Genomic DNA, 72,089 nt, shown 5'->3' with positions numbered 1-72,089 from the left:
TTTTCCCTAATCTATTCTATCAGTTACATCCTCAAAAAATTCCAGTAGATTAGTCAAGCATGATTTACCTTTTGTAAATCTATGTTGACTTTGTCCGATCCTGTCACTGTTTTCCAAGTGCTCTGCTATTGCATCTTTTATAATGGACTCTAGCATTTTCCCCACTATCGATGTCAGGCTTACCGGTCTGTAATTCCCCGTTTTCTCTCTACCACCTTTTTTAAATAGGAGGGTTACATTAGCTACCCTCCAATCCATGGGAACTATTCCAGTGTCTATGGAATTTTGGAAGATGACCAGCAATGCATCTACTATTTGTAGGGCCACATCCTTAAGTACCCTAGGATGTAGATTATCAGGCCCTGGGGATTTATCGGCCTTCAATCCCATCAATTTCCTTAACACCATTTCCCTACAAATACTGATTTCATTCAGTTCCTCCCTCTCAATAGACCCTATGTTCCCCGACATCTCTGGGAGGTTATTTGTGTCCTCCTTTGTGAAGACAGAACCAAAGTATGTATTTAATTGGTCTGCCATTTCTTTGTTCCCCATTATAAATTCCCCTGATTCTGACTGCAAGGGACCTACGCTTGACTTCACCAATCTTTTTCTCTTCACATATCTATAGAGAATATAACACCTTGTTCCAGACCTGGCACTGTACAGCGTAACACCTTGTTCTAGAGCTGGTACTGTACAGTGTAACACCTTGTTCTAGAGCTGACACTGTACAGCGTAACACCTTGTTCTAGATCTGGCACTATACAGCATAACACATTATTCTAGAGCTGACACTGTGCATCATAACACCTTGATCTAGAGCTGACACTGTACAGTATAACACCTTGTTCTGGAGCTGGTACTGTACAGAGTAACAACTTGTTCTAGAGCTGGTACTGTACAGCATAACACCTTGCTCTGAAGCTGGTACTGTACAGTGTAATACCTTGTTCTAGAGCTGACACTGTACAGTGTAACACCATGTTCTAGAGCTGGTACTGTACAGCGTAACACCTTGCTCTGAAGCTGGTACACTACAGTGTAAAACTATGTTCTAGAGCTGAGAGCTGGCACTGTACAGCATAACACTATGTTCTAGAGCTGGTAGTGTACAGTGTAATACCTTGTTCTAGAGCTGACACTGTACAGTGTAACACCTTGTTCTAGAGCTTGTACTGTACAATGTAATACCTTGTTCTAGAGCTGACACTGTACAGTGTAACACTGTTCTAGAGCTGGTAGTGTACAGTGTAACACCTTGTTCTAGAGCTGGTACTGTACAGCGTAACACATTTTTCTAGAGCTGGGACTGTACAGTGTAACACTGTGCTCTAGAGCTGGAACTGTACAGTGTAACACTGTTCTAGAGCTGGTACTGTACAGTATAACACCTTGTTCTAGAGTTGGTACTGTACAATGTAATACTGTGATCTAGTGCTGGTACTGTACAGCATAACACCTTGCTCTAGAGTTGGTACTGTACACTAACACATTGTTCTAGAGCTGGGACTGTACAGTGTAACTCCTTGTTCCAGAGCTGGTACTCTACAGTGTAACACTGTGCTCTAGAGCTGGTACTGTACAGTCTAACACTGTTCTAGAGCTGGTACTGTACAGTGTAACACCTTGTTGTAGAGCTGGTACAGAACAGTGTAACACTGTGTTCTAGAGCTGGTACTGTACAGCGTAACACCTTGTTCTAGAGCAGGTACTGTAGAATGTAACACATTGTTCTAGAGCTGGTACTGTACTGTGTGACACCTTGTTCTAGAGCTGGTACTGTACAATGTAACACCTTGTTCTAGAGCTCATACTGTACAGTGTAACACCTTGTTCTAGAGCTGGTACTATACAGTGTAACACCTTGTTCTAGAGCTGGTACTGTACAGTGTAACACTGTGTTCTAGAGCTGGTACTGTACAGTGTAACACCTTGTTCTGGAACTGTACAATGTAACACCTTGTTCTATAGCTGGTACTGTACAGTGTAACACCTTATTATAGAGCTGGCACCATACAGTGTAACACTATGTTCTAGAGCTGGCACTGTACAGTGTAACACATTGTTCTAGAGCTGGTACTGTACAGTGTAACACTATGTTTTGGAGCTGGCACTGTACAGCATAACACTATGTTCTAGAGCTGGTACTGTACAGTGTAACACCTTGCTCTACAGCTAGTTCTGTACAGTGTAACACAGTTTTCTAGAGCTGGTACTGTACAGTGTAACACTATGTTCTAGAGCTGGTACTGTACAGTGTAACACCTTGTTCTAGAGCTTGTACCGTACAGTGGAACACTATGTTCTAGAGCTGGAACTGTGCAGCATAACACTATGTTCTGGAGCTGGTTCTGTACTGTGTAACACCTTGTTCTAGAGCTGGTGCTGCACAGTGTAATGCAGTGTTATAGAGCTGGCACTGTACAATGTAACACTGTGTTCTAGAGGTGGTACTGTACAGTGTAACACCTTGTTCTAGAACTGGGACTGTACAGTGTAACACCTTGTTCTAGACCTGCTACTGTACAGTGTAACACCTTGTTGTAGAACTGGTACAGTACAGTGTAACACTGTGCTCTAGATCTAGTACTGTACAGTGTAACACCTTGTTCTGGAGCTGATACTGTGCAATGTAACACCTTGTTCTAGAGAGGTACTGTACAATGTAACAACTTGTTCTAGAGCTGGTACTGTACAATGAAACACTTTGTTCTAGCGCTCTTACTGTACAGCGTAACACCTTGTTCTAGAGCTGGTACTGTACAGTGTAACACCTTGTTCTAGAGCTGGTACTCTACAATGTAACACCTTGTTCTAGAGCTGGTACTGCACAGTGTAACAGCTTGTTCTAGAACTGGTACTGTACAGTGTAACACCTTGTTCTAGAGCTCATACTGTACAGTGTAACACCTTGTTCTAGTACTGATACTGTGCAGTGTAGCACCTTGTTCTAGAGCTGGTACTGTACAATGTAACACATTGTTCTAGAGCTGGTACTGCACAGTGTAACACCCTGTTCTAGAACTGGTACTGTACAGTGTCACACCATGTTCTAGAACAGGTACGGTACAATGTAACACCTTGTTCTGAAGCTGGTACTGTACAGTGTAACACCTTGTTCTAGAGCATGTACTCTACAGTGTAACACTGTGTTCTAGAGCTGGTACTAAAGAATGTAACACCTTGTTCTAGAGCTGGTATTGTACAATGTAATGACTTGTTCTAGAGCTGATACTGTACAGTGTAACACCTTGTTCTAGAACAGGTACTGAACAGTGTAACACTGTGTTCTAGAGCTGGTACTCTCCAGTGTAACGCTGTGTTCTAGAACTGGTACTGTACAGTGCAACTCCTTGTTCTAGAGCTGGTACTCTATAGTGTAACACCTTGTTCTAGAGCTGGTACTGTACAGTGTAACACATTGTTCTAGAGCTGGTACCCTACAGTGTAACACCTTGTTCTAAAGCTGGTACTGTACAGTGTAACACCTTGTTCTAGAGCTGGTACTCTGCAGTGTAACACCTTGTTCTAGAGCTGAGACTGTACAGTGTAACACCTTGTTCTAGAGCTGATACTGTACAGTGTAACACCTTGTTCTAGAGCTGGTACTGTACAGTGTATCTTCTTGTTCTAGAGCCGGTGCTGTACAGTGTACCATCTTCTTCTAGAACTGGTACTGTACAGTGTGACACCTTGTTCTAGAGCTGATACTGTACAGTGTAACACCTTGTTCTAGAGCTGGTACTGTACAGTGTAACACTGTGTTCTAGAGCTGGTACTCTACAGTGTAACACTGTGTTCTAGAACTGGTACTCTACTGTGTAACATCTTGTTCTAGAACTGGTACTGTACATTGTAACACCTTGTTCTAGAGCTGATACTGTACAGTGTAACACCTTCTAGAGCTGAAACTGTACAGTGTAACACCTTGTTTTAGAACTGGTACTGTACAGTGTAACACCCTGTTCTAGAGCTGATACTGTACAGTGTAACACCTTCTAGAGCTGATACTGTACATTTTAACACTGTGTTGTACAACTGGTACGGTACAGTGTAACATTGTGTTCTAGAACTGGTACTGTGCAGTGTAGCACCTTGTTCTAGAGCTAATACTGTACAATGTAACACCTTGTTCTAGAGCTGGTACTGTACAGTGTAACACTGCATTCTAGAGCTGGTACTCTACAGTGTAACACTGTGTTCTAGAGCTGGTATTGCACAGCATAACAATATGTTCTAGTGGTACTGTTCAGCATTAAGACACAGTCGTACTTTGCAGTATGGGACCAGCATTTTAGATTACCCTGTGCAAAGTAATGGATGAATGCGACATTCTCAACTGCAATGCTTTATTCTGGATCAACGAGATAATGTGTGGTTTGTGACCCAGTTCTAGATCGGTGCAGCACTGCAGAGTATGAGATGCTATTTGAGGTCAATTTGATACCGTTTGCAATGTACACAATCTGCGAGACCAATGTAATTCTGGCATATTTAATAAAGAATCCATCTTTGCGATTGCATTTGACTTGTGATCGAGAGCAAAGTATGTTGGCTGCACAGTGGGGATCTCGAACTCAGTCAAAGCAGCATCTTATCAATTATAAGTGACATAGGTTCCCTCCTGGAGTTTAGAAGATTAAGGGTGATCTAATCGGGGTGCTGAAGATGATTGAAGGATTCGATGGGGTCGAGAGAGAGAAACTATTTCCTCTGGTGGGGGGAGTCCAGAACAAGGGGGCAGAACCTTAAAATTAGAGCCAGGCCGTTCAGGGGTGATGTCAGGAAGCACTTCTTCACACAAAGGCTAGTGGAAATCTGGAACTCTCTCCCCCAAAAAGCTGTTGAGGCTGGGGGTCAATTGGAAATTTCAAGACTGAGATTGATAGATTGTTGTTGGGTGAGGGTATTAAGGGTTACGGAACCAAGGTGGGTAGATGGAGTTAAGATACAGATCAGTCGCGATCTGATTGAATGGCGGAACAGGCTCGAGGGGCTGAATGGGCCTCCTCCTGTTCCTGTGTAACAGGCTCGAGGGGCTGAATGGGCCTCCTCCTGTTCCTGTGTAACAGGCTTGAGGGGGCTGAATGGGCCTCCTCCTGTTCCTGTGTAACAGGCTAGAGGGGCTGAACGGGCCTCCTCCTGTTCCTGTGTAACTGGCTTGAGGGGCTGAATGGGCCTCCTCCTGCTCCTGTGTAACAGGCTCGAGGGGCTGAATGGGCCTGCTCCTATTCCTGTGTAACAGGCTCGAGGGGGACTGAATGGGCCTCCTCCTGTTCCTGTGTAACAGGCTCGAGGGGCTGAATGGGCCTCCTCCTGTTCCCTTGTAACAGGCTCGAGGGACTAAATGGGCCTCCTCCTGCTCCTGTGTAACACGCTCGAGGGGCTGAATGGGCCTCCTCCTGTTCCTGTGTAACAGGCTCGAGGGGGACTGAATGGGCCTCCTCCTGTTCCTGTGTAACAGGCTCGAGGGGCTGAATGGGCCTCCTCCTGTTCCTGTGTAACAGGCTCGAGGGGCTGAATGGGCCTCCTCCTGTTCCTGTGTAACAGGCTCGAGGGACTGAATGGGCCTCCTCCTGTTCCTGTGTAACAGGCTCGAGGGGGCTGAATGGGCCACCTCCTTGTAATGATCAGTAACATGTCATTCTAGAATGGTACACTAGGTGGAGCTGTATATATATATAAGAGTGGGCTACCCACGAGGCACTAGGCTACCCACAAGGCAGTAGTCAAGATGGATGCCTGTACACTAGTCCACATGGCTGAATAAAGTGACCAGCTCAAGCTAGCTGTTCATAATAAGACTTTCTATTTATTTATGAACATAACATGGTACCAGGATTGGTAAAATCTGCTGAATATTGTGAAATGCGACATAATGACTTTGAAGCCACCGGAGGGTTTGAAACTCACAGGGAATGCCAACTGCAATTGGCGGACATTCAAACAACAATTCGAACTCTACATTGCTGCCATCGGGCTCGGTACGAAGCCAGACACAAGGAAAATATCGTTGCTGCTCATGGTTGCAGGCCCGCAGGCAATAGAGGTATTTAATACATTTGTATTTGATCAAGAGGAGGACAGAGAAAAAATGGACGATGTGCTAAAGAAGTTTGATACACATTGTTCTCCCAAAAAGAACGAGACCTATTAGAGGGACGTGTTCCATTCACGGACACAGCAGCAAAATGAGACTTTTGATAGCTTTGTAACCGATCTGAAACTGAAAGCACAGACATGTAATTTCTCTGAACTGAAATCATTCATGATTCGTGACCAGATTGTGTTTGGGATTCATGATAAAAAGGTCAGGGAACGTTTGTTGCGAGAAACCAAACTAACATTGGAGAATGCTGTGAAAATATGCCATGCCAGTGAGCTAGCTCAAAAGCACGCGAAGACTTTCAGTGAAATTAATAATAATGCGATTGTAGTAAGTGATAGTGCTGCTGTCGGTGCTGTGTCCTACAAGGGGAAGAAACGTGGGCAGGACAGAAATGAAAAGCAATCAGAGGAAGGAATTTTTAATTGTAAACGCTGTGGTTATAAACACCAGTCAAGACAATGCCCAGCGTTTGGAAAAATGTGCACAAAATGTAATGGAAAGAATCACTTTGCCAAACAATGCTTTTCAAAAGTAAAAACAAAGAAAGGGCAACAAGTCAATCTGATTGAGGACACTGATTTAAGTGAGACATTTTTTGTATGAATGGTGTCGTGACAATATCAAAAAGGATACAGAAAATGTGCAGCACTCAGGAATGGACAATGTTGAACATAAAGTTAATGCAGTAAAAGAGGACAAATGGATGATGCCACTGCAGGTAAATGGAGCATTAGTCACATTGAAACTAGACACTGGGGCAAAAGCAAACTTAATCAGTATGAGTGACATTAAAAATATGAAAGAAAAGCCCAAAATACAGAAAAAGTCAGTACTAATGAAGAACTATAATGGGCAGAAAATAGATAGCTTAGGTGTATGCAGACTTAAAGTGACAGTCAAAGACAAAGTGCATCATCTCATGTTTTCTGTTGTGGCTGAAGGACTTGATTCACTACTAGGTGACAAAGCTTGTGAGGACTTAGAACTGGTCAAGAGAGTCTACCGTATAAATTGTGCCATAAGCAGACCAGATGACTCAGTGGATTCTGTAGTGAGTAATTTCCAGGATGTGTTCAAAGGATTTGGAGTTCTACCATTCACTTACAAGATCCAGTTAAAGGAGGATGCTCAGCCAGGGGTACATGCTCCACGGAGAGTTCCAGCACCCCTGCGTGACCGGCTCAAGAAAGAACTGGACAGAATGACCACACTAGGAGTCATCAGGAAAGTCAAAGAGCCAACAGACTGGGTTAACTCCATGGTATGTGTAAAGAAAAAGAACAATGACCTAAGAGTATGCATTGATCCAAAGGACTTAAATGCAAACATAAAACGTGAACACTACCAGATTCCCAATCGAGAAGAAGTCACCAGTGAAATGTCAGGTGCCAGATACTTCACAAAGCTCGATGCCTCACAAGGATTTTGGCAACTAAAACTGGATGAGGAGAGCACCAAATACTGTACCTTCAACACACCATTTGGCAGGTATTGTTTCCTCAGAATGCCTTTCGGGATAATATCTGCATCTGAAATCTTTCATAGAGCGATGGAACACATAATTGAAGGTCTGGAAGGAGTTCGGGTCTATGTTGATGACATCATCATCTGGGGCTCCACACTGAAAGAACACAATGAGAGACTGACTAAAGTGCTACAGAGCATACGCCGGAATGGACTGAAGCTCAACAAAGCCAAGTGTCAGTTTGGCGTCCAGGAAGTCACTTTCCTAGGAGATAATCTATCTGGTAAAGGAATAGAGCCAGATATGGAAAAAGTAAACGCCATACTTAACATGCCCCGACCCACTGACAAAAAAGGAGTGCTATGCATCATGGGGATGATAAACTTCATTGGAAAGTTCATTCCTAACTTGTCAGCCAAGACAGCCTGTCTGCGAGACCTGCTACATAAAACAAATGAGTTTGCATGGACAGAAAGACATGAACAAGAGCGGATGAACCTCAAAACAGTGCTGACAACCACACCTGTACTCACCTTCTTTGACCCAACAAAGAGAATCAAAGTGTCAATGGATGCATCAAAAGATGGCCTAGGCGCGGTCTTGCTACAAGCAGAGGGTGAAGACTGGAAGCCTGTTGCCTATGCCTCCAGGTCTATGACTGATTCTGAGTGTCAATATGCCCAGATTGAAAAGGAATGTCGAGGCTTGGTAGTTGGACTAGAAAAATTCCATGGCTACATATATGGACTTCCCACCTTCACAGTTGAGACAGATCACTGCCCACTGGTTGCCATCATAAAAAAAACCTGAATGAGATGTCTCCAAGGATTCAACGACTCATGATGAAGCTGCAAAGATATGACTTTGAACTGATCTACACACCAGGCAAATACATAGTGTTAGCAGATGCACTATCCCGAGCACCAACAATGAGTCATGTGAGCTCTACTGAGGAAGACGTGGATGTTCATGTGAGTATGGTCACTGCTGCACTGCCCGTGTCAGACACAAAATCAAAGCAAATAGCAGAAGAAACAGTAAAAGATACAGTGTTACAAACAGTAATAGAGAACATTCATCGTGGTTGGCCAAAAGGTTCCTGTCCAAAGTACTATCACATTAGGTCAAAGTTGAGTGTCGCAAGTGGACTATTACTAAAACAGAACAGAATAGTCATTCCACAGGCTCTACGTCAAGACATGCTCAAAAGGATTCATGAGGGACTCCTCGGAATTGAAAAATGCAAAAGGAGAGCAAGAGACACTGTTTATTGGCCTGGCATAAATAAGGACATTGAGAACATGATAGGCAAATGTGAGACATGTCAGAAACATCAAAACAAACAAGCAAAGGAACCAATGATAGTAGCTGACTTACCAACAGCACCATGGCAAAAGGTTGGTATGGACCTCTTTCATTTGAATGGTAAAGACTATCTAATAGTGATTGACTACTATTCTAACTATCCTGAGATGGCGCTGCTCTCAAGCACATCAGCAAGCAGTGTCATAATACATGTTAAATCCATCTTCGCCAGACATGGAATTCCCAGGATTGCCGTTAGCGACAATGGTCCGTGCTTCAACTGTAAGGAGTGGCAACAGTTTGCAGCACATTATAACTTTCAACACATCACATCCAGTCCTCTGTATGCTCAGTCGAATGGTAAGGCAGAGAAAGGTGTTCAAGTTCTCAAACAGCTACTGAAGAAAGCAACAGAAAGCAAGCCTGATCCTTATCTCGCCCTGCTGAGCTACCGAGCCTCACCTTTAGACTCTGGTTCTTCACCTGCTGAACTCCTAATGGGTCGCAAGTTGCGCACTACGCTACCCTGCTGTGCAAAAGAAAAGCAGAGTAAGGAATTGAGACAGAGACTTCAACTGTTAAAGCTGAAACAGAAATCACACTATGACAAGTCATCCAAAACTCTGAAACCATTGACAAGGGATGATGTTGTCAGGATTGAGGATCCAGATGCATGGAACAGGAAAGCTACAGTTCTTGAGGAAGTAGGACCAAGGTCATACACTGTTAGAACTGAGGAAGGACAGATTCTCAGGAGGAACCGCCATTCTCTCCTGAAAACACAAGAAACTATCCAAGAGCAAATCGATGACAATGCCGCAACTAAATCTTGTCACTCACCACCAGAACAATCTGACACAAACACACACACAGGCTCTCATGAAAACACATCAGACTTACCTGTGCTGAGAAGATCCACACGTGAAGTAAAAAAGCCTGATAGACTTCATCTTTGAGTACAAAGAAAACTATATTGAAAATGTATTGACTGTTGTGAAGGTGTTTATGTCGTTATGATTGATTGATATTGATTTTGTTTAACCTCTAAGGAAGGGGGATGTAATGATCAGTAACATGTCATTCTAGAATGGTACACTAGGTGGAGCTGTATGTATATAAGAGTGGGCTACCCACGAGGCAGTAGGCTACCCACAAGGCAGTAGTCAAGATGGATGCCTGTACACTAGTCCACATGGCTGAATAAAGTGACTCGCTCAAGCTAGCTGTTCATAATAAGAATGTCTATTTATTTATGAACATAACACTCCTGTTCCTGTATAATAGGCTCAAGGGTCTGATATACCTATCAATTCATTCCATGAAAAGCGACGAGTTAAGATAGTAACTATAGGTTTTTATTGGCTAAATAACAGAGCCCACCCTCGTGGGTGATCGGTTCCAACAAGGAAGAATACTAGCCAATCAATCACCTTTATACCTGGGCAAGCAGGCGGAGCCATGGGCGGAGTCAGCTGAGGTATGCCTAGGTATAACAGCGTGCGTGGCAAGAGGTAACCTTGTGTAGTGATAACAACAGTGTAAACAGTGATAACAACAGTGTAACAATAGTGAACGGTTGTGAACAATAACAGTGGTTTACCACAGGGTCTGACTGGGCCTCCTCCTGTTCCTGTGTAACAGGCTCAAGGGGCTGAATGGCCGCCTCCTGTTCCTGTGTAACAGGCTCGAGGGACTGAATGGGCCTCCTCCTGTTCATAGAAACATAGAAACATAGATGTTAGGAGCAGGAGTAAGCCATTCGGCCCTTCGAGCCTGCTCCGCCATTCAATGCGATCATGGCTGATCATCCAAATTCAGTATCCTGTCCCTGCCTTCTCCCCATATCCCTTGATCCCTTTAGCCTTAAGAAATATATCCAACTCTTTCTTGAATATATTTAATGAACTGGCCTCCACCGCCCTCTGTGGCAGAGAATTCCACAGGTTCACCACTCTCTTGCTGAAGAAATTCCTCCTCATTTCTGTCCTAAATGGCCTACCCCTTATCCTTAGACTATGACCCCTGGTTCTGGACTCCCCAACCATCGGGAACATCCTTCCAGCATCTAGTCTGTCCAGGCCTGACAGAATTTGATAGGTTTCGATGAGATCCCCTCTCAATCTTCTAAACTCCAGTGAGTATAAGCCCAATCGACACAATCTCTCCTCATACGTCATTCCTGCCATCCCAGCTATCAGCCTGGTGAATCTTCGCTGCACTCCTTCCATGGCAAGAACGTCCTTCCTCAGATAAGGCGACCCAAACTGCACACAATACTCAAGGTGCAGTCTCACCAAGGCCCTGTACAATTGTAGCAAGACATCCTTGTTCCTGTGCTCGAACCCTCTTGCTACGAAGGCCAACATACCATTTGCCTTCTTAACCACCTGCTGCACCTGCATGCTTACCTTCAGCGACTGGTGCACAAGAACACCCAGGTCTCGTTGCACTTCCCCTTCTCCCAATCTATTGCCATTCAAATAATAATCTGCCTTCCTGTTTTTGCCACCAAAGTGGATAACCTCACATTTATCCACATTATAGTGCATTTGCCATGTTTCTGCCCAATCACCCAACCTGTCCAAATCGTATTGGAGTTTCATGACCTCCTCCTCACAGCATACCCTCCCACCCAGCTTTGTGTCGTCTGCAAATTTGGAGATATTATATCCAATTCCCTCGTCCAGATCATTAATATATATTGTGAACAGCTGGGGTCCTAGGACCGATCCATGCGGTACCCCACTAGTCACTGCCTGCCACTGGGAAAACGACCCGTTTATTCCAACTCTTTGCTTTCTGTCCGCCAACCAGTTCTCTATCCAAGTCAATACCTTGCCCCCAATCCCATGTGCCTTAATTTGCACGCTAATCTCTTATGCGGGACCTTATCGAAAGCCTTCTGAAAGTCCAAATACACCACATCCACTGGTTCTCCCTTATCTATTTTACCAGTTACATCCTCAAAAAATTCCAGTAGATTAGTCAAGCATGATTTACCTTTTGTAAATCCATGTTGACTTTGTCTGATCCTGTCACTGCTTTCCAAGTGCTCTGCTATTACATCTTTTTTAATGGACTCTAGCATTTTCCCCACTACCGATGTCAGGCTTACCGGTCTATAATTCCCTGCTTTTTCTCTGCCACCTTTTTTGAATAGACTGTTCCAGAGTCTATCGAGTTCTGGAAGATGACCAGCAATGCATCTACTATTTCTAGGGCCACTTCCTTAAGTACCCTGGGATGTAGATTATCAGGCCCTGGGGATTTATCGGCCTTCAGTCCCATCAATTTTCCTAACACCATTTCCCTACAAATACTGATTTCTTTCAGTCCCACCCTTTCATCAGACCCTATGTTCCCCGACATCTCTGGGAGGTTATTTGTGTCCTCCTTTGTGAAGACAGAACCAAAATATGTATTTAGTTGGTCTGCCATTTCTTTGTTCCCCATTATAAATTCCCCCGCTTCTGACTGCAAGGGACCTACACTTGACTTCACCAATCTTTTTCTCTTCACATATCTATAAAAGCTTTTACAGTCAGTTTTTATGTTCCCTGAAAGCTTACTCTCATATTCTATTTTCCCTTTCTTAATTAATCCCTTTGTCCTCCTTTGTTGAATCCTAAACTGCTCCCAATCCTCAGGATTATTGCTTTTTCTGGCCAATTTGTATGTCCTCTCCTTGGATCTTATGCTATCCCTAATTTCCCTTGTTAGCCACGGTTGAGTCACCTTTTTTGTTTTATTTTTATGCCAAACTGGGATGAACAAATTCTGTAGCTCATCCATTCGGTCTTTGAATGTTTGCCATTGCCTATCCACCATCAACGCTTTGAATGCCATTCCCCAATCAATCCTATCCAACTCGCTCCTCAGACCATCGTAGTTTCCTTTATTTAAATTGAGGACCCTAGTTTCTGAGTCAACTACTTCATTCTCCATCTTAATGAAGAATTCGATCATATTATGATCGCTCCGACCCAAGGGGCCTCATACAACAAGATTGCTAATTAATCCTTTCTCGTTACATAATACCCAGTCTAAGATGGCCTGATCTCCAGTTGGTTCCTTGACATATTGGTCCAGGAAACCATCCCGTAAACACTCCAGGAATTCCTCCTCCACAGTATTGTTACTAATTTGGTTAGCCCAATCTATATGTAGATTAAAGTCACCCATGATGGCTGCTGTGCCCTTATTGCACGCTTCTTTAATTTCCTTTTTAATGCCATCCCCAACCTCCGCCTTACTGTTTGGAGGTCTATATACCACTCCCACTAATGTTTTTTCCCCTTAGTATTTCTCAATTCTACCCATACAGATTCCACATCATCAGAACTAATATCCTACTGCTCCAGAGTCCATCGAGTTCTGGATGATGACCAGCAATGCATGTACTATGAACAGGGCCACTTCCTTAAGTACCCTAGGATGTAGATTATCAGGCCCTGGGGATTTATCGGCCTTCAATCCAGTCAACTTCCCCAACACCATTTCCTTACAAATACTGATTTCTTTCAGTTCCTCCCTCTCATTAGTCCCTATGTTCCCCGACATTTCTGGGAGGTTATTTGTGTCCTCCCCCTAGGACATCGGTCCCGGTCCCGCCCAGGTGCAGACCGTCCCGTTTGTACTGGTCCCACCTCCCCCAGAACCGGCTCCAATGTCCCAGGAATTTGAATCCCTCTCCCTTGCACCATTCCTCTAGCCATGTATTCATATGAAATATCCTTCTATTTCTACTCTGACTAGCACGTGGCACTGGTAGCAATCCTGAGATTACTACGTTTGAGGTCCTATTTTTTAATTTACCTCCTAACTCCCTATATTCAGCTTTTAGGACCTCATCCCATTTTTTACCTATATCGTTGGTACCTATATGCACCACGACAACTGGCTGTTCACCCTCCACTTCCAAAATGCTCTGCAGCCGCTCTGAGACATCCTTGACCCTTGCACCAGGGAGGCAACACACTATCCTGGAGTCTCGTTTGCGGCCGCAGAAACACCTATCTGTTCCCCTTACAATAGAATCCCCTATTACTATAGCTCTTCCCCTCTTTTTCCTCCCATCCTGTGCAGCAGAACCACCCCTGGTGCCAGGAAGTTGGCTGCTGCTGCCTTCCCCTGGTAAGCCATCCCCCCCATCAGTATCCAAAGTGGTATATCTGTTTGAGAGTGGGATGGCCACAGGGGACTCCTGCACTACCTGCCTGCGCCTACTACTCTGCCTGTTGGTCACCCATTCCCTTTCTGCCTGTGCAACCTTTACCTGCGGTGTGACCAACTGGTTAAACGTGATATCCACGACGTCCTCAGCCTCGCGAATGCTCCAGTGTGCATCCATCCGCAGCTCCAGCGCCGCAATGCGGTCTGCCCAGTAGCTGCAGCTGGATACACTTCCTGCACACATGGTCACCAGGGACACAGGAAGTGTCCCTGATTTCCCACATAGCACAGGAGGAGCATGTGTAACAGGCTCGAGGGGGGCTGAATGGGCCTCCTCCTGTTCCTGTGTGAGGTTAAAACCTGGATCTGGGTTTCCTCTGTAGATGCTCCATGTTTAATGCAGTATCCTGACCTGCCCTCAGGTGCAAGATCCCAACCCACTTACACGTGTTACCCGGCATTGTGCTTTCAGTTGATATCAGGACAGGGCTAAGTGTTTTTTACCTGCTTTGCAATTTAAATATATTTGCAAAGTAATAGTTGCTTTGAAGTGACATTTCACACACAGGACGGTAATGTCTAACCTTTCCAGCCCAGGGGAAACTAAGCCAGCAGTTCCTCCTAGATACAAAGAATATATCTCAGCTTCCTTGTTATTTGAATGGTGACGAATTCTGTTGGTCGCAATCATGGCTTTTCGCTTGAAGACTTTAATCAGCTTCTCACTGAAAAAGTTTGAAAATATTTACAACAACTCCCATTTATCCAGCGCCTTTAACGTAGTAAAACGTCCCGGGGCCCTTCACAGGAGCGGAAATCAGACAAAATCTGACCCCGAGCCACATCAGGAGATATTAGGACAGGCGACCAAAAGCTTGGTCAAAGAGGTCGGTTTTAAGGAGCGTCTTAAAGGAGGAGAGAGAGAGGCGGAGAGGTTTAGGGAGGGAATTCCAGAGCTCGGGGCCCAGGCGGCTGAAGGCACGGCCGCCAATGGTGGAGCGATGGAAATCGGGGGATGCTCGAGAGGCCGGAATTGGAGGAGCGCAGAGATCTGGGAGGGTTGTAGGGCTGGAGGAGGTTACAGAGATAGGGAGGGTTGTAGGGGGCTGGAGGAGGTTACAGAGATAGGGAGGGTTGTAGGGCTGGAGGAGGTTACAGAGATAGGGAGGGTTGTAGGGGCTGGAGGAGGTTACAGAGATAGGGAGGGTTGTAGGGGCTGGAGGAGGTCACTGAGATAGGGAGGGTTGTAGGGGCTGGAGGAGGTTACAGAGATAGGGAGGGTTGTAGGGGCTGGAGGAGGTTACAGAGATAGGGAGGGTTGTAGGGGCTGGAGGAGGTTACAGAGATAGGGAGGGTTGTAGGGGCTGGAGAAGGTTACAGAGATAGGGAGGGTTGTAGGGGCTGGAGGCGGTTACAGAGATAGGGGAGGGTTGTAGGGGGCTAGAGGAGGTTACAGAGATAGGGAGGGTTGTAGGGTCTGGAGGAGGTTACAGAGATAGGGAGTGTTGTAGGGGCTGGAGGAGGTTACAGAGATGGGGAGGGTTGTAGGGTGCTGGAGGAGGTTACAAAGATATGGAGGGTTGTAGGGGCTGGAGGAGGTTACAAAGATAGGGAGGGTTGTAGGGGCTGGAGGAGGTTACAGAGATAGGGAGGGTTGTAGGGGGCTGGAGGAGGTTACAGAGATATGGAGGTTGTAGGGGGCTGGAGGAGGTTACAGAGATAGGGAGGGTTGTAGGGGCTGGAGGAGGTTACAGAGATAGGGAGGGTTGTAGGGGCTGGAGGAGCTTACAGAGATAGGGAGGGTTGTAGGGGCTGGAGCAGGTTACAGAGATACGGAGGGCTGTAGGGGCTGGAGCAGGTTACAGAGATAGGGAGGGTTGTAGGGGTTGGAGGAGGTTACAGAGATATGGAGGGTTGTAGGGGGCTGGAGGAGGTTACAGAGATAGGGAGGGTTGTAGGGGCTGGAGGAGGTTACAGAGATAGGGAGGGTTGTAGGGGCTGGAGGAGGTTACAGAGATAGGGAGGGTTGTAGGGGCTGGAGGAGGTTACAGAGATAGGGAGGGTTGTAGGGGGCTGGAGCAGGTTACAGAGATACGGAGGGCTGTAGGGGATGTAACAGGTTACAGAGATAGGGAGGGGGCGAAGAGGCCATGGAGGGATTTGAACACAAAGGATGGGAATTTTAAAAATGGAGGCGTTGATGGACCAGGATCGAATGTATGTCAGTGAGCAACAGGGGTGATGAGTTTGGGAGGGGCTGAAGTTTACTTCGCAGAACCCGGTGAAACCGTTTCACACCCGGGACGGGCACGTGAAGCCTCCGACCCAAAGGTACGTCGCTGAGTAGAACCGTAGCCACCCCGAGAAATCATTTAATGTTCATGGACCCGCCACTGAGAAACCGCTCCCTCCTGTCTCAGAGATTTACAGTACCGGGGCTGCCCCACGTGCTTGAATAGCCCACTTATTTGGGGTGCAGTTCATAATCGTATCTTGTATGAGGCGCTGTATGGGGAGGGTGCATTTCTTCCTCCTGTCCTGGCGGGGGGCGGTGTGTGTGGAGAGGGTGCAGTTCCACCTCCTGTTCTGGGGAGGCGGTGTGCGTTGAGAGGGTGCAGTTCCTCCTCCTGTCCTGAGGGGGCAGTGTGTGTGGGGAGGGTGCAGTTCCTCCTCCTGTCCAGGGGGGCGGTGTGTGTGTGGGGAGGGTGCAGTTCCTCCTCCTGTCCTGGGGCGGCGGTGTGTGTTGAGAGGGTGCAGTTCCTCCTCCTGTCCTGGGGGAGCAGGGTGTGTGTGGGGAGGGTGCAGTTCCTCCTCCTCTCCTGGGGTAGCGGTGTATAATATATATATAAACAAGGCGAAAATATATTTATAAACTCAGGGATATACCTGTTTATACACTGTATGAATGGAACCGCGTTTATGTGTTCAACCATAAATGTATTTTGATGCTTTGGCAACATAAGATGTACCTTATCATGCCAATAAAGCGATTTGTATTGTATTGTATTGTATTGTATTGTCTGTGTGGAGGGTGCAGTTCCACCTCCTGAACTGGGGGCAGTGTGTGTGAATGAACTGAAAGAGAAAGCAAGAAGGGCTTTCTATGCCATCAAAAAATCAATCCAAATAGAAATCCCAATTAGCATTTGGCTCAAAATTTTCAAATCAGTAATTGAACCAATTGCACTCTATGGCAGTGAGGTATGGGGACCGCTAACTCAACAAGAATTTGCAAAATGGGACAAACACCCAATTGAGATCCTACATGCAGAATTCTGTAAAAGTATCCTCCGGACTCAAAGGAAAACAGTAAACAATGCATGCAGGGCGGAACTAGGCCAATATCCATTAATAATCACTATCCAAAAAAGAGCCACCAAATTTTGGAATCACCTACAAATGAGCAATCCCCAATGCTATCACTACGACGCCCTGAAATGCCAAGAGCTGACCATAAAGAAGAATACCCTCAGTCAACTAGTCCTGGGACTCAGTGAAGTAACTACTAACAATACTAACAATAACCAGCCCCAGGACAGTGACAGGGTAACACAAAGAATTCGACCCAACACAATCGTCGCTAAGCAAAAGGAAAAATATCTGACATATTGGGCAGAAACAACAAAAACCCAAAGCAAACTCAATTGCTACTTGGCCCTAAACAGACAATACAACATAGCTGATTACCTGACCATGGTAAAGGATAACAAACTGAGAAGAACCTTGACAAGGTACAGACTTAGCGAACATAGCCTAGCGATCGAAAAAGGCAGACACAGGCAGACCAGGCTGCCAAGAGAAGACAGGATATGCTCTCACTGCAGTCAGGGAGTAGTTGAGACAGAGATGCACTTCCTCACAGCCTGTGGAAAATATCAGGGCATCAGAGAGAATTTCTATCAAAAATTCTCACAAATATGCCCTGAATTCAGAAATCTGACTGACAACCAAAAACTTCCATTCCTACTGGGGGAGGAGAGAAGCTGTGTAACACTGGCGGCACACTATGTTACAACTTGCCATGAACAGAGGGACAACCAGTAAACTAAGACAAGAGTATATATAAACAAGGCGAAAATATATTTATAAACTCAGGGATATACCTGTTTATACACTGTATGAATGGAACCGCGTTTATGTGTTCAACCACAAATGTATTTTGATGCTTTGGCAACATAAGATGTACCTTATCATGCCAATAAAGCGATTTGTATTGTATTGTATTATTGTGTGTGGGGAGGGTGCAGTTCCTCCTCCTGTACTGGGGGGGCAGTGTGTGTGGAGAGGTTGCAGTTCATCCTCCAGTCCTGATGGGGCGGTATGTGTGGGGAGGGTGCAGTTCCTCCTCCTGTCCTGGGGCGGCGGTGCAGACGGAGTGAATACACATGCTGAAGATGGGCTGCTGCGATTTTAGTGTTTTTAGTGTCTAAAGTGGGGGAAAAAAAAGTTTCATTTCATTTCAATTTTTAAAAAGGTTTTAAAATTAAATTTAGTTCTAGTTAAGTTAGTTTAGTTTAGGTTAGTTTAAGTTTAGATTAGTCTAGACAAAGTAGAGAAGGAAAAGACCGCCAGAAAGACTACCAAAGAAAAAAAAAACCCAGAGGAAAATAGAGGAAAAAAAAAAGCCAAAGCAAAAAAAAAAAGAAACAAGAGAAGAACTACACAAACCAGTGAACGGCAGCCACACGGGGCTTCAGCAGCGGTGGTTGAGTCGGCGGCATCGGGACCGAGTTCGAGGAGGCGAGGTGACTCGGGCCGCAGCCCAGCGGTCCAGCAACCGGCACAGCCGAGGGGACTCGGGCCGCATCCCAGAAATCGGAACGCAGCCCGGCAAAGGGCACAGCGGAGAGGACTCGGGCCGCATCCCAGAAATCGGCACAGCCGAGGAGATCCGGAACGCAGCCCGGCAATCGGCACAGCGGAGAGGACTCGGGCCGCATCGCAGAAATCGGCACAGCCGAGGAGATTCGGAACGCAGCCCGGAAATCCAGCAATCGGCACAGCCGAGGGGACTCGGGCCACAGCCCAACAATCCAGCACGGGAAAGGCCCGAGGAGCCAGGCCAGCAGGCACAGAGACCTCTGAGGAGAAGGAGAGCAACCAGAAGGCTCGCAACCAAGACCGTGAGTACAGGGCCCAGGGAGGGAGGCCCAGGGAAAGGCCCGAGGAGCCAGGCCGAAACAGAGGCCCAGAGACCTCTGAGGGGGAGGGGAACAGCCCGAAGGCACCGGGAAACAGTGGCTCACAGACTCAGACCTGAGAAGGGTGAACCCAGGAGCCGAGGCCCAGGGACCACGGGGTCGGAGAGGGGGACCGGGAAAGTTCGCGAACAGGGACAGGGTAACACCAAACCCGGGGCCCCAGAAAAGCTTATTCTAAGATCAACAATACTTTACCAAAAATGAGCGAATCAGAAGATCCACAACAGCCCCGCTTCCAGATTCCCCCCAACACCACAAAAAAAGCTATAAAAACGATCAAGCATGCTCAGATGAGAGAAAAACCAGAAACTCTCTTTACTGACTGTTACAACAATGGGACAAAAAGTAACCTCATATTCTACTCAGATCAGCCAGCGGCTTGGATCAGAGCAATAAAATCACACTATACCAGTGTTAAGCTAAAAAATACCGCAAATGGGTCCATAATGAAAATTAACACACCAGGAGACAGTTCAATCACGACTGTCAACGCGTACAATACCGGAACAATATTAGTGCAAGGCAACCTCGACAAATTTGCAACGGCCTTCAGGACACTGAAAAGATCAACTACGAGGGGAATGAACAGCCCCAGAGTGGCCCGCACTCCCCCCAACATTGACAACTTACCAGGAGAAAATCTGCATGGTCAAGGGATGAACGAGCCACACAGTTCAAACCAGACACTAACCCCGGGGAACCACAGCCACACGATACAACTGACAAACCCCAGCATAACTACCACGGAGGAAGCCACACATAGTTCCCCTACCATTCCCAGCCCACCAAGAGAAGAGCAGCATAGCCAGGAAGTGAGTGAGCCTTCCAGGGCCGACCAGCCTAGCCAGGAAGTGAGTGAGCCTTCCAGGGCCGACCAGACACATACCCCGGGATCACACAGCCAGATACAACCAAAAGATAAATTTAATCAATTAGAGATAGAGATGGTTAAACTTAGAGAGGAGGTCCTCAAATTGAATGACAAACAAAAGCAGGAGAGGGAGAGACACAAGAGAGAGCTGAATAGACTTGATAACCAGGTGAATCTACTTAAGAATCAGGTGAAAGAGCTGCAGGAAAAAGAAGAGAGCCATAGAGGAGAGAAAACACCATTAGACCAGCAACCAGAGACTAGAGATAAGACAAGACAGAGCCGGATGGAACGGCTGCACTCCCACACGGAACAAAAGCAACAGACACACAATACAAGGGGTGCCACACAGACCGACCAGCATGCTGACTCGCAATCTTCCCCCACCACCATGGAACCACAAGCGAGCCGCTCACAAGAGGTACGCATACACCAGACACCCCAGCCCAGCACACACACTATGAGTCCAGGCGAAAGCCACCAGACAGTAAACACAAACAAGGCTGACGTCGTAATACTCATAGACTCAAATGGGAAATTTCTATGGGAGAAAAAGCTCTTCCCTAGAAGTAAAGTAGAAAAGATTTGGTGCCCAACAACAGACAGAGCCATGGGATGGCTGACCAAAGCCAGATTAGGCTCCCCCCAACACATAATAATACACACGGGCACAAATGACCTAAAGGCCAAACAGAAAGAGGTAGCAACATCGCTCAGAGCAATGATTAGGAAGGCAAGCAGTACATTTCCAAACACTAGAATCACTGTTTCCACAATATTGCCGAGAACAGACTTCAACAACAACACAATTCATGAGATAAATGCCAGCATAGCAACAGAATGCAAATCAAACCACAACGTACACCTGGCCCAACACCCCACCCTCGATGAAGAATGTCTTTACGACCACGTCCACATCCAAAGGCAAAAAATATCGATCTTTGCTAAAGCCCTGAAGGACGTCGCTTTTAACCGGGTCCATACCCAGACTCCAAGAGGACCCCCCCCCGACCACCAGAGATCAGCGGGGTACATATCAGGAACACTACAAAGACCACCACCACACCAACCGAGACCGGAGAGGATCCCCATGCAAAACAACATTATCAGACCTGCACCACTCCTGTCCCACAGGGGAATAGGACCGCTACCAGCCAGACAGAGGGAGAGATGCACAGGACGTACGCAATACCTCAGACAGAAACAATCCATTAAGAGACAATAAGCAGATGTGCAGCAGCATCTACTTCCGCCTTATGGATCAAGGACTAATTAATAGAAAGAACTGTAACCAAATTGTATTAACTTTTGTAGACAACTGGGGTGATCTTTTTTTTCCCCACACTTAGACACGACAAACACGTACCACTCTTTAACCTATCATAGAAATAGATAAAACTTAACATGAAATCCTTATATATTTCGACCTGGAATATCCAAGGTCTACGCTCTTCACTGCGAGAAGTGAAGAGTAGGACCCCAGAGTTCATAGAGGAAACTAAAGATCTAGATATTATCATTTTACAGGAAACTTGGTATAAAGGAAAAGGACACACCGGCTGTCCCCAAGGGTACACTGAGCTAGTGGTCCCCTCCAATAAATTACCAAGTGTAACCCAAGGCAGAGACTCCGGAGGCATACTGATCTGGTTTAAAACAGAACTTAAGAATTACATCAAATTTATAAAAAAGGGCGAAAACCATATGTGGCTCAAACTTGAGAGGGAGATTATCTCAAACACCCAAGATGTTTACATTTGCGCACTTTATATCCCTCCAATCGATTCCCCGTACTACAAAGAGGACACCTTCTCCAACATGGAGGGGGAAATTATCCAATACCAGGCCCAGGGGAACGTGTTGATCTGTGGGGACCTCAATTCAAGAACGGGCGAAGAACCAGACTTCACCAATAATCAGGGAAACAATTATGTATTCGGGAATAACCACTTTGACATCCCTTCCCTTCCATACAGGCATAACTGCGACAAGCAGTCAAATACCAACGGTAAACAGCTACTACAGCTCTGTCGAAACCTGGGTCTGTACATTGTCAATGGTAGGTTCATAGGAGACCTCCTAGGAAGATCGACCTACTGCTCACCTCTTGGCTGCAGCACAGTAGACTATATGATTACAGACTTGGACCCATCCTCTTTCAGAGCATTCACAGTCAAACCACAAACAACACTGTCAGATCACAGTCAAATTACTATGTTTCTCAAAAAGACAGAAACAAACAACATAGAAACACAACCCAGTAAACTGTACAACACCAAAAAATCGTACAGATGGGCCAAAAACGACACGGAAAAATACCAGAAAACAATTAGCAATGCATCAACTCAAGCTCTCTTAGACACCTTTCTGGATAACATATACACTCACAATAAAGAAGGCGTAAACCGGGCAGTTAGTAAACTAAACAATATTTTTGATAATTTGGCAACAAATGCAAACTTGAAAGCTCGCAAGAACAAACCCAAAACAAAAAACTATGAAAAATGGTTTGACCATGATTGCCATAACATGAGGAAAAAACTTAGAAAACTATCAAACCAAAAACACAGACATCCAGAAAACGAGGAATTACGCCTTACTTATTGTCAGACGCTAACACAATACAGAAACACACTCAGGACCAAAAAAGAGCAATTTATTAAGAATACACTCAGCTCCATGGAGGAATCCATTGAGTCGAATTGTTTCTGGGACAACTTGAAAACACTACACAAAAAACAACACGACGATTTGTCCATTCAAAATGGGGACACATGGGTAAACCACTTTGAAAAATTATACCAGAAAAACACACTAGGACCAGAGCAACACCAAATACGCAAAAAACTTGAAAAGCTTGAAATGGCCATAAAAGATAACCAAAACCCGCTAGACGCCATAATAACAGAAAAAGAACTTCTTGAAAAACTCAAGGACCTGCGACCAGGAAAAGCTTGCGGGACAGACGGCATACTAAACGAGATGATTAAACACGCAGACGACAAACTGAAACTGGCTATCCTAAAACTCTTCAACTTGGTTCTGAGTGTCGGTTATTTCCCTGACATCTGGAACAAAGGACTCATAACACCCATATACAAAAGTGGGGACAAAATCGACCCAAACAACTATCGAGGCATCTGTGTAAACAGTAACCTGGGGAAGGTATTCTGTAGCATCATAAACAAAAGACTTATAAACTTCCTTGAAGAGCACAATGTCTTGAGTAAAAGCCAAATTGGATTCCTGCCAAACTATAGAACATCCGATCATATCTTCACCCTACAGACCCTAATTGACAAACACGTTCACCATAACAAAAGCAAAATCTACGCATGCTTTGTAGATTTCCAGAAGGCTTTCGACTCCATCTGGCATGACGGTTTATTCCTGAAACTTATCGAAAGCGGGGTAGGAGGTAAAACATATGATGTAATTAAATCAATGTATACAAACAATAAATGTGCAGTTAAAATTGGAGACAAACAAACAAAATACTTCCCACAGGGGCGGGGGGTGACGCAGGGCTCGCCAATCTCACCGACACTCTTTAATATTTACATTAATGGATTGGCAAAACTACTTGAACAATCTACAGCACCCGGCCTCACCCTATATGAATCCAAGGTTAAATTCCTCCTCTATGCCGACGACCTGGTTCTGCTGTCACCAACTAAGGAGGGTCTACAGCAGAACCTGGACCTGCTGGAGTCGTACTGCCAGACTTGGGCCCTGACAATAAATCCCCAAAAAACCAAAGTCCTTGTGTTCCAGCAAAGATCCAAACAACATGGACCCACAATAAATTTCACAGTAGGAACAACCAAAATTGAACAAACCACTCACTACACATACTTGGGCTTAAAAATCAGTTCTACGGGAAACTTCAAACTGGCTGTGAATGAACTGAAAGAGAAAGCAAGAAGGGCTTTCTATGCCATCAAAAAATCAATCCAAATAGAAATCCCAATTAGCATTTGGCTCAAAATTTTCAAATCAGTAATTGAACCAATTGCACTCTATGGCAGTGAGGTCTGGGGACCACTAACACAACAAGATTTTGCAAAATGGGACAAACACCCAATTGAGATCCTACATGCGGAATTCTGTAAAAGTATCCTCCGGACTCAAAGGAAAACAGTAAACAACGCATGCAGGGCGGAACTAGGCCAATACCCATTAATAATCACTATCCAAAAAAGAGCCACCAAATTTTGGAATCACCTACAAATGAGCAACCCTCAATGCTATCACTACGACGCCCTGAAATGCCAAGAGCTGACCATAAAGAAGAATACCCTCAGTCAACTAGTCCTGGGACTCAATAAAGTAACTAATAGCAATACTAACAATAACCAGTCCCAGGACAGTGACAGGGTAACACAAAGAATTCGACCCAACACAATCGTCGCTAAGCAAAAGGAAAAATATCTGTCATATTGGGCAGAAACAACAAAAACCCAAAGCAAACTCAATTGCTACTTGGCCCTAAACAGACAATACAACATAGCTGATTACCTGACCATGGTAAAGGATAACAAACTGAGAAGAACCTTGACAAGGTACAGACTTAGCGAACATAGCCTAGCGATCGAAAAAGGCAGACACAGGCAGACCAGGCTGCCAAGAGAAGACAGGATATGCTCTCACTGCAGTCAGGGAGTAGTTGAGACAGAGATGCACTTCCTCACAGCCTGTGGAAAATATCAGGGCATCAGAGAGAATTTCTATCAAAAATTCTCACAAATATGCCCTGAATTCAGAAATCTGACTGACAACCAAAAACTCCCATTCCTACTGGGGGAGGAGAGAAGCTGTGTAACACTGGCGGCACACTATGTTACAGCTTGCCATGAACAGAGGGACAACCAGTAAACTAAGACAAGAGTATATATAAACAAGGCGAAAATATATTTATAAACTCAGGGATATACCTGTTTATACACTGTATGAATGGAACCGCGTTTATGTGTTCAACCATAAATGTATTTTGATGCTTTGGCAACATAAGATGTACCTTATCATGCCAATAAAGCGATTTGTATTGTATTATTGTATTGTGTGTGGAGAGGCTGCAGTTCCTCCTCCTGTCCTGGGGGGTGGTGTGTGTGGAGAGGGTGCAGTTCCTCCTCCTGTCCTGGGGAGGTGTGTGTTGGGAGGGTGCAGTTCCTCCTCCTGTCCTTGGTGGCGGTGTGTGTGGGGAGGGTGCACTTCCTCCTCCTGTCCTGGGGTGGCATGGTGTGGGGGGGGTGCATTTCCTCCTCCTGTCCTGGGGTGGCAGTGTGTGGGGAGGGTGTAGTTCCTCCTCCTGTCCTGGGGTGGCAGTGTGTGGAGAGGGTGTAGATCCTCCTCCTGTCCTGGGGGGGCGGTGTGTGTGTGGGGAGGGTGCAGTTCCTCCTCTTGTCCTGGGGTAGCGGTGTGTGTGTGGAGGGTGCAGTTCCGCCTCCTGACCTGGGGGCAGTGTGTGTGGAGGGGGTGCAGTTCATCCTCCAGTCCTGAGGGGGCGGTATGTGTGGGGAGGGTGCAGTTCAAATTCAAATTCAAATTCAAATCGCTTTATTGGCATGATAAGGTACATCTTATATTGCCAAAGCATCAAAATACATTTATGGTTGAACACATAAACGCAGTTCTATTCATACAGTGTATAAACAGGTATATCCCTGAGTGTATAAATATACATTCGCATTATTTATATATACTCTTTTCTTAGTTTACTGGTTGTCCCTCTGTTCATGGCAAGCTGTAACATAGTGTGCCGCCAGTGTTATACAGCTTCTCTCCTCCCCCAGTAGGAATGGGAGTTTTTGGTTGTCATTCAGATTTCTGAATTCAGGGCATATTTGTGAGAATTTTTGGTAGAAATTCTCCCTGATGCCCTGATATTTTCCACAGGCTGTGAGGAAGTGCATCTCTGTCTCCACTACTCCCTGACTGCAGTGAGAGCATATCCTGTCCTCTCTTGGCAGCCTGGTCTGCCTGTGTCTGCCTTTTTCGATCGCTAGGCTATGTTCGCTAAGTCTGTACCTTGTCAAGGTTCTTCTCAGTTTGTTATCCTTTACCATGGTCAGGTAATCAGCTATGTTGTATTGTCTGTTTAGGGCCAGGTAGCAATTGAGTTTGCTTTGGGTTTTTGTTGTTTCTGCCCAATATGTCAGATATTTTTCCTTTTGCTTAGCGACGATTGTGTTGGGTCGAATTCTTTGTGTTACGCTGTCACTGTCCTGGGGCTGGTTATTGTTAGTAGTGTTAGTAGTTACTTCACTGAGTCCCAGGACTAGTTGACTGAGGGTATTCTTCTCTATGGTCAGCTCTTGGCATTTCAGGGCGTCGTAGTGATAGCATTGGGGGTTGCTCATTTGTAGGTGATTCCAAAATTTGGTGGCTCGTTTTTGGATAGTGATTATTAATGGATATTGGCCTAGTTCCGCCCTGCATGCGTTGTTTACTGTTTTCCTTTGAGTCCGGAGGATACTTTTACAGAATTCTGCATGTAGGATCTCAATTGGGTGTTTGTCCCATTTTGCAAATTCTTGTTGTGTTAGCGGTCCCCATACCTCACTGCCATAGAGTGCAATTGGTTCAATTACTGATTTGAAAATTTTTAGCCAAATGCTAATTGGGATTTCTATTTGGATTGATTTTTTAATGGCATAGAAAGCCCTTCTTGCTTTCTCTTTCAGTTCATTCACAGCCAGTTTGAAGTTTCCCGTAGAACTGATTTTTAAGCCCAAGTATGTGTAGTTAGTGGTTTGTTCAATTTTGGTTGTTCCTAGTGTGAAATTTATTTTGGGTCCCTGATGTTTGGATCTTTGCTGGAACACAAGGACTTTGGTTTTTTGGGGACTTATTGTCAGGGCCCAAGTCTGGCAGTACGACTCCATCAGGTCCAGGTTCTGCTGTAGACCCTCCTTAGTTGGTGACAGCAGAACCAGGTCGTCTGCATAGAGGAGGAATTTAACCTTGGATTCATATAGGGTGAGGCTGGGTGCTGTAGCTTGTTCAAGTAGTTTTGCCAATTCATTTATGTAAATATTAAAGAGTGTTGGTGAGATTGGCAAGCCCTGCGTCACCCCCCGCCCCTGTGGGAAGTATTTTGTTTGTTTGTCTCCAATTTTAACTGCACATTTGTTGTTTGTATACATTGATTTCATTACATCATATGTTTTTCCCCCTACCCCGCTTTCGATAAGTTTCAGGAATAAACCGTCATGCCAGATGGAATCGAAAGCCTTCTGGAAATCTATAAAGCATGCGTAGATTTTGCTTTTGTTATTGTGAACGTGTTTGTCAATTAGGGTCTGTAGGGTGAAGATATGATCTGATGTTCTATAGTTTGGCAGGAATCCAATTTGGCTTTTACTCAAGACATTGTGCTCCTCAAGGAAGTTTATAAGTCTTTTGTTTATGATGCTACAGAATACCTTCCCCAGGTTACTGTTTACACAGATGCCTCGATAGTTGTTTGGGTCGGCTTTGTCCCCACTTTTGTATATGGGCGTTATGAGTCCTTTGTTCCAGATATCAGGGAAATAACCGACACTCAGAACCAAGTTGAAGAGTTTTAGGATAGCCAGTTTCATTTTGTCGTCTGTGTGTTTAATCATCTCGTTTAGTGTGCCGTCTGTCCCGCAAGCTTTTCCTGGTCGCAGGTCCTTGAGTTTTTCAAAAAGTTCTTTTTCTGTTATTATGGAGTCTAGCGGGTTTTGGTTATCTTTTATGGCCATTTCTAGCTTTTCCAGTTTTTTGCATATTTGGTGTTGCTCTGGTCTTAGTGTGTTTTTCTGGTATAATTTTTCAAAGTGGTTTACCCATGTGTCCCCATTTTGAATGGCCAATTCGTCGTGTTGTTTTTTGTGTAGTGTATTCAAGTTGTCCCAGAAACAACTGGAATCAATGGATTCCTCCATGGAGCTGAGTGTGTTCTTAATATATTGCTCTTTTTTGGTTCTGAGTGTGTTTCTGTATTGTGTTAGTGTCTGACAATAAGTAAGGCGTAATTCCTCGTTTTCTGGATGTCTGTGTTTTTGGTTTGATAGTTTTCTAAGTTTTTTCCTCATGTTTTGGCAATCTGGGTCAAACCATTTTTCATAGTTTTTTGTTTTGGGTTTGTTCTTGCGGGCTTTCAAGTTTGCATTTGTTGCCAAATTATCGAAAATATTGTTTAGTTTAATAACTGCCTTCTTTATTGTGAGTGTATATGTTATCCAGAAAGGTGTCCAAGAGAGCTTGAGTTGATGCATTGCTAATTGTTTTCTGATATTTTTCCGTGTCGTTTTTGGCCCATCTGTACGATTTTTTGGTGTTGTACAGTTTACTGGGTTGTGTTTCTATGTTGTTTGTTTCTGTCTTTTTGAGATACATAGTAATTTGACTGTGATCTGACAGTGTTGTTTGTGGTTTGACTGTGAATGCTCTGAAAGAGGATGGGTCCAAATCTGTAATCATATAGTCTACTGTGCTGCAGCCAAGAGGTGAGCAATAGGTCGATCTTCCTAGGAGGTCTCCTATGAACCTACCATTGACAATGTACAGACCCAGGTTTCGACAGAGCTGTAGTAGCTGTTTTCCGTTGGTATTTGTCTGCTTGTCGCAGTTATGCCTGTATGGAAGGGAAGGGATGTCAAAGTGGTTATTCCCGAATACGTAATTGTTTCCCTGGTTATTGGTGAAGTCTGGTTCTTCGCCCGTTCTTGAATTGAGGTCCCCACAGATCAACACGTTCCCCTGGGCCTGGTATTGGATAATTTCCCCCTCCATGTTGGAGAAGGTGTCCTCTTTGTAGTACGGGGAATCGATTGGAGGGATATAAAGTGCGCAAATGTAAACATCTTGGGTGTTTGAGATAATCTCCCTCTCAAGTTTGAGCCACATGTGGTTTTCGCCCTTTTTCTCCTCCTGTCCTGGGGGGGCGGAGTGTGTGGAGAGGCTGCAGTTCCTCCTCCTGTCCTGGGGGGGCGGTGTGCGTGTGGAAGGTGCAGTTCCTCCTCCTGTCCTGGGGGGGGGCGGTGTAGGTGGAGAGGCTGCAGCTCCTCCTCCTGTCCTTTGGGGTGAGTGAATCAGAAGATCCACAACAGCCCCGCTTCCAGATTCCCCCCAACACCGCAAAAAAAGCTATAAAAACGATCAAGCATGCTCAGATGAGAGAAAAACCAGAAACTCTCTTTACTGACTGTTACAACAATGGGACAAAAAGTAACCTCATATTCTACTCAGATCAGCCAGTGGCTTGGATCAGAGCAATAAAATCACACTATACCAGTGTTAAGCTAAAAAATACCGCAAATGGGTCCATAATGAAAATTAACACACCAGGAGACAGTTCAATCACGACTGTCAACGCGTACAATACCGGAACAATATTAGTGCAAGGCAACCTCGACAAATTTGCAACGGCCTTCAGGACACTGAAAAGATCAACTACGAGGGGAATGAACAGCCCCAGAGTGGCCCGCACTCCCCCCAACATTGACAACTTACCAGGAGAAAATCTGCATGGTCAAGGGATGAACGAGCCACACAGTTCAAACCAGACACTAACCCCGGGGAACCACAGCCACACGATACAACTGACAAACCCCAGCATAACTACCACGGAGGAAGCCACACATAGTTCCCCTACCATTCCCAGCCCACCAAGAGAAGAGCAGCATAGCCAGGAAGTGAGTGAGCCCTCCAGGGCCGACCAGCCTAGCCAGGAAGTGAGTGAGCCTTCCAGGGCCGACCAGACACATACCCCGGGATCACACAGCCAGATACAACCAAAAGATAAATTTAATCAATTAGAGATAGAGATGGTTAAACTTAGAGAGGAGGTCCTCAAATTGAATGACAAACAAAAGCAGGAGAGGGAGAGACACAAGAGAGAGCTGAATAGACTTGATAACCAGGTGAATCTACTTAAGAATCAGGTGAAAGAGCTGCAGGAAAAAGAAGAGAGCCATAGAGGAGAGAAAACACCATTAGACCAGCAACCAGAGACTAGAGATAAGACAAGACAGAGCCGGATGGAACGGCTGCACTCCCACACGGAACAAAAGCAACAGACACACAATACAAGGGGTGCCACACAGACCGACCAGCATGCTGACTCGCAATCTTCCCCCACCACCATGGAACCACAAGCGAGCCGCTCACAAGAGGTACGCACACACCAGACACCCCAGCCCAGCACACACACTATGAGTCCAGGCGAAAGCCACCAGACAGTAAACACAAACAAGGCTGACGTCGTAATACTCATAGACTCAAATGGGAAATTTCTATGGGAGAAAAAGCTCTTCCCTAGAAGTAAAGTAGAAAAGATTTGGTGCCCAACAACAGACAGAGCCATGGGATGGCTGACCAAAGCCAGATTAGGCTCCCCCCAACACATAATAATACACACGGGCACAAATGACCTAAAGGCCAAACAGAAAGAGGTAGCAACATCGCTCAGAGCAATGATTAGGAAGGCAAGCAGTACATTTCCAAACACTAGAATCACTGTTTCCACAATATTGCCGAGAACAGACTTCAACAACAACACAATTCATGAGATAAATGCCAGCATAGCAACAGAATGCGAATCAAACCACAACGTACACCTGGCCCAACACCCCACCCTCGATGAAGAATGTCTTTACGACCACGTCCACATCCAAAGGCAAAAAATATCGATCTTTGCTAAAGCCCTGAAGGACGTCGCTTTTAACCGGGTCCATACCCAGACTCCAAGAGGACCCCCCCCGACCACCAGAGATCAGCGGGGTACATATCAGGAACACTACAAAGACCACCACCACACCAACCGAGACCGGAGAGGATCCCCATGCAAAACAACATTATCAGACCTGCACCACTCCTGTCCCACAGGGGAATAGGACCGCTCCCAGCCAGACAGAGGGAGAGATGCACAGGACGTACGCAATACCTCAGACAGAAACAATCCATTAAGAGACAATAAGCAGATGTGCAGCAGCATCTACTTCTGCCTTATGGATCAAGGACTAATTAATAGAAAGAACTGTAACCAAATTGTATTAACTTTTGTAGACAACTGGGGTGATCTTTTTTTCCCCCACACTTAGACACGACAAACACGTACCACTCTTTAACCTATCATAGAAAAAGATAAAACTTAACATGAAATCCTTATATATCTCGACCTGGAATATCCAAGGTCTACGCTCTTCAGTGCGAGAAGTGAAGAGTAGGACCCCAGAGTTCATAGAGGAAACTAAAGATCTAGATATTATCATTTTACAGGAAACTTGGTATAAAGGAAAAGGACACACCGGCTGTCCCCAAGGGTACACTGAGCTAGTGGTCCCCTCCAATAAATTACCAAGTGTAACCCAAGGCAGAGACTCCGGAGGCATACTGATCTGGTTTAAAACAGAACTTAAGAATTACATCAAATTTATAAAAAAGGGCGAAAACCATATGTGGCTCAAACTTGAGAGGGAGATTATCTCAAACACCCAAGATGTTTACATTTGCGCACTTTATATCCCTCCAATCGATTCCCCGTACTTTAAAGAGGACACCTTCTCCAACATGGAGGGGGAAATTATCCAATACCAGGCCCAGGGGAACGTGTTGATCTGTGGGGACCTCAATTCAAGAACGGGCGAAGAACCAGACTTCACCAATAATCAGGGAAACAATTATGTATTCGGGAATAACCACTTTGACATCCCTTCCCTTCCATACAGGCATAACTGCGACAAGCAGTCAAATACCAACGGTAAACAGCTACTACAGCTCTGTCGAAACCTGGGTCTGTACATTGTCAATGGTAGGTTCATAGGAGACCTCCTAGGAAGATCGACCTACTGCTCACCTCTTGGCTGCAGCACAGTAGACTATATGATTACAGACTTGGACCCATCCTCTTTCAGAGCATTCACAGTCAAACCACAAACAACACTGTCAGATCACAGCCAAATTACTATGTTTCTCAAAAAGATAGAAACAAACAACATAGAAACACAACCCAGTAAACTGTACAACACCAAAAAATCGTACAGATGGGCCAAAAATGACACGAAAAAATACCAGAAAACAATTAGCAATGCATCAACTCAAGCTCTCTTAGACACCTTTCTGGATAACATATACACTCACAATAAAGAAGGCGTAAACCGGGCAGTTAGTAAACTAAACAATATTTTTGATAATTTGGCAACAAATGCAAACTTGAAAGCTCGCAAGAACAAACCCAAAACAAAAAACTATGAAAAATGGTTTGACCATGATTGCCATAACATGAGGAAAAAACTTAGAAAACTATCAAACCAAAAACACAGACATCCAGAAAACGAGGAATTACGCCTTACTTATTGTCAGACGCTAACACAATACAGAAACACACTCAGGACCAAAAAAGAGCAATTTATTAAGAATACACTCAGCTCCATGGAGGAATCCATTGAGTCGAATTGTTTCTGGGACAACTTGAAAACACAACACAAAAAACAAACCGACGATTTTTCCATTCAAAATGGGGACACATGGGTAAACCACTTTGAAAAATTATACCAGAAAAACACACTAAGACCAGAGCAACACCAAATACGCAAAAAACTTGAAAAGCTTGAAATGGCCATAAAAGATAACCAAAACCCGCTAGACGCCATAATAACAGAAAAAGAACTTGTTGAAAAACTCAAGGACCTGCGACCAGGAAAAGCTTGCGGGACAGACGGCATACTAAACGAGATGATTAAACATGCAGACGACAAACTGAAACTGGCTATCCTAAAACTCTTCAACTTGGTTCTGAGTGTCGGTTATTTCCCTGACATCTGGAACAAAGGACTCATAACACCCATATACAAAAGTGGGGACAAAATCGACCCAAACAACTATCGAGGCATCTGTGTAAACAGTAACCTGGGGAAGGTATTCTGTAGCATCATAAACAAAAGACTTATAAACTTCCTTGAAGAGCACAATGTCTTGAGTAAAAGCCAAATTGGATTCCTGCCAAACTATAGAACATCCGATCATATCTTCACCCTACAGACCCTAATTGACAAACACGTTCACCATAACAAAAGCAAAATCTACGCATGCTTTGTAGATTTCCAGAAGGCTTTCGACTCCGTCTGGCATGACGGTTTAGTCCTGAAACTTATCGAAAGCTGGGTAGGAGGGAAAACATATGATGTAATTAAATCAATGTATACAAACAATAAATGTGCAGTTAAAATTGGAGACAAACAAACAAAATACTTCCCACAGGGGCGGGGGGTGACGCAGGGCTCGCCAATCTCACCGACACTCTTTAATATTTACATAAATGGATTAGCAAAACTACTTGAACAATCTACAGCACCCGGCCTCACCCTATATGAATCCAAGGTTAAATTCCTCCTCTATGCCGACGACCTGGTTCTGCTGTCACCAACTAAGGAGGGTCTACAGCAGAACCTGGACCTGCTGGAGTCGTACTGCCAGACTTGGGCCCTGACAATAAATCCCCAAAAAACCAAAGTCCTTGTGTTCCAGCAAAGATCCAAACAACATGGACCCACAATAAATTTCACAGTAGGAACAACCAAAATTGAACAAACCACTCACTACACATACTTGGGCTTAAAAATCAGTTCTACGGGAAACTTCAAACTGGCTGTGAATGAACTGAAAGAGAAAGCAAGAAGGGCTTTCTATGCCATCAAAAAATCAATCCAAATAGAAATCCCAATTAGCATTTGGCTCAAAATTTTCAAATCAGTAATTGAACCAATTGCACTCTATGGCAGTGAGGTCTGGGGACCACTAACACAACAAGATTTTGCAAAATGGGACAAACACCCAATTGAGATCCTACATGCGGAATTCTGTAAAAGTATCCTCCGGACTCAAAGGAAAACAGTAAACAACGCATGCAGGGCGGAACTAGGCCAATACCCATTAATAATCACTATCCAAAAAAGAGCCACCAAATTTTGGAATCACCTACAAATGAGCAACCCCCAATGCTATCACTACGACGCCCTGAAATGCCAAGAGCTGACCATAAAGAAGAATACCCTCAGTCAACTAGTCCTGGGACTCAATAAAGTAACTAATAACAATACTAACAATAACCAGCCCCAGGACAGTGACAGGGTAACACAAAGAATTCGACCCAACACAATCGTCGCTAAGCAAAAGGAAAAATATCTGTCATATTGGGCAGAAACAACAAAAACCCAAAGCAAACTCAATTGCTACTTGGCCCTAAACAGACAATACAACATAGCTGATTACCTGACCATGGTAAAGGATAACAAACTGAGAAGAACCTTGACAAGGTACAGACTTAGCGAACATAGCCTAGCGATCGAAAAAGGCAGACACAGGCAGACCAGGCTGCCAAGAGAAGACAGGATATGCTCTCACTGCAGTCAGGGAGTAGTTGAGACAGAGATGCACTTCCTCACAGCCTGTGGAAAATATCAGGGCATCAGAGAGAATTTCTATCAAAAATTCTCACAAATATGCCCTAAATTCAGAAATCTGACTGACAACCAAAAACTCCCATTCCTACTGGGGGAGGAGAGAAGCTGTGTAACACTGGCGGCACACTATGTTACAGCTTGCCATGAACAGAGGGACAACCAGTAAACTAAGACAAGAGTATATATAAACAAGGCGAAAATATATTTATAAACTCAGGGATATACCTGTTTATACACTGTATGAATGGAACCGCGTTTATGTGTTCAACCATAAATGTATTTTGATGCTTTGGCAACATAAGATGTACCTTATCATGCCAATAAAGCGATTTGTATTGTATTGTGCGTGGCGAGGCTGCAGTTCCTCCTCCTGTCCTGGGGGGCGGTGTATGTGGAGAGGGTGCAGGTCCTCCTTCCTGTCCTGGGGCGGGAGCGGTGTGTGTGTGGAGGGTGCAGTTCCTCCTTCCTGTCCTGGGGGGCGGTATGTGTGGAGAGGGTGCAGTTCCTCCTCCTGTTCTGGGGGGGCGGTGTATGTGGAGGGTGCAGTTCCTCCTTCTGTCCTGAGGGGGCAGTGTGTGTCGGGAGGTTGCAGTTCCTCCTCCTGTCCTGGTGTGGCGGTGTATGTGGAGAGGGTGCAGTTCCTCCTCCTGTCCTGGGGCGACGGTGTGGGTGGGAGGCTGCAGTTCCTCCTCCTGTCCTGGGCGGGCGGTGTGTTGGAAGAGGGTGCAGTTCCTCCTCCTGTCCTTGGGGCGGCGGTGTGTATGGAGAGGGTGCAGTTCCTCCTCCTGTCCTGGGGTGGCAGTGTGTGGAGAGGCTGCAGTTCCTCCTCCTGTCCTGGGGGGCGGTGTGCGTGTGGAAGGTGCAGTTCCTCCTCCTGTCCTGGGCGGGGCGGTGTAGGTGGAGAGGTTGCAGTTCCTCCTCCTGTCCTGGGGGGCGGTGTCTTGGTAGGGTGCAGTTCCACCCCCTGTCCTGGGGTGGCGGTGTGTGTGGAGGGCCCGGTGCTTGGGCCTTGAGTATAAAGCCTCGTGTGCCGGTCACTAACCTCTCATTCAGCAACGGGGAGCGGCCTGGAGAGGAGTAGAAGCCTCAGGCTCGAGTAGCAGCAATGAGGCCGGGTGAGAGACACGCAGAGAGAGAAAGAGAGCTTTACTCTGTATCTAACCCGGGCTGTACCTGCCCTGGGAGTGTTTGATGGGACAGTGTAGAGGGAGCTTTACTCTGTATCTAACCCCGTGCTGTACCTGCCCTGGGAGTGTTTGATGGGACAGTGTAGAGGGAGCTTTACTCTGTATCTAACCCTGTGCTGTACCTGCCCTGGGAGTGTTTGATGGGACAGTGTAGAGGGAGCTTTACTCTGTATCTAACCCGTGCTGTACCTGCCCTGGGAGTGTTTGATGGGGCAGTGTAGAGGGAGCTTTACTCTGTATCTAACCAGTGCTGTACCTGCCCTGGGAGTGTTTGATGGGACAGTGTAGAGGGAGCTTTACTCTGTATCTAACCAGTGCTGTACCTGCCCTGGGAGTGTTTGATGGGACAGTGTAGAGGGAGCTTTACTCTGTATCTAACCCGTGCTGTACCTGCCCTGGGAGTGTTTGATGGGACAGTGTAGAGGGAGCTTTACTCTGTATCTAACCCGTGCGGTACCTGCGCCGGGAGTGTTTGATGGGACAGTGTAGAGGGAGCTTTACTCTGTATCTAACCCGTGCTGTACCTGCCCTGGGAGTGTTTGATGGGACAGTGTAGAGGGAGCTTTACTCTGTATCTAACCCGTGCTGTACCTGCTCTGGGAGTGTTTGATGGGACAGTGTAGAGGGAGCTTTACTCTGTATCTAACCCGTGCTGTACCTGCCCTGGGAGTGTTTGATGCGACAGTGTAGAGGGAGCTTTACTCTGTATCTAACCCGTGCTGTACCTGCCCTGGGAGTGTTTGATGGGACAGTGTAGAGGGAGCTTTACTCTGTATCTAACCCGTGCTGTACCTGCCCTGGGAGTGTTTGATGGGACAGTGTAGAGGGAGCTTTACTCTGTATCTAACCCGTGCTGTACCTGCCCTGGGAGTGTTTGATGGGACAGTGTAGAGGGAGCTTTACTCTGTATCTAACCCGTGCTGTACCTGCCCTGGGAGTGTTTGATGGGACAGTGTAGAGGGGGATTTACTCTGTATCTAACCCCGTGCTGTACCTGCCCTGGGAGTGTTTGATGGGACAGTGTCGAGGGAGCTTTACTCTGTATCTAACCCATGCTGTACCTGCCCTGGGAGTGTTTGATGGGACAGTGTAGAGGGAGCTTTACTCTGTATCTAACCCCCTGTACCTGCCCTGGGAGTGTTTGATGGGACAGTGTAGAGGGAGCTTTACTCTGTATCTAACCCCGTGCTGTACCTGCCCTGGGAGTGTCTGATGGGACAGTGTAGAGGGAGCTTTACTCTGTATCTAACCCGTGCTGTACCTGCCCTGGGAGTGTTTGATGGGGACAGTGTAGAGGGAGCTTTACTCTGTATCTAACCCCGTGCTGTACCTGCCCTGGGAGTGTTTGATGGGGCAGTGTAGAGGGAGCTTTACTCTGTATCTAACCCGTGCTGTACCTGCCCTGGGAGTGTTTGATGGGACAGTGTAGAGGGAGCTTTACTCTGTATCTAACCCGTGCTGTACCTGCCCTGGGAGTGTTTGATGGGGCAGTGTAGAGGGAGCTTTACTCTGTATCTAACCCGTGCTGTACCTGCCCTGGGAGTGTTTGATGGGACAGTGTAGAGGGAGCTTTACTCTGTATCTAACCCGTGCTGTACCTGCCCTGGGAGTGTTTGATGGGACAGTGTAGAGGGAGCTTTACTCTGTATCTAACCCGTGCTGTACCTGCCCTGGGAGTGTTTGATGGGACAGTGTAGAGGGGGATTTACTCTGTATCTAACCCCGTGCTGTACCTGCCCTGGGAGTGTTTGATGGGACAGTGTCGAGGGAGCTTTACTCTGTATCTAACCCATGCTGTACCTGCCCTGGGAGTGTTTGATGGGACAGTGTAGAGGGAGCTTTACTCTGTATCTAACCCCCTGTACCTGCCCTGGGAGTGTTTGATGGGACAGTGTAGAGGGAGCTTTACTCTGTATCTGACCTGTGCTGTACCTGCCCTGGGAGTGTTTGATGGGACAGTGTAGAGGGAGCTTTACTCTGTATCTGACCCGTGCTGTACCTGCCCTGGGAGTGTTTGATGGGACAGTGTAGAGGGAGCTTTACTCTGTATCTAACCCGTGCTGTACCTGCCCTGGGAGTGTTTGATGGGGCAGTGTAGAGGGAGCTTTACTCTGTATCTAACCCGTGCTGTACCTGCCCTGGGAGTGTTTGATGGGACAGTGTAGAGGGAGCTTTACTCTGTATCTAACCCGTGCTGTACCTGCCCTGGGAGTGTTTGCTGGGACAGTGTAGAGGGAGCTTTACTCTGTATCTAACCCCGTGCTGTACCTGCCCTGGGGGTGTTTGATGGGACAGTGTAGAGGGAGCTTTACTCTGTATCTAACCCGTGCACAGCAAGTTGCCACAAACAGCGTTGTGATATTAACCAGATCATCGTCTGTTTTTAGTGATGTTGCTTGACGGATAAAAATTGGACCCAGGACACTGGGGAGAACTCCTTGCTCTTCCAATAGTGGCCATGGGATCTTTTACGTCCCCCCGAGAGGGCAGGCAGGACCTCGGTTTAACTTCTTCCTCCGTATGAGCAGCATCAGCAGTTGCGTGCGGGCTCCGTGGTGTTGCCCCACAGTTTTGGGATGTTTCTTATCGCCCTCGCTCTTTTTTGCTTTGAAGGATTCACTCCGCGTGGTGGAAGGGGCGGTTTCGGGGACCGCGGGGGACGAGGAGGTTTCGGAGGGCGAGGAGGATTCGGGCGAGGAGGCTTCAGTGACCGTGGAGGGCGAGGAGGATTCCGAGGAGGACGAGGTACGTGCTGTCCAGCTGTGGCTCGGTGGGTTTAGCACTTTTTGCATCAAGTCGAGGGTTCGGGTCCCGCTCCAGAGACTTATATGATACGGCACAGAATGAGGCTGTTCGGCCCATCGTGCCTGTGCCGGCTCTTTGCAAGAGCTCTCCAATCAGTGCCACTCCCCCTTGCTCGTCCCCCGTAGTTCTGCAAATCTTTTCCCTTCAACTATTTATTCAGTTCCCCCTTTTGAAAGTTACTATTTAATCTGCTTCCACCACCCTTTCTCGCACTGAGGGAGCGCCGCCCTGTCGGAGGGGCAGTACTGAGGGAGCGCCGCCCTGTCGGAGGGGGCAGTACTGAGGGAGCGCTGCCCTGTCGGAGGGGGCAGTACTGAGGGAGTGCCGCACTGTCCAGCGACTATGAAGGAACGGTGATATACTTCCAAGTCAGGATGGTGTGTGGCTTGGAGGTGGTGAGCAGTGCAAAAACTATAGGGCAGTAATAGTTGTGGATTTCAACTATCCCAGTATTAACTGGGATAAAATTAGTGAGGTGTATAGAGGGTGTGGAATTCCTAAAATGCATCCAGGAGAACTTTTTTTAGCCAGTATATAGCAAGCCCAACAAGGGAGGGGGTGGTTTTGGACTTAGTTTTAGGGAATGCAGCTGGGCAGGTAGGTGTATCAGTGGGGGAGCATTTTGGTGCTAGTGACCATAATTCAGTTAGATTTACAGTAGTTATGGAAAAGGACAAGGATAAACCAGGAATAAAAATTCTAAATTTTTTGGGGGGGGGGGAAGCAAATTTTGCTAAGTTCAGAGGGGATTTAGCCATAGTGGACTAGAAACAGCTACTTGAAGGTAAATCGGTGCCAGAGCAGTGGGAGGCATTCAAGGAGGAGATTCAGAGGGTTCAGACCAAATATGTGCCTTTAAAAGAAAAAAAAGTGGGACAAACAAATCTAGAGCCCCTTGGATGTCATGGGACATACAGGGTAGGATAAAGGGGGTGGGGGGGGGGAAAAAGGGAGGTGTATGACAGATACCGAGGGCTAAATACTCCAGAATCTTTAGAGGAGTGCAGGGGTGCAATTAAAAAGGATACAGGAAACTTTTTGTGATAGATCGGCAGCAGCTGCTCGGTCCCGTATATCAAAACTTCCGGATAGACCAGCGCTAATGTTGAAGGATACGGAGGTTTTCATCTCTGTATCTGACAACAAACACTGTTGCTTAGCAACAGCTTGTAAACACTCGGCCCGTACCTTGGAAGCGTCTCTGAAGCTGTTGCTAAGCTACAGAGATGCTTTCCAGAGCCTGACTGTTTTTATTTTTAAAAAAATGCTAGAAGAAAAAAAACCGAACCAAAACGGCTGCTGATTTCTGCCGTTAGATCGAGGTTTCCGGACATACAACCTCCGGATAAACCAAAGTTTCCTGTATTAGGAAAGCAAAGAGACAGCATGAAAATTCTTGGCAAATAAAAATCAAGGAAAACCCAAAGATGTTTTATAAATATATTAAGAGGATAACTAAAGAAAGGGTAGGGCCTATTGGAGATCATGAGGGTAATCTGTGTGTGGAGGCAGGAGACGTCAGTAGGTTCTTAATGAATACTTTGCGTCTGTTTTCACAAAGGAGAGGGGCGAAGCAGACATTGCTATCAGGGAGGAGTGTGAAATAAACAGAGAGAGAGAGGAAGTATTAAGGGGTTTAGCAGCTTTAAAAGTGGATAAATCCCCAGGCCCGGATGAAATGTATCCCAGGCTGTTAAGCGAAGGAGAAGAGGAAATGGCAGAGGCTCTGACCATCATTTTCCAATCCTCTCTGGCTTCAGGTGTGGTGCCGGAGGACTGCTAATGTGGTACCCTTGTTTAAAAAGGGAGAAAAGGATAGACCGAGTAATTACAGGCCAGTCAGCCTAACCTTGGTGGTGGGAAAATTATTGGAAAAAATTCTGTAGGACAGGATAAATCTTTCTTTAGAAAGACACAGATTAATCGAGGATAGTCAGCACGGATTTGTTAAGGGAAGGTCGTGTCTGACAAATTTGATTGAACTTTGAGGAGGTAACAAGGAGGGTAGATGAGGGTAGTGCGTTTGATGTAGTGTATATGGACTTTAGCAAGGCTTTTGATAAGGTTCCACATGGCAGACTGGTCACGAAGTTAAAAGCCCATGGGATCCAGGGCAAAGTGTCAAGTTTGATTCAAAACTGGCTCAGAGACAGGAAGCAGAGGGTAATGGTTGATGGGTGTTTTTGTGACTGGAAGGCTGTTTCCAGTGGGGTTCCGCAGGGCTCAGTACTGGGTCCCTTGCTTTTTGTGGTATATATCAATGGTCTAGACTTGAATATAGGGGTTATGGTTAAGAAGTTTGCAGATGATACTAAAATTGGCTGTGGTTGATACTGAAGAAGGAAGCTGTAGACTGCAGGAAGATATCAATAAATTGGTCAGGTGGGCAGAACAGTGGCAAATGGAATTCAGTCCGGAGAAGTGTGAGGTAATGCATTTGGGGTGGGCTAACAAGGAAAGGGAATACACATTAAATGGTAGGACACTGAGTAGTGTAGAGGAACAAAGGGACCTTGGAGTGCATGTCCACAGATCCCTGAAGGTAGCAGGCCAGGTAGATAAAGTGGTTAAGAAGACATACGGAATGCTTGCCTTTATTAGCCGTGGCATAGAATACAAGAGCAGGGGGTTATGCTTCAACTGTATAAAACACTAGTTAGGCCTCAGCTAGAGTACTGCGTGCAGTTCTGGTCACCACATTACAGGAAAGATGTGATTGCACTAGAGAGGGTACAGAGGAGATTTACAAGGATGTTGCCGGGAGTGGAGAATCTTAGCTATGAGGAAAGACTGGATAGGCTGGGTCTGTTTTCCTTGGAACAGAGGAGGCTGAGGGGAGACCTTATTGAGGTATATAAAATTATGAGGGGCATAGATAAAGTAGATAGAAAGGACCTATTTCCCTTAGCAGAGGGGTCAAAAATTTAAAGTAACTGGTGGAAGGTTTAGAGGGGATTTGAGGGGAAATGTCTTCACCCAGAGGGTTGTGGGGGTCTGGAACTCGCTGCCTGAAAGGGTGGTAGAGGCAGGAACCCTAACCACATTTTAAAAAGTACTTGGATGTGCACTTGGGATGCTGTAACCTGCAGGGCTACAGACCAAGAGCTGGGAAGTGGGATTAGGCTGGATAGCTCTTTGTCGGCCGGCGCGGACACGATGGGCCAAAATGGCCTCCTTCCGTGCTGTAACTTTCTACGATTCTATGGTGGTGTTCCCACGCGCCTGCTGCCCTTGTCCTTCTAGGTGGAAGAGGTCGCGGGTTAGGGAGGTGCTGCCCAAGAAGCCTTGGCGAGTCGCTGCAGAGCATCTTGTAGATGGTACACACTGCAGCCACGGTACGCCGGTGGTGGAGGGAGTGAATGTTTAAGGTGGTGGATGGGGTGCCAATCAAGCGGGCTGCTTTGTCCTGGCTGGTGTCGAGCTTCTTGTTGGAGCTGCACTCATCCAGGCAAGTGGAGAGTATTCCATCACACTTGTGCCTTGTAGATGGTGGAAAGGCTTTGGGAGTCAGGAGGTGAGACACTCGCCGCAGAATACCCAGCCTCTGACCTGCTCTTGTAGCCACAGTATTTACGTGGCTGGTCCAGTTAAGTTTCTGGTCAATGGTGACCCCCCAGGATGTTGATGGTGGGGGATTCGGTGATGGTAATGCTGTTGAATGTCAAGGGGCGGTGTTTAGACTCTCGCTTGGAGATAGTCATTGCCTGGCACTTGTGTGGCGCGAATGTTACCTGCCCCTTATCAGCCCAAGCCTGAATGTCGTTCAGGTCTTGTTGCATGCGGGCACGGACTGCTTCATTATCTGAGGAGTTGCAAATGGTGCTGAACACTGCAGTCATCAGTGAACATCCCCACTTCTGACCTTATGAAGGTCATTGATGAAGCAGCTGAAGATGGTTGGGCCAAGGACACTGCCCTGAGGAACTCCTGCAGTGATGTCCTGGGGCTGTGATGATTGACCTGCAACCATCTTCCTTTGTGTTAGGTATGACTCCAGCCAGTGGAGCGTTTTTCCCCTGATTCCCAATGACTTCAGTTTTACTAGGGCTTCTTGATGCCAGACTCGGTCAAATGCTGCCTTGATGTCAAGGGCAGTCACTCACCTCACCTCTGGAATTCAGCTCCTTTGTCCATGTTTGGACCAAGGCTGTAATGAGGTCGGGAGCCAAGTGGTCTAGGCGGAACCCAAACTGGGCATCAGTGAGCAGGTTATTGGCGAGTAAGTGCTGCTTGATAGCACTGTCGACGACACCTTCCATCACTTTGCTGATGATGATTGAGAGTAGACTGATGGGGTGGTAATTGGCTGCGTTGGATTTGTCCTGCTTTTAGTGGACAGGACATACCTGGGCAGTTTTCCACATTGTCGGATAGATGCCAGTGTTGTAGCTGTACTGGAACAGCTTGGCTAGAGGTGCGGCTAGTTCTGGAACACAAGTCTTCAGCACGATAGCTGGGATGTTGTCGGGACCCATAGCCTTTGCTGTATCCAGCGCGCTCAGCCGTTTCTTGATATCACGTGGAGTGAATCGAATTGGCTGAAGACTGGCTTCTGTGATGATGGGGACCTCTGGAGGAGGCCGATATGGATCATCTACTCGGCACTTCTGCATTATAGTACAGGAAACTTTCGATTAACTGGCCCCTAAATAACCAGAAATGTCGGTTAACCGGCAAAATTCAGGAGTAGGTTCAGGTAACTTTTTTATTACTTTTTTTTACTCCATTTGTTGCTGTGCAAGGGTGTAGCTGCAGCTGTTGCTAAGCTACAGAGACGCTTGCAATTTGTGCCCATTGTTCTGAAGCTGTTGCTAAGCAACAGGGTTTAGAGTCATAGAGTTTAGAGTCATAGAGTTTTACAGCACAGAAAGAGGCCCTTCGGCCCATCGTGTCTGCGCCGCCCATCCATCCCTGTCCAGTCTAATCCCATTTTCCAGCATTTGGTCCATAGCCTTGTATGCAATGGCATTTCAAGTGCTCATCCGGAGCTCTGAGCTCCATATCTTTTACTATAGCGTTCGGTTATCGGGAATTGTTGATGAACCGGCACCGCGTCGGTCCCGTCCGTGCCGGATAACAAAGTTTCCTGTAAAAGGAATAAAGACCTTGCACCTCCACAGCGCATTCTACGACCTCCGGATGTCCCAAAGCACTTTTTGAAGTGTGGTCACTGTTCTAATGTAGGAAATGCGGCAGCCAATTTGCACACAGCAAGCTCCCACAAACAGCTCTGTGATAAATGACCCGGATCATCTGTTTTTAGTGATGTTGGTTGAGGGATAAATATTGGCCCCAGGACACCGGGGAGAACCCCCCCCCCCCCCCCCCCCTGCTCTTCTTCCAATAGTGGCTGGGGATCTTTTACATCCACCTGAGGGCAGACGGGGCCTTGGTTTAATGCCTTATCTGAAAGACGGCCCCTCCGACAGGGCGGGGCTCCCTCAGTACCGCCCCTCCGACAGGGCGGCGCTCCCTCAGTACTGCCCCTCCGACAGGGCGGTGCTCCCTCAGTACTGCTCCTCCGACAGGGCGGCGCTCCCTCAGTACTGCCCCTCCGACAGTGCGGCGCTCCCTCAGTACTGTCCCTCCGACAGTGCGGCGCTCCCTCAGTACTGCCCCTCCGACAGGGCGGCGCTCCCTCAGTACTGCCCCTCCGACAGGGCGGTGCTCCCTAAGTACTGCCCCTCCGACAGGGCGGCGCTCCCTCAGTACTGCTCCTCCGACAGGGCGGCGCTCCCTCAGTACTGCCCCTCTGACAGGGCGGCGCTCCCTCAGTACTGCCCCTCCGACAGTGCGGTGCTTCCTCAGTACTGCCCCTCCAACAGGGCGGCGCTCCCTCAGTACTGCCCCTCTGACAGGGCGGCGCTCCCTCAGTACTGCCCCGCCGACAGTGCGGCGCTCCCTCAGTACTGCCCCTCCGACAGGGCGGTGCTCCCTCAGTACTGCCTCTCTGACAGGGCGGCGCTCCCTCTACTGCCCTTCGCTGGAACTCCCTCCCTAACAACACTGGGAGCACCTTCACCACACGGACTGCAGCGGTTCAAGAAGGCGGCTCACCACCACCTTCGAGGGCAATTAGGGATGGGCAATAAATGCTAGCGATGCCCAGATCCCATGAACGAATTTTTAAAAAAACTATAGGCAGAAGAGTTGCATTTCCCTCCGCAGTTAGGTCGAGCGGAGCACGGGACCGTCTGTACGGCTGCGGGATGTGGGGCTTGAGCTCGTAATCGCAGCAGTCCTTCCCGTATGGCGTTCCAAATTGCAGGAGTTAATCTCGTCGTTTCGTGACTGGGAGCAGCGTTTGAGCCCTCGGCCTGTGTTGGCTAACGTCTTTTTGCCGAGTCATTATTCACATTGTCTGCCATACGGTTGAGTCAGGATTGGCGTCGCCATGTGATATTTAAATAGGAATAGCCTCCTCCTCCCCCCCCCCCCCCCCCCCCAATCCTGCCCCATTCTCCACACGTAGAAACATAGAAGATTGGAGCAGGAGTAGGCCATTCGGCCCCTCGAGCCTGCTCCGCCATTCAACGAGATCATAGTGGATCATCCAAACTCAGTACCCTGTCCCTGCCTTCTCCCCATATCCCTTGATCCCTTTAGCCTTCAGAAATATATCCAACTCTTTCTTGAATATATTTAATGAACTGGCCTCCACCGCCTTCTGTGGTAGAGAATTCCACAGGTTCACCACTCTCTGGGTGAAGAAATTCCTCCTCATTTCAGTCCTAAATGGCTTACCCCTTATCCTTAGACTATGACCCCTGGTTCTGGACTCCCCGGCCATCAGAAACATCCTTCCTGCATCTAGTCTGTCCAGGCCTGACAGAATTTTATAGGTTTCGATGAGATCCCCTCAATCTTCTAAACTCCAGTGAGTATAAGCCCAATCTCTCCTCATATTTCATTCCTGCCATCCCAGGTATCAGCCTGGTGAATCTTCGCTGCACTCCTTCCACGGCAAGAACGTCCTTCCTCAGATAAGGCGACCAAAACTGCACACACTACTCAAGATGTGGTCTCACCAAGGCCCTGTACAACTGTAGCAAGACATCCTTGTTCTTGTACTCGAACCCTCTCGCTACGAAGGCCAACATACCATTTGCCTTCTTAACCGCCTGCTGCACCTGCATGCTTACCTTCAGCGACTGGTGCACAAGGACACCCAGGTCTCGTTGCACTCCCCCTTCTCCCAATCTATTGCCATTCAAATAATAATCTGCCTTCCTGTTTTTGCCACCAAAGTGGATAATCTCACATTTAGCCAGGGACCCGGGTTCAAATCCGGCCTCGGGTGACTGTCTGTGTGGAGTTTGCACATTCTCCCCGTGTTTGCGTGGGTTTCCTCCGGGTGCTCCGGTTTCCTCCCACAGTCCAAAGATGTGCGGGTTAGGTTGATTGGCCATGATAAAAATTGACACTTTGTGTTAGGGGGGATTAAATACGTGGGGTTACGGGGATAGGGCTTGGGTGGGATGGCTGTCGGTGTAGGGACCGGGTGCTAGGGTTTGGATGATCAGCCATGATCTCGTTGAATGGCGGAGCAGGCTCGAAGGGCCGAATGGCCTACTCCTGCTCCTATCTTCTATGTTTATTGGGCAGAAAAATGGCAAATGCACGATCACCCAACCTGTCCAAATTGTACTGGAGTTTCACGACATCCTCCTCACAGCATACCCTCCCACCCAGCTTTACGTTGTCTGCAAATTTGGAGATATTGCATCCAATTCCCTCGTCCAGGTCATTAATATATATTGTGAACAGCTGGGGTCCTAGGACCGATCGTTGCGGTACCCCACTAGTCACTGCCTGCCACTCGGAAAACGACCCGTTTATTCCAACTCTTTGCTTTCTGCCCGCCAACCAGTTCTCTATCCAAGTCAATACCTTGCCCCCAATCCCATGTGCCTTAATTTTGCACGCTAATCTCTTATGCGGGACCTTATCGAAAGCCTCCTGAAAGTCCCAATACACCACCTCCACTGTTTCTCCCTTATCTAGTTTACCAGTTACTCAAAAAATTCCAGTAGCTTAGTGAAGCACAATTTACCTTTTGTAAATCCATGTTGACTTTGTCCGATCCTGTCACTGCTTTCCAATTGCTCTGCTATTACATCTTTTATAATGGACTCTAGCATTTTCCCCACTACCGATGTCAGGCTTACCGGTCTATAATTCCCTGTTTTCCCTCTACCACCTTTTTTGAATAGTGGGGTAACATTAGCTACCCTCCAATCCATGGGTACTGTTCCAGAGTCTATCGAGTTCTGGAAGATGACCAACAATGCATCTACTATCTCTAGGGCCACTTCCTTAAGTACCCTAGGATGTAGATTATCAGGCCCTGGGGATTTATCGGCCTTCAATCCAGTCAACTTCCTCAACACCATTTCCTTACAAATACTGATTTCTTTCAGTTCCACCCTTTCATCAGACCCTATGTTCCCTGACATCTCTGGGAGGTTATTTGTGTCCTCCTTTGTGAAGACAGAACCAAAATATGTATTTAATTGGTCTGCCATTTCTTTGTTCCCCATTATAAATTCCCCTGATTCTGACTGTAAGGGACCTACGCTTGACTTCACCAATCTTTTTCTCTTCGCATATCTATAAAAGCTTTTACAGTCAGTTTTTATGTTCCCTGGCAGCTTGCTTTCATAATCTATTTTCCCTTTCTTAATTAATCCCTTCGTCCTCCTTTGCTGAATCCCAAACTGCTCCCAATCCTCAAGTTTGCTGCTTTTTTTGGCCAATTTATATGTCCTCTCTTTGGATCTTATGTTATCCCTAATTTCCCTTGTTAGCCACGGTTGAGTCACCTTTTTTTTAATTTATTTTTATGCCAAACTGGGATAAACAAATTCTGTAGTTCATCCATGCGATCTTTGAATGTTTGCCATTGCCTATCCACCGTCAACCCTTTGAGTGCCATTCCCCAATCAATCCTACCCAACTCTCTCTCCTCAGACCATCGTAGTTTCCTTTATTTAAATTGAGGACCCTAGTCTCTGAGTCAACTACTTCATTCTCCATCTTAATGAAGAATTCGATCATATTATGATCGCTCCGATCGTATTATGATCGCACCTGGGTTCAGTTGGTGCGAGTCAGAAGGTCGCGGGTTCAAGGCCCCATTCCAGGATTTGAAGCTCCCAGTCTAGTTTGACATTGAGGTTTCTGAAACCCTCGTCCATGCTTTTGTTACCTCCGGACTCGACTATTCAACGTTCTTCTAGCCGGCCTGACATCTTTCACCCTCCGTATACTTCAGCTCATCCCAAACTCGGCAGCCACCTGTCCGAACTCTGAGTCCCGTTCACCCATCATCCGCCCCCCCCCCCCCCGCCGGCCCTGTTGCATGCTGACCTACATTGGCTCCCCGTCGAGCAACGCCTCGATTTCAAAACTCTCATCCTCGTGTTCAAATCCCTCCATGGCCTCCTCGCCCTCCCTCCCTATCTCTAACCTCTTCCAGCCCCGACAACCCTCCCTATCTCTCTAACCTCTTCCAGCCCCTACAACCCTCCCTATCTCTGTAACCTCCTCCAGCCCCTACAACCCTCCCTATCTCTGTAACCTCCTCCAGCCCCTACAACCCTCCCTATCTCTGTAACCTCCTCCAGCCCTGACAACCCTCCCTATCTCTGTAACCTCCTCCAGCCCCTACAACCCTCCCTATCTCTCTAACCTCTTCCAGCCCCTACAACCCTCCCCTATCTCTGTAACCTCCTCCAGCCCCTACAACCCTCCCTATCTCTGTAACCTCCTCCAGCCCCTACAACCCTCCCTATCTCTGTAACCTCCTCCAGCCCTGACAACCCTCCCTATCTCTGTAACCTCCTCCGCCCCCTACAACCCTCCCTATCTCTGTAACCTCCTCCAGCCCCCTACAACCCTCCCTATCTCTGTAACCTCCTCCAGCCCCGACAACCCTCCCTATCTCTGTAACCTCTTCCAGCCCCTACAACCCTCCCTATCTCTGTAACCTCCTCCAGCCCCTACAACCCTCCTATCTCTGTAACCTCCTCAGCCCCGACAACCCTCCCTATCTCTGTAACCTCCAGCCCCCTACAACCCTCCCTATCTCTGTAACCTCCTCCAGGCCCCTACAACCCTCCCTATCTCTCTAACCTCCTCCAGCCCCTACAACCCCTCCCTATCTCTGTAACCTCTTCCAGCCCCTACAACCCTCCCTATCTCTGTAACCTCCTCCAGCCCCGACAACCCTCCCTATCTCTGTAACCTCTTCCAGCCCCTACAACCCTCCCTATCTCTGTAACCTCCTCCAGCCCCTACAACCCTCCCTATCTCTGTAACCTCCTCCAGCCCCTACAACCCTCCCTATCTCTGTAACCTCCTCCAGCCCCGACAACCCTCCCTATCTCTGTAACCTCCTCCAGCCCCCTACAACCCTCCCTATCTCTGTAACCTCCAGCCCCCTACAACCCTCCCTATCTCTGTAACCTCCTCCAGGCCCCTACAACCCTCCCTATCTCTCTAACCTCCTCCAGCCCCCTACAACCCTCCCTATCTCTAACCTCCTTCAGCCCCTACAACTCTCCCAGATCTCTGCGCTCCTCCCAATTCCGGCCTCTTGCGCATCCCCCGATTTCCATCGCTCCACCATTTGCGGCCGTGCCTTCAGCCGCCTATGTTAAAGGCGCTATATAAAAACAAGTTGTTGTTTGTTTCGGGTATTCGGAGACGAGCAGGGATTTCTTCCGGAGTCCTGGCCGACGGTGCTACCCTCTGCTGACACTACTGAGGAACGGAGTCACTCTTTGCTCCTCTCGGAGCTCGGCGTCTTGTTTCACGACTGCCGGTAGTAAGGAACATCAGCCAATGTGGGATGTGCTGTGTGTGTGTGTGTATTTGAATTTCCGTGCAGTTGCCAGGCAGAGCTCTCTGTCTGTGCTACACGTTTTTTAGATTTTATTCACTGATTGTTGTACCTCATTCTCGGCAGGTGGTGGTAGTTTCAGGTCCCCCGGGGGACGTGGCGGAGGATTCCGTGGAGGGGGTCGAGGTGGGGGGAGAGGAGGAGGAAGAGGCGGCTTCCGAGGCGGAGCCAGGGTGACGGTGGAGCCGCACAGGCATGAAGGTGGGTGGCATCGTTACTGAGGGAGCGCCGCACTGTCGGAGGGGCAGTACTGAGGGAGCGCCACACTGTTGGAGGGGCGGTACTGAGGGAGCGCCGCACTGTCGGAGGGGCGGTTACTGAGGGATTGCCGCACTGTCGGAGGGGGCGGTACTGAGGGATTGCCGCACTGTCGGCGGGGCGGTACTGAGGGAGCGCCGCACTGTCGGAGGGGCGGTACTGAGGGATTGCCGCACTGTTGGAGGGGCAGTACTGAGGGAGCGCCGCACTGTCGGAGGGGCGGTACTGAGGGATTGCCGCACTGTCGGCGGGGCGGTACCGAGGGAGCGCCGCACTGTTGGAGGGGTGGTACCGAGGGAGCGCCGCACTGTTGGAGGGGTGGTACCGAGGGAGCGCCGCACTGTCGGAGGGGCGGTACCGAGGGAGCGCGCACTGTCGGAGGGGCGGGGTACCGAGGGAGCGCCGCACTGTCGGCGGGGGTGGTACCGAGGGAGCGCCGCACTGTCGGAGGGGTGGTACCGAGGGATCGCTGCACTGTCGGAGGGGCGGTACTGAGGGAGCGCCGCACTGTCAGAGGAGCAGTACTAAATGACCTTTCATCATCCTTCCTGCCCTCTCCTCAGGCGTGTTCATCTGCCGCGGAAAGGAAGATGCGCTGGTGACTAAGAACATGGTTCCCGGGGAGTCTGTGTACGGGGGAGAAGAGGATCGGTGTGGAGGTGAGATTACTGTTGCGTGTCTGGGCGGCAGGGTGCTGAGCAAGCTTGGCGCGATACGAGGGGAGCTTGGCGGTCTAGACATTGCAGATACCAAATACTGCGGACTCTGGAAATCTGAAATTAATAAGAATAGATGTTGAGAAACGCTCAGCTGGTCAGGCAACATCTGTAGAGAGAGAAACAGTTAACGTTTCATGTCGTGACCTTTCGTCAGAACTAGAAGCAGTTAGAGGTGGGAACATAGGAACAGGAGGAGGCCATTCAGCCCCTCGAGCCTGTTCCGCCATTCAATGAGATCATGGCTGATCTGCGACCGAACTCCATCCACCCGCCTTTGGCCCACATTCCTTAATGCCTTTGGTTAACAGAAAGCTATCAATCTCCAATTTAAAATTAACAATTGGCCCAAGCATCGATTGTGGTTTGCGGAAGAGAGTTCCAAACTTCTACCACCCTTTGTGTGTCGAAGTGTTTCCTAACTTCACTCCTGAAAGGTCTGGCTTTAACTTTTAGACTCTGCCCCCTAGTCCCAGACTCCCCAACCAGCGGAAATAGTTTTGCTGTATCTACCCTATCAGTTCCCCTTAATATCAAAACTTCGATCAGATTGCCCCTTAACCGTCTAAATTCCAGGGAGTATGACCCTAGTTTGTGTAATCTCATCTCATAATAACCCTTGGAGTCCGGGTATCATTCTGGTAAACCTACGCTGCCCTGCCTCCAGTATATCCTTCCTAAGGTGTGGTGCCCAGAACTGCTCCCAGTGCGCCAGGTGTGGTCTAACCAGGGCTTTGTCCAGCTGCAGCAGAACTTCTATCCCCTTGTATTCCAGTCCTCTCGATATCAAGGCCAGCATTCCATTCGCCTTTCTGATTATTTTCTGTACATGTTCATGACATTTTAATGATTTGTATACCTGAACCCCTAAGTCTCTACTGTTTTTGGCCTTTCATCATTTCGAAAGTACAAGAAACTCTTTATTATCTGGCACCGGCGTGGTGCCGGTTTATCAAAAAGTCCGGATTACAGAGAGGTATAGTTTAAAAGGTACGAGGGCTCCGTACACTGCAACAAATCCAGGCTTCCCTGTTGCTTAGCAGCAAGTGCAGGAACCCCAGTTACACGGCCACAGATCCAGGAACTGCCACTAATATGAGGTAAAACTTACCTGAACCTACTCCTGAATTTTTCCGGTTATTTAGGTGCCGGTTAAGAGAGTTTCCTGTACCCTGTTCTAACCTTTTTTTAGGTGCAAAGTGGATGACCTCACATTTGCCGACATTGAAATCAATTTGCCACAGTTTTGCCCATTCATTTAACTTGTCGATCTCCCTTTTTGTTTAAACGCCAGCCCAAGGGAAGGTCTGTGAGCGGGTGGAGGGCAGAAGAGATTAAATGACAAAAGGGAGGATGATGATGGTGTGAGGCAGGAGGCGGTAATGGGACAAGTAAAGAAACAAAAGATGGGTCTAGAGGAGGTGTGAATGGTTACAGCGGAGTAGCAGAGGGGGAAGCAAGCATGGATTATCTGGAAAAGGGTTGCAGTGGCCTGGGAATGTGGTGCAAGGACGGTTCTCCTTGGCACAGATGGTTATGGGGTGACCGAATAGAGGTTTAGTTTCAATTCAATTTTATTTGTCATATATGCAGCAAGCGTGTGTACTGCACAATGAAATGTTGCTTTTTACGAGTCCTCCCAACATTGGAATAAATATGGCATAGCAATGATAAAATACTAATAGAATACAGTAATAATTAAAAACAGTAATAAATAATAAATTATTCATGAGTCTTATGGCCTGGGGGTAGAAGCTGTTTCGAAACCTGCTGGTACGAGACCGTATGCTTCGGTATCTCTTGCCGGACGGGAGCAGGGCGAAGAGGTTGTGGCTGGGGTGGCTCGTGTCTTTGATGATTCTCGGGGCCTTCCCCCGGCACCTCTCGGGGTAGATATCCTGCACAGCAGGTAGTTTAATTCCTATAGTATGTTGTGCAGCTTTCACCACCATCTGTAGAGCCTTGCGGTCTGTGGCGGTGCAGTTGCCATACCAGGTAGTGATGCAGTCGGACAGGATACTCTCGATGGTGCACCGGTAGAGGTTGGTGAGAATCTGGGGGGCCATTCCGAATTTCTTCAGTCTCCTGAGGAAGAACAGGCGTTGGCATGCCTTCTTGGTTACGACGTCGATGTGATGGGACCACGTTAAGTCCTCCGTAATGAATACACCCAGGAATTTGAAGCTGCTGACCCTCTCCACCTCAGCCCCTTCGATGTAGATTGGGGTGTGTCCCTCCCCCTGCCGCTTCCTGTAATCCACGATCATCTCCTTTGTTTTGCTGATGTTGAGGGAGAGGTTGTTGTACTTGCACCATTCTGCTAGGGCTCTTACCTCCTCCCTGTAGCCTGTCTCGTCGCCATCTGTGATCAGGCCTACAACGGTAGTGTCATCAGCAAACTTGATGATGGAGTTGGAGTTGTGCGTGGCCACGCAATCGTGAGTAAACCAGATGACCGGAGGTTTGGATAGAGTAGAGAGAGAGAGAGTGAGTGTTTTCCCTCTGGTGAGTGGGTCAATAACCAGAGGTCACGGATTCAAAATCATTGGAAAAAGATCTAGAGGTGAGGAGAGATTTTCTCAGTTGTCGGGATCTGGAACGCTCGACCTGAAAAGACTCCCATCAATAATTTTAAAAGGGAGTCGGACAGGTACTTGAGGATGAGGAACTGGTTACGGGCAAAAAGCCGGGGGGGGGGGAAACTAAGCACGACTGCTCTTTCCAGGAGCCGGCACAGGCACGGCGGGCCGAATGGCCTCCTGCGCTGCGAGTTTCTATGATTTCTGTAAGAAAGGTGGGGAGTGCCCAGGGGTGCAGACCACCACCCCCACAGGCTGTGTACCGATTGGGTTGGGGGGGGGGGGTCCAGCCCGCGCCTCCTCCGCTCCCAGCAGCCGCATCGTGGAGTCCATTCGGCCCAAGTGGTCTGTGCTGGTGTTTCGTGCTCTGCACGAGCCTCTTCCAGCCCTCCCCAGTTACCAGCACCTGATTTCTGATGAGAAAATAGAAAACATAGAAGATAGGAGCAGGAGTTGGCCATTCGGCCCCTCGAGCCTGCTCCGCCATTCAATGCGATCATGGCTGATCATCCAAACTCAGTACCCTGTCCCTGCTTTCTCCCCATATCCCTTGATCCCTTTAGCCTTAAATATATCCAACTCCTTCTTGAATATATTTAATGAATTGGCCTCCACTGCCTTCTGTGGTAGAGAATTCCACAGGTTCACCACACTCTGGGTGAAGAAATTCCTCCTCATCTCTGTCCTAAATGGCTTACCCCTTATCCTTAGACTGTGACCCCTGGTTCTGGACTCCCCGATCATCAGGAACATCCTTCTTGCATCTAGTCTGTCCAGTCCTGTTAGAATTTTATAAGTTTCAATGAGATCCCCTCTCATTCTTCTGAACTCTAGCGAATATAAGCCTAAGTAACTCAGCTCGATGTTACGGCTGTTAGGCACCCAGTGGATAGAGGCGGTGCTGTTCCTCGAGCTTGCTGTAAGCAATCGTGGGTTGAAAGAAATAATAGTTTGTTACGGGTTCCCTAGATCAGCAGCTTGCCTAAGTTGATGACACACAAAGATTCCAGTCAGGTCAGGAGAAATAGCTGTACAGAGTTGAATTACAAGGTCTGAACACAAAAAAACAGGCCTTTGAGTGGACATAACTAGGCCTGATATGGGATGTAGCAAGGAGCTGTAGGATAAACAAGCTGTCTACAAAGAGGGCAACAAGACCTTTTTTAAGAAGAGATGAGGAAAATGACCTCATGGGGCTGGGAGGGGCTGTCATACGTAGCGTCTCCCTTGTAATTGGACGATAGGATGGAGTATGAATGATTGACAACAGGTATCCACCAGCCCACCGAAATAACTATAAATATAGACCACCGAGAGAGGAAATCAGGCAGTTAGGGGGCGAAGGCTGTAGCCACCTCGGGGAAGCCTAACGCCTTGATCAAGTTTAGCCTCTGAGGTGGCTGACGGCCTAATGCCTCCAACAGCTCGAGGGATGACGCAGCGGAAGTGACTGGTTTAAAAAGGCATATGGGATACTTGCCTTCATTAGCCGAGGCATAGACTATAAGAGCAGGGCGGTTATGATGGAGCTGTACAAAACGCTAGTTAGGCCACAGCTGGAATACTGTGTGCAGTTCTGATCGCCACACTATAGGAGGGATGTGATTGCATTGGAGAGGGTGCAGAGGCGATTCACCAGGATGTTACCTGGGCTGGAGCACTTCAGCTATGAAGAGAGACTGGACTGGCTGGGGTTGTTTTCCTTGGAGTAGAGAAGGCTGAGGGGGGGGGGGACCTGATTGAGGTGTACAAAATTATGAGGGGCATAGATAGGGTAGATAGAAAGGAACTTTTCCCCTTAGTAGAGGGGTCAATAACAAGGGGGCATAGTTTCAAGGTAAGGGGCAGGAGGTTTAGAGGGGATTTGAGGAAAAACTTTTTCACCCAGAGGGTGGTTGGAGTCTGGAACTCACTGCCTGAAAGGGTGGTAGAGGCAGGAACCCTCACAACATTCAAGAAGCATTGAGGAGCACTTGAAACGCCATAGCATACAAGGCTACGGACCAAGTGCTGGAAAATGGGATGAGAATAGGCAGGGCTTGATGGCCGGCGCGGACACGATGGGCCGAAGAGCCTCTTTCTGTGCTGTATGACTCTATAACTGCAGGAATCCACCCAATCCAAGACCACTGTACTGCCTCCCTGTCCGTCCAGTCGTGGCATTCTGCTTCAGGAGACATAGATTGCTCTCTACTGTCACGGGTTGTATATCTATCATTAGCTTAAACCATATGTAATATCTGATTTATGCTTTAAAACTGTAGCTCTTTAATAAAAAGCCTTACAACTCCGAAGACCCTTTGGGTAATGTGTGTGTGTGTGTGTGACCTGTGATCCTAATCTTACATTGCGTTGGAACAGTGTGTGTGGGGCGGGAGGGAGAAGGAGAATTAAGGTGGTGGCATTTTCAGGTCGGCCGGGTTTGCCTGTGGAGCTGACGGTGTGGGTTTTTTTTTATTCTGCAGGAGGCGGAGACCAAGGTCGAGTACAGAACGTGGAACCCTTTCCGGTCGAAACTCGCGGCCGCGATCCTCGGAGGCATCGACCAGATCCACATCAAACCGGGAGCCAAAGTGCTGTACTTGGGGGCGGCCTCGGGCACCACCGTATCTCATGTGTCTGACATCGTGGGACCTGTGAGTGGGCAGGAGATTCAACACCCGGGGGGGGGGGGGGGGGTGGGTTTTGGGGTCTGGTTGGGGATTTTTGGGGTCTGATTGGGGATTTCGGGGTGTTTTAGGGTCAATGAAGGTGGCAGGATATATTGAGTGGTTAGCAAAGCACATGAGATCTTGGGCTTCATAAATAGAGGTATTGAGTACAAAAGTATAGAAGTTATGCTGAACCTTTATAAAGCGCTGGTTAGGCCACAACTGGAGTCTTGTGTCCAGTTCTGGTCACCACACTTTAGGAAGGATGTGAAGGCCCTTGAGAGGGTGCAGAGGAGATTTACCAGAATGGTTCCAGGGATTGGGGGATCTTCACTACAAGGACAGGTTGGAGAAGCTGGATTTGTTTTCATTAGAGCAAAGGAGGTTGAGGGGTGATTTGATCGAGGTGTACAAGATTATGACGGGTTTGGATAGGCTAGACGGGGAAAGGCTGTTCCCACTAGTTGATGGTACAAGGACTAGGGGGGACACAGATTTAATGTTTTGGGCAAGAGATACAGGGAGGGATGAGAGGGAAAACTTTTTTACGCAGCGAGTGGTGAGGACCTGGAACTCACTGCCGACGGAAGTGGTGGAAGCGGAGACACAATGTTTTCAAGGGGAGACTGGATAGGCACTTGAGGGAAATAAACTCACAAGGCTACGGGGATAGAGCGGGGGAATGGGACTGTGTGGATTGTTCTACAGAGACACGACACGATGGGCCGAATGGCCTCCTCCTGTGCCATTATGACTCTAATCTCTTGCTCTCTGCTTCGACAGGACGGTTTGGTTTACGCGGTGGAGTTCTCTCACCGCTCCGGCCGCGATCTCCTCAACGTGGCGAAAAAGCGAACGAACATCATCCCCATCATTGAGGACGCCAGACACCCTCACAAATACCGCATGCTCCTGGGTAAGCGGGGGGGGGGGGTTGGTAATGCAGGGCAGGGGGTGCTAGTGACCTGATAGATGCCTTCAAAATTATGAAAGGGTTTTGATAGAGAAGACCTTTCCACTTGTGGGCAACACCAGAACTAATACTCACTAATAAATCCAATTCAGGAGAAACTTCTTTACCCAGAGAGTGGTGAGAATGGGGAACTCGCTGCCACATATACCTTGGTTAGACCACACTTGGAGCACTGTGCACAGTTCTGGTCTCCATATACCTTGGTTAGACCACACTTGGAGCACTGTGCACAGTTCTGGTCTCCATATACCTTGGTTAGACCATGCTTGGAGCACTGTGCACAGTTCTGGTCTCCATATACCTTGGTTAGAACAACTTGCAGCATTGTGCACAGTTCTGGTCTCTGTATACCTGGATTAGACCACACTTGGAGCACTGTGCACAGTTCTGGTCTCCATATACCTTGGTTAGACCACACTTGGAGCACTGTGCACAGTTCTGGTCTCCATATACCCTGGTTAGAACAACTTGCAGCATTGTGCACAGTTCTGGTCTCTGTATACCTGGATTAGACCACACTTGGAGCACTGTGCACAGTTCTGGTCTCCATATACCTTGGTTAGACCACACTTGGAGCACTGTGCACAGTTCTGGTCTCCATATACCCTGGTTAGACCACACTTGGAGCACTGTGCACAGTTCTGGTCTCCATATACCTTGGTTAGACCACACTTGGAGCACTGTGCACAGTTCTGGTCTCCGTATACCTTGGTTAGACCACACTTGGAGCACTGTGCACAGTTCTGGTCTCCGTATACCTTGGTTAGACCACACTTGGAGCACTGTGCACAGTTCTGGTCTCCGTATACCTTGGTTAGAACACACTTGGAGCACTGTGCACAGTTCTGGTCTCCATATACCTTGGTTAGACCACTCTTGGAGCACTGTGCACAGTTCTGGTCTCTATATACCTTGGTTAGACCACACTTGGAGCACTGTGCACAGTTCTGGTCTCTATATACCTGGATTAGACCACACTTGGAGCACTGTGCACAGTTCTGGTCTCCATATACCTTGGTTAGACCACACTTGGAGCACTGTTCACAGTTCTGTTCACTATTATAAATATGATAGTCCCTGGAGAAGGTGCAAAAAAGATTTACAAGGATGATCCCAGAACTGAGATTTGTACCGATCAGGAAAGACTGAACAGGTTGGGGCTCCTTTCTCTGGAAAAGAGAAGGCTGAGGGGTGACCTGATCGAGGGCTTTAAGATTATGAAGAGTTTCGATAGGGTAGACGTAGAGAAGGTGTTTCCACTTGTGGGGGAGACCAGAACTAGGGGCCATCAATATAAGAGAGTCACTAATAAATCCAATAGGGAATTCAGGAGAAACTTCTTTCCCCAGAGAGTGGTGAGAATGGGGAACTCGCTACCACAGGGAGTGGTCGAGGCGAAGAGCAGAGATACATTTAAGGGGAAGCTGGATAAACACACGAGGGAGAAAGGAATAGAAGGATATAGTGATGGGGTGGGAGGAGCCTCATGTGGACCTCTGGGGCCGAATGGCCTGGTTCTGTGCTGTACGTTCAATGCGAGTCCTAGTGAGGACCAAATTGGCGGACTTGCTGTCGGTATTTTAGGGGGGGGCCCAACTTCTAGGAGGCAAGTGGGCAGACTTTGCCCTGGCGCTGCCCCTATCCTGCTCGGGTACAGGTGAGCAGCTCCTGCTGGGGCCACCTTTCCTAATGTGGACCGGGACCTGGTGGGCTGTTTGCGAGAGGGGGCTGTGGGAAGTCCGTTTCTCCACCCCCCCCCCCCCCCCCCCCCCCAAGGCTTGGTGCGTAGGAACAGGGGGAGGCCATTCAGCTCCTTGAGCCTGTTCTGCCATTCAGCGAGATCGTGGCTGATCTGCAACCTCCTAACTCCATCCACCTGCCCTGTATCCCTCAATACCTTTTGGTTAACAAAAATCTATCGCTCTCCGATTTAAAATGAACAATTGACCCGAGCATCAATTGCCGTTTGTGGAAGAGAGTTCCAAACTTCTAACGCCCTTTGTGTGCAGAAGTGTTTCCTAACTTCACTCCTGAAAGGCCTGGCTTTAATTTTTAGATTGTGTACCCTATTCTCAGACTCCCCAACCAGCGGAAATAGTTTCTCTCTCTACCCTATCCGTTCCCCTTAATATCTTAAACTTTGATCAGATCACCCCTTAATGTTCTAAATTCCAGGGAGTAAAACCCTAGTTTGTGTAATCGCTCCTTGTAATTTAACCCTCGGAGTCCGGGTGTGATTCTAGTAAACCTACGCTGCTCTCCCTCCAAGGCCAGTATATCCTTCCTCGGGTGTGGTGCCCAGAACTGCTCCCAGTGCTCCAGGTGTGGTCTAACCAGGGCTTTGTCTAGCTGCAGCGTGACTTCTACATAGAAACATAGAAGATAGGAGTAGGCCATTCGGCCCCTCGAGCCTGCTCCGCCATTCAATGAGATCATGGCTGATCATCCAAGTTCAGTACCCTGTCCCTGCCTTCTCCCCATACCCCTTGATCCCTTTAGCCTTAAGAAATATATCCAACTCCTTCTTGAATATATTTAATGAATTGGCCTCAACTGCCTTCTGTGGTAGAGAATTCCACAGGTTCACCACTCTCTGGGTGAAGAAATTCCTCCTCATCTCTGTCCTAAATGGCTTACCCCTTATCCTTAGACTGTGACCCCTGGTTCTGGACTCCCCGCCATCGGGAACATCCTTCCTGCATCTAGTCTGTCTAGTCCTGTTGGTTTCAATGAGATCCCCTCTCTTCTAAACTCCAGCGATTGTAAGCCCAAACTCTCCTCGTATGTCATTCCTGCCATCCCAGGTATCAGTCTGCTGAATCTTCGCTGCACTCCCTCCATGGCAAGAACATCCTTCCTCCGATAAGGCGACCAAAACTGCACACAATACTCGAGGTGTGGCCTCACCAAGGCCCTGTACAACTGCAGCAAGACATCCTTGTTCCTGTACTCTAACCCTCTCGCTACGAAGGCCAACATACCATTTGCCTTCTTAACTGCCTGCTGCACCTGCATGCTTACCTTCAGCGACTGGTGCACAAGGACATCCAGGTCTCGTTGCACTTCCCCTTCTCCCAATCTATTGCTGTTCAGATAATAAGCTGCTCCCTTGTATTGATCATCTTCCACTCTATCCCTAGGAATGGTGGATGTAATCTTCGCGGATGTGGCCCAGCCAGACCAGGGCAGGATCGTGGCGCTGAACGCACATCATTTTCTCAAAGTGGGCGGCCACTTTGTCATCTCCATAAAGGTGAGTCCGCGGCGCACGATACCGCGTATACTGCGCAGAAGGTGTATCGGGGGGAGGGGAGGGAGAGAGTCATGTTTCCCAGCGCGCGCAGCCCTTCCCGAATCCAACTGATGGTCCACGTTAGACCATCCATTCACAAATTCTGTTTCATTAGGTGGGTCAGTCTGTCTTTGTCTCTCTGGGAGAAGATTAAATGGGTGGGTAGAGTCACACACGAATAAATGACGGGGGGGGGGCGGCGGTTAGAATTGATTGGATCTGGTTATTCCCATTCAGTCTCATGACCGTGTTTGCTCTTGTGAATTTATAGAGAACAATGTAGATTTTTGAATAGAGTATCCTAAACACATTTGCTGCAAGTTTTGCAACAGCAATGCCCCATCCTGCTCGCTGTTCATGCATTGAGATCAAGACCCATTGCACTGTGTCCGACTCTAACTCGGTCTCTCCTGGGATGGTACAACAGTGGAACTCTGCGACTCCCTCGCTCTTCTGATTGTCCCACAACTTGACGTCCTCTTTTGCCCGTATCTTTCCAACCTGGGGCCCTGGTGTCCCGCCCTCTGGGACTTTTGAGGCTTTGACAAGGGACTGCAACGCGGCTGGGTGCCATGTTTAATGTGGCACGGCTTTGGGTGGCGTAGTCGGGGATGGCATCTGATGAGCTGCTGATGTACAAAGGGACCTGGGTGTCCTTGTACACCAGTCACATAGAAGATAGGAGCAGGAGTAGGCCATTCGGCCCCTCGAGCCTGCTCTGCCATTTAATGAGATCATGGCTGATCATCCAAATTCAGTACCCTGTCCCTGCTTTCTCCCCATATCCCTTTAGCCTTAAGAAATATATCCAACTCCTTCTTGAATATATTCAATGAATTGGCCTCAACTGCCTTCTGTGGTAGAGAATGCACAGGTTCACCACTCTCTGGTGAAGAAATTCCTCCTCATTCTGTCCTAAAAGGCTTACCCCTTATCCTTAGACTGTGACCCCTGGTTCTGGACTCCCTGACCATCAGGAACAGCCTTCCTGCATCTAGTCCTGTTAGAATTTTATAAGTTTCAATGAGATCTCCCCTCATTCTTCTAAACTCTAGCGAATATAAGCCCAATCGACCCAATCTCTCCTCATACGTCATTTGTGTCATCCCAGGTATCAGTCTGGTGAATCTTCGCTGCACTCCCTCCATGGCAAGAACATCCTTCCTCCGATAAGGTGACCAAAACTGCACACAATACTCAAGGTGCGGTCTCACCAAGGCCCTGTACAACTGTAGCAAGACATCCTTGCTCCTGTACTCAAACCCTCTCTCTACGAAGGCCAACATACCATTTGCCGCCTTAACCGCCTGCTGCACCTGCATGCTTACCTTCAGCGACTGGTGCACAAGGACACCCAGGTCTCTCGGTCTCTCCTGGGATGGTACAACAGTGGAACTCTGCGACTCCCTCGCTCTTCCGATTGCCCCACAACTTGACGTCATCTTTTGCCCGTCGTCTCTTTCCAACCTGGGTCCCTGGTGTCCCGCTCTCTGGGACTTTTGAGGCTTTGACAACTGGTTATCCGCCTCTGACAAGGGACTGCAGTGCGGCTGGGTGCCATGTTTAAGCACAGCTTTGGGTGGCATAGCCGGGGATGGCGTTTGATGAGCTGCTGATGTACAAAGGGACCTGGGTGCCCTTGTACACCAGTCACTGAAAGCAAACATGCAGGTGCAGCAAGCAGTTAGGAAGGCAAATGATATGTTGGCCTTCATTGCAAGAGGATTTGAGTACAGGAGCAAGGATGTCTTACTCCCAGTTTGGCATAAAAATAAAACAAAAAAGTGACTCAACCGTGGCTAACAAGGGAAATTAGGGATAGCATAAGATCCAAGGAGAGGACATATAAATTGGCCAGAAAGAAAAAAGCAGCAAACCTGAGGATTGGGAGCAGTTTAGGATCCAACAAAGGAGGACAAGGGGATTAATTAAGAGGGGGAAAATAGAGTATGAGAGTAAGCTTGCAGGGAACATAAAAACTGACTCAAAGCTTTTATAGATATGTGAAGAGAAAAAGATTGATCCGATTAGGCACTTTGCAGCCTTCTGGACTCAATGTCGAGTTCAACAATTTCAGATCATAACCTCGGCCCCTATTACTTTTACTTTTTTTCCACCCCTTTGTTTTGGGTCTTCCCCTGCCCCCCCCCCCCTTTTTGTTTCTCTCTCCCACATGGCAGCTGTCTCTTACCTGCCAGTACACTTCACACCTAATCTCAGCTGCTTTTGTCTCCACCGACCTATTACCATCTCGTCTGGTTTTGAATACCTTTATTGTCTCTTACTACTTTTGTTCGATCGCAGCCCTGCCTTCGATCTATTTCCTTTTCTTTCCAGTTTTGAAAAAGGGTTTCGACCCTAAAGAAACGTCAACTCAAATTTCTCTCCACGGATGTTGCCTGACCCTGCTGAGTTTTTCCAGCATTTTCTGTTATTTCGGATTTCCAGCATCTGCAGTATTTTGCTATCGTAGGTCCCTTGCAGTCAGAATCAGGGGAATTTATAATGGGGAACAAAGAAATGGCGGACCAATTAAATACATACTTTGGTTCTGTCTTCACAAAGGAGGACACAAATAACTTCCTGGAGATGCTGGGGAACATAGGGCCTGATGAAAGGGTGGAACTGAAAGAAATCAGTATTTGTAGGGAAATGGTGTTAGGAAAATGATGGGACTGAAGGCCGATAAATCCCAGGGCCTGATAATCTACATCCAGGGTACTTAAGGAAGTGGCCCTAGAAATAGTAGATGCATTGCTGGTCATCTTCCAGAACTCTATAGACTCTGGAACGGTACCCATGGATTGGAGGGTAGCTAATGTTACCCCACTATTCAAAAAAGGTGGTAGAGAGAAAACGGGGAATTATAGACCGGTAAGCCTGACATCGGTAGTGGGGGAAAATGCTAGAATCCATTATAAAGGATGTAATAGCAGAGCACTTGGAAAAAAGTGACCGGATCAGACAAAGTCAACATGGATTTACAAAAGGTAAATCGTGCTTGACTAATCTACTAGAATTTTTTGAGGATGTAACTGGTGAAATAGATAAGGGAGAAGCAGTGGATGTGGTGTATTTGGATTTTCAAAAGGCTTTCGATAGGTCCCGCATAAGAGATTAGCGTGTAAAATTAGGCACATGGGATTGGGGGCAAGGTATTGACTTGGATAGAGAACTGGTTGGCGGACAGAAAGCAAAGAGTTGGAAAAAGCCGTTTGTTCCAAGTGGCAGGCAGTGACTAGTGGGGTACCGCAGGGATCGGTCCTTGGACCTCAGCTATTCACAATATATATTAATGATCTGGACGAGGGAACTAGATGTAATATCTCCAAGTTTGCAGACGACACAAAGCTGGGTGGGCGTGTGTGCTGTGAGGAGGATGCTGAGAAACTCCAGGATGATTTGGACAGGTTGGGTGATTGGGCAGAAGCATGGCAGATGCAATATAATATGGATAAATGCGAGGTTATCCACTTTGGTGTCAAACAGGAAGGCAGATTATTATCTGAACGGCAATAGATTGGGAGAAGGGGAAGTGCAATGAGACCTGGGTGTCCTTGTGCACCAGTCGCTGAAGGTAAGCATGCAGGTGCAGCAGGCGGTTAAGAAGGCAAATGGTATGTTGGCCTTCGTAGCGAGAGGTTTGAGTACAGGAACGAGGATGTCTTGCTGCAGTTGTACAGGGCCTTGGTGCGACCACACCTGGAGTATTGTGTGCAGTTTTGGTCGCCTTATCTGAGGAAGGATGTTCTTGCCATGGAAGGAGTGCAGCGAAGATTCACCAGGCTGGTACCTGGGATAGCAGGAATGACATATGAGGAGAGATTGGGCTTGTACTCGCTGGAGTTTAGAAGAATGAGAGGGGATCTCATTGAAACTTATAAAATTCTAACAGGACTAGATGCAGGAAGGATTTTCCCGATGGTCGGGGAGTCCAGAACAGGGTCACAGTCTAAAGATAAGGGGTAAGCCATTTAGGACAGACATGAGGAGGAATTTCTTCACCCAGAGAGGTGAACCTGTGGAATTCTCTGCCACAGAAGGCAGTTGAGGCCAATTCATTAAATATATTCAAGAAAGAGTTGGATATATTTCTTAAGGCTAAAGGGATCAAGGGATATGGAGAGAAGGCGGGAACAGGGTACTGAATTTGGATGATCAGCCATGATCATATTGAATGGCGGAGCAGGCTCGAGGGGCCGATTGGCTTACTCCTGCTCCGATTTTTCTATGAACCTGCTCCCACCGATAGCAACCAGCCGTGTGTCTCGGAAGCCCGGGATAGTGCATTTTGCCTGGTGGTAGTAACTGTGTGCGTTTATCCCTGCAGGCTAACTGTATCGACTCCACTGCGGGCCCCTGAGGCGGTGTTTGCAGCAGAGGTGAAGAAGCTCCAGCAAGAGAATATGAAACCCAGGAGCAGTTAACGTTGGAGCCCTACGAGCGAGACCACGCTGTCGTGGTGGGAATATACAGGTGTGTGTGTGCGCGTCGCTGGATTACTCCCGTCTCGTGGGGAGAAGAGCGCTGACTCGAACTGATGGGGAACATCCTCTCGGGGGTTTTTGGGGGTCGAGTGCATGAAACTCTCGCTTTACCGGTACCTAAATAACTGGAAATCTCTGCTAACCGGCAAAATTCAGGAGTAGGTTCAGGTAAGTTTTACTTCATATTAGTGGCTGTTCCTGGATCTGTGGCCGTGTAATCGGGGTTCCTACACTTGTTGCTAAGCAACAGGGACCCTTGGTCTGTGGCCGGGGTTCCTGCACTTGTTGCTGAGCAACAGGGAAGCCTGGATTTGTTGCTGTGTAGGGAGCTCTTGTACCTTTTAACTATACCTCTGTAATCCGGACTTTTTGATAAACCGGCATCACGTCGGTGCGGATAAAGCGTTTCCTGTATTTCTTGAACAGGATTGGGTTGCGTTCCCTATATCACAACAGCAACTATGCTTCAAAAGTACTTTGTTGGCCGTGAAGTGCTTGGGACGTCCTGGGGTTGTGAAAGGTGCTGTAGGAATGAAAGTTTTTTTTTCTTCAGAATTGATGGGTTGAGAGGATGCTCCTCAAACAGTGGGCTACAATTTTGAGTGGGTTCCAACTAGGGCGTGGACTGTCCTCCCTCTTTCCCCCCCCCCCCCCCCCCCCGGGTAAAGGTGTGGCTCGTGTATTGGGTGTGGACTTTGTCGCGGAGACTCGTGCAGATCACGTACAGCTCAGCCGTGCTGTAATTGCATGGCGGAACAGGCTCGAGGGGCTGAATGGCCTCTTCCTGTTCCTAATGGAGATGGGAGACCCACTGAATCTTCCACCTCCAGAAAAAAAACACAGCCCTGCGGCGAGGTTGACTGCTGTTGCCCCCATCTATTTGGTGGCTTCACCAATGTGTTGAAGTGCACCGTCTGAATGGTCGACTGCCCGTACCAGGTGCTGGAGAGTGTTGTTGACGGACTCACTTGGATAGCGAGTGTCCTCTGCTCAATGTTTGAAAGAATTGTATAAATAGTTTACATGGCTATGGGGAAAGAGGGGGTGGGGGTGGTGACTGGGATTAATTGGATAGCTCTACCAAAGTGGCTGAATGGCCTCCTCCTGTGCTGTCATTCTACGTCCTGAACATGGGTTCACCAGTGGGGACATGGTGATAGGTGCCCCCCCCCCCCCCCCCGTTGTTTTGGTAAAGGGGTTGGAGCTTAACAGTAAAGACTTGCTGCAATTGTAGAGGGCTCTAGTGAAACCACACCTGAGAGTACTGTATCCAGTTTTGGTCTCTTTACCTAAGGAAGGATATACTTGCCTTTAGAAGGGGTACAACGAAGGTTCACAATTTAATCCCTGGGATCAGGGGGTTGTCCTATGAGGAGAGATTGTGCAGAATGGGCCTATACACTCGAGTTTAGTAGAAATGAGGTGATCTCATTGAAACGTATAAAATTCTTGGAGGGCTTGAGAGGATGTTTCCCCTGGCTGGAGTGTCTAGAACCAGGGGTCACAGTCTAAGGATAAGGGGTAAGCCATTTAGGACAGATGAGGAGGAATTTCTTCACCCAGAGAGTGGTGAACCTGTGGAATTCTCTACCACAGAAGGCAGTTGAGGCCAGTTCATTAAATATATTCAAGAAAGAGTTAGATATATTTCTGAAGGCTAAAGGGATCAAGGGATATGGGGAGAAGGCAGGGACAGGGTACTGAATTTGGATGATCAGCCATGATCTCATTGAATGGCGGAGCAGGCTCGAGGGGCCGAATGGCCTACTCCTATCTTCTATGTTTACCCCAGAGGGCTGTGGATGCTCAGTCGTTGAGTATATTCAAGAATGAGATCGAGAGATTTTTGGACACTATGGGGATCGGGCGGGAAGGTGGAGTTGAGGTCGAAGATCAGCCGTGATAATGAATGACTGACTGACTGTGCAGGCTCGAGCGGCGGAATGGCCTTCTCCTAGTTCTGGTGTTCTTGTGATTCGGGTAGTGTTGTTTGTGACGCTTGACCCTTCTCTTACAGGGCACCATCTAAGCCAAAGAAGTTTTAACCCAAGATCGGATCCTGAAGACAGCAACAAAAATCTTCCGCCAGCGCGCTGCAGTCTGAGACTCGACTTGTCCAAAACGCTTCTGACTGGGACCTTGCTAAGTGTGGAACTCTGAACAATTCGCTGACTTTTTTTTTATATACATGGACACATGTTATCTTTCTCAGCGTAGACCAGTTTTCAAAGGTCCCTCCCACCACTGTCCAATGCTATCGCGTTCTCGAACTCTTGCTGTTTGTAATATATTCCTGACTGTTGGGGGTTTCTGGAATTGGAGGGGAGTGGGGAGAGGGTTTTAGGATGTGGAAAGGCCTGTAGGTTCATGGGGAGTTTTATCTTTAAATCGATCCTTTTTGGGAGGGGGCAGGATTCGGGGTCGAGTTACGGGATCTCAAGTGGAGCAAAAGTTTTAATCTTCAAGAATTAGGAGTAGGCCATATGGCCCCTCGAGCCTGCTCCGCCATTCAGTAAGATCTTGACTGATCTTCGACCTCAACTCCACTTTCCTGCCTGATCCCCCATATCCCTCGAATCCCTGAGAGCCCAAAAATCTATCGCTCCTCAGTCTTGAATACGCTCAACGACCTGAGCATCCACAGCCTACGCTCAACGACCTGAGCATCCACAGCCCTCTGGGGTAGAGAATCCCACAGATTCATAACCCTCCAAGTGAAGAAATTCCTCCTCAGCTGAGTCCTAAATGGCCGACCCCTTATCCTGAGACTGTGACCCCTAGTTCTAGACTCTCCAGCCAGGGGCAGGGGGGGGGGAGGATAACCGCCTCTCAGCATCTACCCTGTCAAGCCCTCTTGAGAATTTTATATATGTTTTGAATGAGGATCACCTCATTCTTCTAAACTCCAGAGAATAAGTTGTGTCCTTTGTCATGGAGCCTGTTGTGTGTTTCGTGCATGGTCCTGAAGATTGGGCACCGGTTATCCGTGTGTAGAGGTACGCGGACCCGACTTGTGAAACAGAAACCATTTACAAGCACACTGGTCCGTAGACCTGTCCTGGGCAACATCCCACGAGCTCCTTTATTCATTTTTGCCCCCGTGTGAAAGGTTTTGTGGGTGAGCCTGACTGGAGCTGTTAGCCCAGGATATAACGTTGTGTACCTGAGTTGCAATGTATTTCTATATTAAAAAACCCAAACTAACAAACATGGAGATGCAGTGTTCTGTTCTGTTCTGGGGGGGGTTCTCTGTCTTAGAATTGGTAGGTTTGGGGGGAGGGGGAAGGAAAGAGGAGTGGGATTAACGGTGTGACTGCACTGCACGTTATCCTCCGAGCTTGGAATTGGAGTCTTTTCCTTGGATAAATTGCCCACCACCCCCACTCTGAGGGTGGGATGTTCTATGGTGATTGAACTTTTAGACAAACTGGTTCTCAATAGGGAGGGGTTTTGTATTGTCCCCACACCCCCAGTTTGCTCTTCTGGCTTGTGTTGGCTTCTTTTGAATAATGGGATTATCGCCGTACTTTCCAATGGGGGCGGGGGGGGGGGGGGGGGGGAGTGTGGGGGTCGCTGGACATTGATCAAGAGCTGGAATGGGGGCTAATTCTTGGGCTTGTCTTCTCTCTCTCTACTCCAGGGGTGTGAGGCCTGCTGAACCAACACTAAGGCAGGGCCTTCCTCGTCTATCTTGCCACCACACCAGGCAGTATATTTACTAACTGAGGCGTTGGGGAGGGTGGTTTCAGAAACCAGGTACAAAGACCACGATCTGGTTCAATATTCCAGGGTTTTATAGAGGCAGGAGCCACGGGTTATTGGATTTCTTTCTCTCTCTCCTTGCCACTTCTGATCCCTGGAATCCGACAGCTGCAGATTAACCTTGTACCCACCCCAACAGTGTTGTTCAGCCAAGTGGTGCTGATTCTCTCGTTTGCAGCCTGGCTTATTGAGAGTATGGCGCGATCTTCACGAACTACAGGCTATGCTGCTCGAGCACGCCAACAGTGTCTCTTCTATCTTTTAACGGAAGAGATCAATTCTTCTGAAAGCTCGTCCACGGTGTTGGGATACTACAGCGAGAGAAGATTCGACCGTGTTTCTGTTGCCGGCGTGTTGCTAGAAGAGGCCGGTGAGGTGCTGCTGGGGTGTGCCCGAGGACGAATGCTCCCCACCATCAAGAAGTCCCTGGCTTCTGCTAGACGGACTTGCCTGTAGCGACACAACGGAGGTGGGAAAACTCTTCATGATGGTGCATCGTGCAAACACTTGAGGTAAGCGGGCAAACTGCTGAGCTGTGTCTGCTTCCAGTATGGTGCATGAACAAGAGGTCCTCTTTCTTAGATACAGAGTAAAGCTTCCTCTATGCTGTCCCTATTGAGCACTGTCTGGTCCGGTCAAGTTGCAATATAGGTTGGACACAGAGGAATGCTCCTTCTACTTGCACCCTGTCCTCAGCAACCAGTCCCTATTCAATTATTGTCCCCTATCTCTGTAACCTCCTACAACCCTCCAAGATCTCGGCACTCCTCTTGAACATCCCCTGATTTCCATCGTTCCACCATTGGTGGCCGTGCCTTCAGCTGCTATGGTCCTACGCTCTGAAATTCCCTCCCTAAACCTCTCCACCCCTCTACTTCTCTTTCCTCCCTTTAAGACACTTCTTAAAACCGACCTCTTTGACCAAGCTTTTGATCATCTGTCCTAATATCTCCTTATGTGGCTGGGTGTCAAATTTTGTTTGATAATCGCTCCTGTGAAGTGCCTTGGGATGTTTTACTACATTTAAAGTTGCTGTATAAATACAAGTTGTTAATCTGAGTGAGTGTTCCAACTTGCACTGCATTTGGGGCAGTTTTGTGATTGCGGGTCAATGCTGCAAGAAGACTTGATACCGCCCAAACTCATTACATTTAGGTTCCTTACAGCCAGGAGCAAGGGGTAACATTCAGCCCATTGGGGCTGGATTCCAAACACTGGCCGCAGATGTGGAAGATCAGTATCTGACCCCCGTGTCCGCGCAGTCTCCTGTTGGAAGTGTTGCCCAACTTTCACCCTCCTCTCCTGAAGGTGTCAATTCTTGCAGGGTACATAGGCTATACAGCACAGAAACAGGCCATTCGGCCCAACCAGTCCATGCCGGCGTTTATGCTCCACTCGAGCCTCCTGTCTTTTTCCTCATCTGACTATCAGCATGAACTTCTAGTCCCTTTTTCCCTCATGCTTGTCCAGCTGGCCCTTCAATGCAGCTACACTTTTTTTTGCTTCAACCACTCCGTGGTAGCGAGTTCCACTTTCTGGGTGGAGAAGTTTCTCCTGAATTCCCTACTTTGTTTTCAGAACATAAGAAATAGGAGCAGGAGTAGGCCAATCGGCCCCTCGAGCCTGCTCCGCCATTTAATAAGATCATGGCTGATCTGATCCTAACTGCCAATCTACTATCACAGAACCATCTCCTGAATCTAACAGAATTAGACACACGAAATAGGAGCAGGATCAGGCTACACAGCCCCTGGGCCCGCTCCGCTACCCACAGGGCCATGACCGATCCGAACCTAGACTCATGTCCAAATTCCTGCCCGCTCCCCGTAACCCTTAATTCCCTTCTAGGAAACTGTCTATTTCTGTTTTAAATTTATGTAATGATGTAGCTTCTACAGCTTTTTGGGGCAGCATATTCCATGGACCTACCACCCTCTGAGTGAAGTAGTTCCTCCTCATCTCAGTTTTGAAAGAGCAGCCCCTTATTCTAAGACTATGCCCCCTAGTTCTAGTTTCACCCATCATCGGGAACATCCTCCCCGCATCCACCCGATCCAACCCCTTCACAATCTTATATGTTTCGATAAGGTCGCCTCTCATTCTTCTGAACCCCAATGAGTAGAGTCCCAATCTACTCAACCTCTCCTCATATGTCCATCCCCTCATTCCCGGGATTAACCGAGTGAACCTTCTTTGTACTGACTCGAGAGCAAGTATGTCTTTTCTTAAGTATGGACACCAAAACTGTATGCAGTATTCCAGGTGCAGTCTCACCAATACCTTGTACAACTGAAGCAATACCTCCCTATTTTTATATTCTATCCCCCTAGCAATGAAAGCCAACATTCCATTGGCCTTCTTAATCACCTGCTGCACCTGCATACTAACCTTTTGAGTTTCGTGCACCAGGACCCCCAGGTGCCTTTGTACTTCAGTACGTTCCAGTTTCTTGCCATTAAGATAATAACTTGCTCTACGATTTTTCCTGCCAAAGTGATATATTGATGTCTCTAGTTATGCTCTTCTCCACAAGTGGAAACATTCTCTATCTACTCTATCAAAACCTTTCATGACTTTACAGACCCCTCGCCGGTCAGCCTTCTCCTGTTTTAAAGAGAAGCGACCCAGCCTGTTCATCCTTTCCTGATGGGTATACCCATGCATTTCTGCTATCATCCTTGTAGATCTTCTCTGCACCCTCTCCAGTGCCTCTATCCTTTTCTTTATAATCTAGTGACCAGAATTGTACGCAGTATTTCAAGTGTGGTCTAATACCAAGGTTCGATACAAGTTTAGCACAACTTCACTACTTTTCAATTCCATCCCTCTAGAAATAAACCCGAGTGTTCGGTCTGCTTTTTTTTGATGGCCTTGTTAACCTGTCTCAATACTTGCATTCTGAGATCTCATTGCTCCTCTACCCCATTTTAGATTCTTATCTTCCAAGTAATATGTGACCTCCCTATTTTTTCTTACCAAAGTGTAATACCTCACATTTATCTGTGTTGAATTTAATTTGCTAATTATATACCCGTGCTTCAAGTTTATTAATGTCTTGTAATTTGTTGCAATCCTCCTCCTCAGTATTGACTTTCTCTTCACCTACCCCCCCCCCCCCCGCCCCCACCACCAAATTTGGTGTCGTCCACAAATTTAGAAATTGTGTTTTGATTCCAAAGTCTAAATCGTCAAAATAAGTTGTGCACTAGTTCCCATCTTCTGCCACTGAGCCCAGAACCAGGGGTCACAGTCTAAGGGATAGGCCATTTAGGACTGAGATGAGGAGGAATTTCTTCACCCAGAGAGTGGTGAACCTGTGGAATTCTCTACCACAGAAGGCGGTTGAGGCCAATTCATTAAATCTATTCAAGAAGGAGTTGGATATATTTCTGAAGGCTAAAGGGATCAAGGGATATGGGGAGAAAGCAGGGACCGGGTACTGAATTTGGATGATCAGCCATGATCGCATTGAATGTCGGAGCAGGCTCGAGGGGCCGAATGGCCTACTCCTGCTCCTATCTATGTTTCTATGAATAGCTACCCTTTACCCCTACTCTGCTTTGTCTTGAAGCCAGCAAGCTATCCATTCTGCTACTTGTCTCCTGACTCCGCACTCCCTGACCTCATTCATTTAGTCTACTAATAGATAAACAGTGATTAATGAAGTAAGTAGATATTGTCCCAAGCTTTCAGCCACAGAGCAGCGGGTGGAGGGCCTGTTGCGGCCGCCAACTTGTATGGGGCGGTGCGGGAAATTCAAACGGCCAAAATCCAAATGACTTTAAATTAAATGAATCGTTGATGGAAAATCTGACGGATTGATCACCATGCGGAACCTAAGAGGGTCTCTGCGGGCAAAGGTTTGTGGCTGCCATTTTGTGAGGAAAGGTGTTGAGTGGGAAATTCAAACCCTCAAAATTC

General features: G+C 47.6%; 1 protein-coding gene across 1 annotated transcript; it reads left to right on the top strand.

Moving 5' to 3' along the window:
* Window positions 1-35,528: 35,528 nt before the first annotated feature.
* On the top strand, window positions 35,529-68,624 carry fbl (fibrillarin rRNA 2'-O-methyltransferase). Its single transcript, XM_086002480.1, is given in 11 exon segments — window positions 35,529-35,670; window positions 38,356-38,487; window positions 49,517-49,651; window positions 50,272-50,378; window positions 55,469-55,639; window positions 56,438-56,570; window positions 59,768-59,880; window positions 64,250-64,273; window positions 64,275-64,332; window positions 64,335-64,395; window positions 68,459-68,624. Coding segments are annotated over 11 exon segments (1,110 nt in total). The 5' UTR covers window positions 35,529-35,660.
* The last annotated feature ends 3,465 nt before the right edge of the window (window positions 68,625-72,089 follow it).

The sequence above is a fragment of the Somniosus microcephalus genome, chromosome 12 (genome assembly GCF_052327205.1).
Source record: "Somniosus microcephalus isolate GS21.2 chromosome 12, FLI_Smic_1.0, whole genome shotgun sequence".
In the NCBI taxonomy this organism is placed as follows: Eukaryota; Metazoa; Chordata; class Chondrichthyes; order Squaliformes; family Somniosidae; genus Somniosus; species Somniosus microcephalus.
The sequence above is the reverse complement of the archived record's forward strand: the minus strand, read 5'-3'. Positions and strand labels throughout refer to the sequence as shown.